This window comes from Heptranchias perlo, chromosome 39 (assembly GCF_035084215.1).
Source record: "Heptranchias perlo isolate sHepPer1 chromosome 39, sHepPer1.hap1, whole genome shotgun sequence".
NCBI classification, from domain to species: Eukaryota; Metazoa; Chordata; class Chondrichthyes; order Hexanchiformes; family Hexanchidae; genus Heptranchias; species Heptranchias perlo.
The window spans coordinates 2,422,501-2,492,997 of NC_090363.1; the positions used below are offsets into that span (position 1 = coordinate 2,422,501).

General features: G+C 46.5%; 3 protein-coding genes across 4 annotated transcripts; 2 read left to right on the plus strand and 1 right to left on the minus strand.

The window, feature by feature from the left end:
• The first annotated feature begins 14,826 nt into the window (after positions 1-14,826).
• On the plus strand, positions 14,827-31,667 carry LOC137304966 (zinc-binding protein A33-like). The gene is made up of 6 exons (XM_067973742.1): positions 14,827-15,255; positions 15,348-15,443; positions 15,536-15,769; positions 18,011-18,033; positions 18,138-18,247; positions 29,716-31,667. Exons 1-6 carry the CDS (start codon positions 14,827-14,829, stop codon positions 30,267-30,269), a joined length of 1,446 nt encoding a protein of 481 aa, XP_067829843.1. The 3' UTR covers positions 30,270-31,667.
• Positions 31,668-47,190: 15,523 nt separating this feature from the next.
• On the minus strand, positions 47,191-58,041 carry LOC137305084 (zinc-binding protein A33-like). Of its 2 annotated transcripts, XM_067973865.1 has the most exons (7): positions 57,229-58,041; positions 57,024-57,119; positions 56,692-56,925; positions 54,013-54,035; positions 53,805-53,914; positions 53,656-53,687; positions 49,739-49,795 (listed from the first exon to the last, which is right to left on the minus strand). In XM_067973865.1, the coding sequence occupies exons 1-6, from the start codon at positions 57,655-57,657 to the stop codon at positions 53,680-53,682; spliced, it is 900 nt and encodes a 299-aa protein (XP_067829966.1). In that variant the 5' UTR covers positions 57,658-58,041; the 3' UTR covers positions 49,739-49,795; positions 53,656-53,679. The 2 variants fall into 2 exon arrangements, with proteins under 2 accessions (XP_067829965.1, XP_067829966.1); XM_067973864.1 differs by lacking the exon at positions 53,656-53,687 and having other exon boundaries at positions 47,191-49,795; positions 57,229-58,030.
• A 3,666-nt stretch (positions 58,042-61,707) lies between these two features.
• Positions 61,708-67,870, plus strand: LOC137305089 (zinc-binding protein A33-like). Its single transcript, XM_067973869.1, has 6 exons — positions 61,708-62,332; positions 62,435-62,530; positions 62,697-62,930; positions 66,314-66,336; positions 66,442-66,551; positions 67,589-67,870. Exons 1-6 carry the CDS (start codon positions 61,910-61,912, stop codon positions 67,621-67,623), a joined length of 921 nt encoding a protein of 306 aa, XP_067829970.1. The 5' UTR covers positions 61,708-61,909; the 3' UTR covers positions 67,624-67,870.
• The last annotated feature ends 2,627 nt before the right edge of the window (positions 67,871-70,497 follow it).

A 70,497-nucleotide genomic window follows, 5' to 3' on the forward strand; every position in this document is an offset into this window, starting at 1 on the left:
TGTGGCTGACCTACTGAGGTCATTGCAGTGCCTCCTGCACTGTATGCAGGCGGGCGATATGTTGGTGGTGCAGGTGACCCCCTCGGCCACCTCGAGCCAGGCCTTCTTGGTGGCAGAGGCAGGCCGCTTCCTCCCGCCCGCCAGGTGGAAGATCTCTGTCCTCCCCCTCCTCCTCACCCCATCTGATGATACCTGGGGTGAGGCATCATTAAACTGGGAGCAGCCTTCCCCCTGGGCTGCTCCATGCTGTAATTTGTTCCATTGGTTGCAGCATCTGTCAGTGGAGGACTGCCCCTTTAACTAGAGAGCCTCCAGCTGACAAAACTAGAAGGTGTAAGGCGATTAACCCAGCATCAAAGCTGTGGCAGGGGGTTGGGAACCTGAGCAGGGAGACAGAGGAAAGTGTGTCAGGAAGGGACAGAAGGTATGGAGTAAAAGGTAAAGTGTTAAAAAATGAAAAAGCAGGAACTAAGTGTCACAAAACATATTTGAAAGTTCTTTATCTGAATGCACGTAGCATTCGTAACAAAATGGACGAGTTAACGGCACAAATAACTACGTATGGGTATGATCTTGTGGCCATTACAGAAACATGGCTGCAGGGTGACAACGACTGGGAATTAAATATGCCAGGGTATTTAACAATCAGGAAGGACAGGCAGGAAGGAAGGGGAGGTGGGGTGGCTATGTTAATAAAGGAAGGAATCACTGTAATACAGAGAAAAGATATTGGGACAAAGGATCAGGATAATGAAACAGTTTGGGTAGAGATAAGGAATAATAAGGGGCAAAAAACATTAGTGGGCGTAGTATATAGGCCTCCTAATAGTTGCAACTCTGCTGGAAGAAGTATTAATCAGGAAATAGTCGGGGCATGTAATAAGGGAACAGCTATAATTATGGGGGATTTTAACTATCATATTAACTGGACAAATCAAATTGGGCAGGGCAGCCTTGAGGAAGAGTTTATTGAGTGTATTAGGGATGGATTTCTTGAGCAGTATGTAACTGATCCTACAAGGGGGAAAGCAACCTTGGACCTGGTCCTGTGTAATGAGCCAGGATTAATTAATAATGTCCTAGTTAAGGATCCCCTTGGAATGAGTGACCATAACATGGTTACATTCCATATCCAATTAGAGGGTGAGAAGGTTGGTTCTCAAACAAGCTTACTGAGCTTGAATAAAGGAGACTATGATGGTATGAGAGCGGAATTGATTAAAGTGGACTGGGAAAATAGTTTAAAGGGTAAGACGGTACATGAACAGTGGTGTTCATTTAAGGAGTTATTTTACAACTTTCAAAAAATATATATTCCACTGAGGAAAAAAGGGTGTAAAAGAAATGACAGCCATCCGTGGCTAAGTAAAGAAATTAAGGATCGTATCCGACTAAAAACAAGGACATATAAGGTAGCCAAACTTAGTGGGAGGATAGAAGATTGGGAAGTCTTCAAAGGACAGCAAAAAGTAACTAAAGGATTGATTAAGAAAGGGAAGATAGATTATGAAAAGAAATTAGCAAAAAATATAAAAACAGATAGCAAGAGTTTCTACAGTTATATAAAAAGAAAAAGGGTGGCTAAGGCAAACGTAGGTCCCTTAGAGGATGAGACCGGGAAATTAATGGTGGGAAACATGGAGATGGCAAAAATGCTGAACAAATATTTTGTTTCAGTCTTTAGGGTAGAGGACACGAAGAATATCCCAACACTGGACAAACAGGGGGCTCTAGGGGGGGAGGAGCTAAATACGATTAAAATTACTAAGGAATTGGTACTCAGTAAATTAATGGGACTCAAGGCGGATAAATCCCCTGGACCTGATGGCTGACATCCTAGGGTCTTGAGGGAAGTGGCAGTAGGGATTGTGGATGCTTTGGTGATAATTTTCCAAAATTCTCTGGACTCGGCAAAGGTCCCGGCAGATTGGAAAACTGCTAATGTAACACCCTTATTTAAAAAGGGTAGTAGGCAGAAGGCTGGAAATTATAGACCAGTTAGCCTAACATCTGTGGTGGGTAAAATTTTGGAGTCTATTATTAAGGAGACAGTAGCGGAACATTTGGATAAACATAATTTAATAGGACAAAGTCAGCATGGCTTTACGAAGGGGAAGTCATGTCTGACAAATTTGCTTGAGTTCTTTGAGGATATAACGTACAGGGTGGATAAAGGGGAACCAGTGGACGTAGTGTATTTAGACTTCCAGAAGGCATTCGACAAGGTGCCACATAAAAGATTATTGCTCAAGATAAAGAATCACTGGATTGGGGGTAATATTCTGGCATGGGTGGAGGATTGGTTATCTGACAGGAAGCAGAGAGTTGGGATAAATGGTACATTCTCGGACTGGCAACCAGTAGCCAGTGGTGTTCCGCAGGGGTCGGTGCTGGGTCCCCAACTCTTTACAATCTATATTAACGATTTGGAGGAGGGGACCGAGTGTAACATATCAAAGTTTGCAGATGACACAAAGATGGGAGGGAAAGTAGAGAGTGAGGAGGACATAAAAATCCTACAAGGGGATATAGACAGGCTGGGTGAGTGGGCGGAGATTTGGCAGATGCAATACAATATTGGAAAATGTGAGGTTATGCACTTTGGCAGGAAAAATCGGAGAGCAAGTTATTATCTTAATGGCGAGAAACTGGAAAGTACTGCAGTACAAAGGGATCTGGGGGTCCGAGTGCAAGAAAATCAAAAGGTTAGTATGCAGGTGCAGCAGGTGATCAAGAAGGCCAACGGAATGTTGGCTTTTATTGCTAGGGGGATAGAATATAAAAACAGGGAGGTATTGCTGCAGTTATATAAGGTATTGGTGAGACCGCACCTGGAATACTGCATACAGTTTTGGTGTCCATACTTAAGAAAATACATACTTGCTCTCGAGGCAGTACAAAGAAGGTTCACTCGGTTAATCCCGGGGATGAGGGGGCGGACATATGAGGAGAGGTTGAGTAGATTGGGACTCTACTCATTGGAGTTCAGAAGAATGAGAGGCGATCTTATTGAAACATATAAGATTGTGAAGGGGTTTGATCGGGTGGATGCGGTAAGGATGTTCCCAAGGATGGGTGAAACTAGAACTAGGGGGCATAATCTTAGAATAAGGGGCTGCTCTTTCAAAACTGAGATGAGGAGAAACTTCTTCACTCAGAGGGTGGTGGGTCTGTGGAATTTGCTGCCCCAGGAAGCTGTGGAAGCTACATCATTAAATAAATTTAAAACAGAAATCAACAGTTTCCTAGAAGTAAAGGGAATTAGGGGTTACGGGGAGCAGGCAGGAAATTGGACATGAATTTAGATTTGAGATTAGGATCAGATCAGCCATGATCTTATTGAATGGCGGAGCAGGCTCGAGGGGCCGATTGGCCTACTCCTGCTCCTATTTCTTATGTTCTTATGTTCTTATGTTTAGATCGTACTGCGCATGCGCAGCCCGCCCGACGCGCAGACCAGCAGCGCGGACCCCGGAGGAGCAGGTAATTGAATCCCATTAGTGGATTGCCTGCTACGATCGCGCGGGCAACCCACTAATTTCACCGGGCGCGGAGGCCACGCACCCGAAACCCAACCCGCCGGAAACCCGCAGGCCTGCTAAAATCAGGCCCCATATACCTGCCTTTGGCCCATATCCCTTAATACCTTTGGTTGCCAAAAAGCTATCTATCTCAGATTTAAATTTAGCAATTGAGCTAGTATCAATTGCCGTTTGCAGAAGAGAGTTCCAAACTTCTAGCATCCTTTGTGTGTAGAAACGTTTTCTAATCTCGCTCCTGAAAGGTCTGGCTCTAATTTTTAGACTGTGCCCCCGACTCCTAAAATCCCTAACCAGCGGAAATAGTTTCTCTCTATCCACCATATCTGTTCCCCTTAATATCCTATAAACTTCGATCAGATCACCCCTTAACCTTCGAAACTCTAGAGAATACAACCCCAATTTGTGTAATCTCTCCTCGTAACTTAACCCTTGAAGTCCGGATATCATTCTAGTAAACCTACGCTGCACTCCCTCCAAGGCCAATATGTCCTTCTGAAGGTGCGGTGCCCAGAACTGCTCACAGTAAAGATACATCGATTATCTCAGTGCAGATGCACCTCGCAGCAAGAAACACCGATTTAAAAGATGAATTCTTCCACTGGTCTTCCATAAAACTAAGCCTAGGAGGAGGCCGCTGAATTTCGCTGTGATATCAATCAGAGGCCATAAATGAATGGAACTACCACCCGCTCCTTTCTGTCCGATGGGAGATGTATTGATTGCCTAACGGTGAACTGCTACTCGCCAACTCACCCATTGCCCCTCGAAAACAAAAGATAAACCTCCATACAGTCTAACCGATGTCTTCGTCGTCTCCCTCTCGGTTTTTTAAATATTTCAAAATTAACTTTATTCATAACATTTGTAAAAGTACATACAATGCAATTCAAGTCACGCTTCAAACAATACAATACAGGTCATACAATTTGCTACAGTACATACAGTACAATCAACGGTCCAGTACAATCAATAGTTAGGCACCATACATTTTAAATACAGTTCATGGCACCCGAGGGTGCCTCATTGCATTACAGTCATTACCGGTTACAGATACAGTACATTGTCTCCCTCTCCCTCTCGGTCTCACTGCTCTCGGACAGAGTAGAGCCGTCTGGAACCCGCCATCGCCCATTCCGCCCAGATGTGCAGACCACCATATCCCATTACAGTCACTGGGCCCAGTACCGTTTGGTGGAGGCCGTTCTGTAACCAGTTTAAGATTTGCTGATGACCATGAATGAAAGTGGGGCAGATTTCCAGGTACTGACAAAGAGAATGAATGGAACAACCAAGCAGCCTAAACAAAAAATAAATAGAGCCTAGAAAAGAGTTCTTCCATTATTACCGTAAATGGAGAAGAAACTGAGAAAATTGAGTTTTCTGTGCATCTTGGCTGAACGATTTCAGAGGATGGGAGATGTGATGAAATCGAAATGGTACTTTAATACAACAACAACTTGCATTTATATAGCGCCTTGAACATGGTAAAAAGTCCCAAGACGCTTCACAGGAGGGTAAATCAGAAACAATTTGACACCCAGCCACGTAAGGGGATATTAGGACACCTGTTTGGTGAAAGAGGTAGGTTTTAAGGAGCATCTTAAAGGAGGTGAGAGAGGTAGAGAGGCGGAGAGGTTTAGGGAGGGAATTCCAGAGCTTAGGGCCCCGGCAGCTGAAGGCACGGCCGCCAATGGTGGAGCGATTAAAATCGGAGATGCGCAAGAGGCCAGAATTGGAGGGGCGTGGAGATCTCGGAGGGTTGTAGGGCTGGAGGAGGTTACAGAGATAGGGAGGGATTTGAAAACCAGGATGAACATTATAAAATCGCACCGGGAGCCAATGTCGGTCAGCGAGCACAGTGGGTGATGGGAGAACGGGACTTGGTGCGAGTTAGGATACGGGGGCAGCAGAGTTTTGGATGAGCTCAAGTTTAAGGAGGGTGGAAGATGGGAGGCCGGCCAGGAGAGCATTGGAATAGTGGAGTCAGAGGGTAACAAAGACACGGATGAGGGTTTCAGCAGCAGATGGGCTGAGGCAGAGGCGGAGACGGGCTTATTACGGAGCTGAAAGTAGTCGGTCTTCAGGAGACCTTTACAGTATACGGCCTGGAATGAAATGATGGACAGCAGCAGCCCAGTTAAGGAATTCGCGACCGGAATTTCCTCGGAGCTATCCCACTCTTTCGTCGTAATTTCGCGGGAAGTGCGGCGGAACTCTGGGCGCATAAACTGGGGTTTCAGCTGCACTTCTGGTGAAAGTCACCGCGGCAGAGCGGAAGTGACTCCAAATAAATGCCCGCCTTTACGTTGCTCTTTTTAACCGGCGGCACATGATTCTTTTTACTGACGCCCCAAGTTTAGTATGAAATTCCTCTCTCTGCAGAAGAGTTTCGATAAATGTCCCTCTATTTTATTGTCTTGATGAAAGGAGTTGGCGGCCTTGCGGGGGGCCAGCAGGCAGTGGGGGAGGGCGAGGGTTGAGGTTGGGAGTTCGAGTCATTGGAGAGGCCACTCCTGCCGGGCTCTCATCGGTAACAGCCGGGCCCGGGATCGTCACACACTTTAATGCGAGGCGGACCTGGCATCTTCCAGCCTCTCATCCGCCACGTTCCAAAGTTAATGGCTCAAGGCTGATCCTTTAACTGCTCCCCGATGGAAAACATGTTCATATATGTCTCGCCCCGATTTTCTTCTGTCTGCGGAAGATTTTATTCACCATTTTCTTCCAGTCTCCGAAAAGCTACCAAGACCCTAATTTGAAATTTCGCTTGAAATGCAAATTTCACGTCGGTTGCACCGCGTACTGATCTCACGCTGTGTGCTGACCCTTACATAATATCGCCGACCCTGCCTCACTCTTCATCGGGGGGTCAAGTCATACACATGCCCCGATCTAAAATGCCTTTAGACGTTTCATTGTTTCTTATGAAAAAGGAAACATCAAGTATGCTTTAAAAGGAATTGACTTAATTCAATTTTGCTTTTGATCTGTTGTTCCCCATTTTTCAAATTTGAGGGTGTTCTGTACTGAACAAAAGCGTGGCATTCCGGTGTTAATCGAACAGAAACGATTCCTAACAACAGGGCCTAAGATGTAGCGTTAAATAAATAAACAGACAGACAAATGATTGATAGACAGATGATAGATCGATTACATTAATAAACTAAATCATGTTTTTTCTGTAACTTACATATATGCAAGAGAACATGTTTTCCATTAGGGTGCAGTTCAAGGCATTTGATAAAGTCCCACATAATAGAGTTGTTAGCAAAATTAAAGCCTATGGGATTAAAGGGACAGTGGCAGTGTGGATACAACATTGGCTAAGGGACAGAAAGCAGAGAGTAGTGGTGAACGGTTGTTTTTTAGACTGGAGGGAAGTACACAGTGGTGTTCCCCAGGGGTCTGTATTAGGACCACTGCTCTTTTTGATATATTTAATGGCCTGGACTTGGGTATACAGGGTATAATTTCAAAGTTTGCAGATGACACGAAACTCAGAAATTTAGTTAACAATGAGGAGGATAGTAACAGACTTCAGGAGGACAGAGACAGACTGATGAATGGGCAGACACATGGCAGATGGAATTTAACGCAGAGAAGTGCGAAGTGATACATTTTGGTGGAAAATGAGGAGAGGCAATATAAACTAAATGGTACAATTTTAAAGAGGGTGCAGGGACAGAGAGACCTGGGGATGTGTGTACACAAATCTTTGAAGATGGCAGAACAAGTCAATAAGGCTGTTAAAAAAGCGTATGCGATCCTGGGCTTTATTAATAGAGGCATGGAGTACAAAAGCAAGGAAGTTATGCTAAACCTTTATAAATCACTGGTTAGGCCCCAGCTGGAGTATTGTGTCCAATTCTGGGCACCACACTTTAGGAAGGATGTCAAGGCCTTAGAGCGAGTGCAGAGGAGATTTACTAGAATGGTACCAGGGATGAGGGTCTTCAGTTATGTGGAGAGACTGGAGAAGCTGGGATTGTTCTCCTTAGAGCAGAGAAGGTTAAGGGGGGATTTGATCGAGGTGTTCAAAATCATGAAGGGTTTTGATAGAGTAAATAAGGAGAAACTGTTTCCAGTGGCAGAAGGGTCGGTAACCAAAGGACACAGATTTAAGGTAATTGGCAAAAGAGCCAGAGGGGAGATGAGGAAAGAGCGAGTTGTGATGATCTGGAATGCGCTGCCCGAAAGGGCGGTGGAAGCAGATTCAATAATAACTTTCAAAAGAATTGGATAAATACTTGAAGGGAAAAGATCACAGGGTTATGGGGAAAGAGCAGGGGAGTGGGACTAATTGGACAGCTCTTTCAAAGAGCCAGCACAAGCACGATGGGCCGAATGGCCTCCTCCCGTGCTGTACCTTCTATGATACTATGAACTTTCCTCCAGTAGCAGCCTCTCTGACTCTGAACGCAGACATGGCGCATCGTGAGCTGCTCTTGGCGGAGGTCCTGACCCGCGTGAGGCGTGCGGACACGTTGCAGAAGCTTCCGGGCAACCAGGAGAGCTTTCATTAATGTGTCAATACCTTGGGATCTTTAGGAATCACAACAGGGAAGCATTGCTGGGAGGTGGAGCGAGGCTTGAGTGGGACGCGAAGTGTGGCCGGGAAAAGAGAACACGAATCTGACTCAATTCTGGACTGACAACCGGAAGTGAATATCTCTCTGGTCCCTTGTCTTCTACCCGACAAAACTAAACCTCCGGCTTGCCCCTGGACTATGAGGGCGAACAGGTGTCATTTTACAATGCGGATAACGGGTGATTTTAACCCCCAAGAAGAGGTGGGTTGGGGGCGGGTGGGAGTTGAAAAGAGTTGTTTTTTGGGTCGCGCCCGCAACCCGGCTTTATTTCTGGATTCAACCTGGGCGCGTAAAATTCCAGACTTCCCACTGGGAACGCAAAGTCCCCCCAAAAAAACAACTGTTTTCAACTCCCACCCGCCCCCGACCCACCCTTTCTTGGGGGTCAAAATCACCCCCAACATGTCCCATCTCCACTCTCTCACTGCGAAACCCTTTCTTCAGTCCCGGCGTGAGAGGTGGCGAAAGAAACCCAGAGCCGCTGACAAGCTAACGGTTTGAAGGCCATTTACCGTAAAGTGCCCGCTTGAATCCGTTCAGCTTCCCCTTGCTCCCTTATTTCCGCGTGTTACAATCCCAATAACAAAACAGTACCGAGGGAGCACAGTCCAGCGGCAGCCGCCAATGGTCTTACTGTCCTGAAATTCAATTAACAAAATATGTCACAAAACAATCTCAATTGTAGGTCCGGGAGTTTATTTTTGACATTCAGACAATAATAAACTGGTTCATTTAGATGTTCGCCTTTATTTTTGTATCTTTTAGCTCCTCCGGTATCCGGACATTGTCTTACTGATATCTCTAGGGGGCAGGGTTTCAGCACTGAAAATCAAATTATTGTAATAGTTTAACCATTTACACGGCAGAGAGTAACTACCCCCACCGTAACAATCTCCCCCTTCCCGCGGGGTGATTGGCAGCACCATCACTTGTCCGCAGGCGCTTCTGTTAAACCTCCAAGCTTCCCTCATGGGATTGGTGCTTTCTTTGCGGTCGCGTTATTCCCAGGCTGTAAATTTACTGCCCGCGATGTTTTCTAAAGCGTCGCTGTCAAAACTAAATCACCGGGTGTCATTTTGATCGGTTACGCGGTAAATTACACAAGTGTTGGAGAGGGCAGGTTGACCTGACTGCCAGGCCACCGCGGACATTCTCTGCCGCCGATTGTGGGATGGGAACCTTTCTAGTCATTAGCGGGTGACTGTCCGCAGGAGTCTCCCCCCCCTCCCCCCCACTGCGTGTCCGCCGTAACTTCGGCGGATGAGGCAGCAGAAACTCAGGGGGAAATTGTAAATGACGTTTGACAGATTTCCGCGCTCTTCCGGCGAAGTTACGGCGGACAAGCGGAAGCCCCCCCCCCCCCACCCAGAAACCCACGACTATTTCTGGCCAAATGGCAAACCTGTTCCATGAAAATGCTCCCAAATGGGACAGCTGGGATAAAGCTTAACGCAACATTCCAAGTTGTTGCGATTGAAATGGCCGTTTCAAATGAAAGCAGATGGGCAGCTACAGCATAGCTGCGCCCACACCAGGAATATCCTCGGGGTGGGGGAGGTCTCTCGATCAACCGTCGTAACTTCGGCGGAGACTCCTGGTAGACCAGGTAAACATGGGTTCTGACGATCTGTCTGCGAGGGAAAGAACCCCCTGAGGAAATTCGCAACGGGGAGTTTAGCAGATTGGGGGGTCCATATGCATCAGTCCCAATGCCTCCTCCATTCCAACTGAACTAAAGTCAGATTATAACTTCATCCTTTCATTTAGATTTTTAAAAAATCATTCTTGCGGATTTGGGCCTCGCTGGCGAGGCCAGCATTTATTGGCAATCCCTAGTTGCCCTTTGAGGAGGTGGTGGTGAGCCGCCTTCTTGAACCGCTGCAGTCCGGTGTGATGAAAGTAACCCTACAATGCTGTTAGGTAGGGAGTTCCAGGATTTTGACCCAGCTGCAAGGAAGGAACTGCGATATATTTCCAATTCCGAATGGTGTGTGTGACTCGGAGGGGGACTTGGGGGCGATGGTGTTCCCGTGCACCTGCTGCCCTTGTCCTTCTAGGCGCTGGAAGCCGTGCGTTTGGGAGGTGCTGTCGAAGAAGGGTTGGCGAGTTGCGGCGGTGCATCCTGTAGATAGTGCACACTGCAGCCACGGTGCGCCGGTGGTGGAGAGAGTGGATGAGGTGCCAATCAAACCAGCTGCTTTGTCCTGGATGGTGTCGAACTCCTTGCATGTTGTTGCAGCTGCCCCTTCATTCCATTGTGATGGTTACTTGATCATTTTTTCCCATGTGTACCGGGTAAACGCTCTATCCTATTGGAGACACGTTTGCCCTCTGACTTATGTTGCGGGGAGTGACCTGAGCCAGGAAACAGTAGGGATGCTGCAATTAACCTCAAAGACCCTGAGCGAGGAAGTGATTAAATCAGCCCAAGTTTGGCGCTCCTGACTTCTGTCCGATGACATGTGCTGGAAATTGTACACGTGGAAGTCGGTTGAGGACAAGTTGGGGCTCGGCCCGGATGACCGCGTCCCGTTAACCCGTTGAATGACTCGTATGACTCGCATGTGATGTGCGTTCACTTGGCCGAGGTACCCGAACACAGCGGGCCTGCTAAACCAGACCCCGGCACAAATCAGCTTTTTCAAGAGGGGTTGAACATTGCGGGGGAATAGGGATTTGATTCTTGAGGTTTTGATGCAAGTCAAACTTTCCGGCAGCTTTTAGTATAGCCTCTTCATTAAAGAAAAAGCACCAAAAGTTGACAGCAAAATAGGATGTCACCAACAATTGTGGTTAGGTTTTTCGTCTTTGTTGACTGGACGTTAAACATCTCCTGGGCAGAATGGAGAATGTAGCGAGCAAGATTGCATGCCAGTAACGGAAGCCACCTGAATTTACCTTAATACAATAAACATCAGGCATGCTCTGAAAGGGCAGTGCCAACGTCCCCGCTAGAGTTTCCATTCTGTGCTCTGCCCAGTTGGTATAAATGAAAATTTACCCCCCGTGTTTTCATACAATGTCGTGATGATAGAAGAACCGCCACTTCTATTCATGATTTGACTGAATAGAAATGACTGGAACTCTCTGGTGACACCCAACTGTTCAGCAGTAACCTCCACTCAATGAAGGTTTGCAGAATATAAACTCCAGTGACAACCCACACCAGCCAAGTGCACAGTTCCTTAAAAGGTTTGAGCTCTTTAGAAAGTGCGCGTGAGAGGGTTCCTAAAGATTCTTTTCGAAATGGGAATCTGTTTTCTGTTGAAGGGAACTTCTCGGACTGCTCGGATTGGTCACTGGAGAAGATATTCCGTTTTCACCTCCCCACTGTGTTACTCCCTCCTCTCCCAAAAGCGCCGACTCGTCTCACGAGGCGGTTCCACAGAAGAGTGTGGCCCTGGCCCCCTGAGCCAAGTAACTGCTCTTCGTGTCTGAGACTGGGAGTCGAGTCTGGGCAACCTGTTGGATGGTGGTGTGCGCGTGTGCGGGAAGGGGGCAGGAATCGCGGGCCCAGATCGATCCTGTCCTCACCTGGAGACAATGAATCGACGCGGGAAACCCTTCCACCTCCAGGACCTCTGGGGGGTAACTTGTAGTCCCAACTGTTGCCTCACTTGAGATCAACTAACCGAGCACTGAGCATGCCTAGAAACTAGGGCCTTTCTGCTCAATATGGCCAGTTTCGCATTGACCAACCTAGCCACTAGGGAGCCCTGATTCTGTGTTGTTTGAAAAGTCATAGGCAGAGCTCGCTACAGACATGTATGGTAACAGAGATTGACTCATCGATCCAGTTAGCTTGGCCAGAGTGTTCGGCGTTGAGATAAAGTAACAGAATGTTACCACCAGCCGCATTTTTCAAATTCCAATTGTGTGCCGGAATAGTTACTTAGAAATCACAAGGACAGTCAAGGTGAATGAAAACTTCCAGTTGACCTCCGCAGATTAGAAACCATGTTTCAATAGAGTTGAAAAAACACGCAGTCAGCAAATGGAAAACACTGCCGGAGGACTGTGATTCAGAATTCAATTCGAATTGTTCAGAACAAGTTCGATAACCTCCCCGGTATTCACAGAGAGTTCCACAGATTTCCTGTAACGTAACTTCAATGCAATGTTTCAAAATTCCTTTCTTAAAATCGAGTGACCTTCAAAGTAGTCAATTCCCCGAAACATGAACTTGATATAAGCTCATCTAAATCGTGTTGAAACGAATTGCGAGCAAACTCCGCCAACGCGCCAAATAAAAAGGGGAAAAGCAAAGTGCGAACGCTGGAAATTTTAAGTGAAATCAGAAACACCGGAAATACACAGGTGTGTCAGCACTTGCGCGCAAAAAAGACAGGTTAATTGTTGAAGTGTCGAACTTTCCAGTGTCACCGGACCTACGGAACCTACCAATCAATAACATAAGTGGAAATGTAGCAGCACCGGTAGAAAGTTGGTTGAGGGGTACAAAATAAAGCGCCAGTCCCACTGGGTTATGCTGTATTGTAGGAGGGTCACTGCTGAGTCCACTTTTGCTCTCGGTGTGTATAGGTGATTTGGACATGGACGCAATAGAACCACAGACGTTAACAGCATAGAAGTGGGCCATTCGTGTCATGGTTTCTGTGCCAGCTCCTTTCTAGAACAATCGAAACCTAATCCCATTGCCTACTTTTCCCCCCAATTAACTGACCACACAGGGTAACACAGGCAGAAGGGTGGGGTAGCCAGAGGAGTGGCAGGTTTAATTTAATGGGGAGACGTGTGATGTGATGAATTTTGGGAAGGGAATACGAGGAGTGGGAGGCGTGCAGTCAATGGGAAGATTGAGAAAAGTGTGTACAAACAAAAGAGACCTGGAGATTTAAGTACATAATTCATCGAGAGTGTGAAATCAGACAGATAAAAACCATTTAAAAAAAGGCCAATAGCATTTTAGGTTTTATAAATGGGGTTGTATAATACGAGAAGAAAGAAGACCCATGAGGGATCTGTACAAGGCAACACAGCTAGAGCACTGTGTACATTGTAGGAAGGACATGAAAGCCATGGAGAGCGTACAGCGTAGATTCACCAGGTTAGCAAACTAGTTATGAGGAGGGAGTTGAGCTGCAGGGATTATTTCCACTGAAGCTGGGGAGATTTAATAGAATTGTTTTCTAAATGAAGGGTTTTTTTTTATTGTGAACAGAGAAAAACCATTTCCTCTGGTTGGGGATTCCGTGACTTGGTTGGTCAATTTAAAATCCTCAAGGACGTAAACAGAAATGTCTTTACTCAGAGAGTTGTTGAACTATGGAAAACCTTTGCTAGGATGGGTGGTCGTGGCAGAGACCATTGCATCTTGAAGGGAAAACTGGATAAATGTTTGAGGCACAGGGCTATTGGGAGAGGGCAGTGGGATTAGCTCTGAACTGCTCCAGCAAAGAGCCGACTCAGACATGATCAGTATAATGGCCTCACTCTGTGCCGTTCTAAACGAGGGTTCAAGCTACTGATGCTTTTTTTTCCTTAGAGTAACAAATTTAAACTTAATTTCAACAGATAAAGAAGCTGGGATTGTTTCCCTTAGAGCAGAGAAGGTTAAGGGGAGATTTAATAGAGGTGTTCAAAATTATGAAGGGTTTTGATAGAGTAAATAAGGAGAAACTGTTTCCAGTGGCAGGAGGGTCGGTAACCAGAGGACACAGATTTAAGGTAATTGGCAAAAGAACCAGAGGGGAGATGAGAATGTTTTACGCAGCGAGTTGTTCTGATCTGGATTCACTGCCTGAAAGGGCGGTGGAAGCAGATTCAATAATAACTTTCAAAAGGGAATTGGATAAATACTTGAAGGGAAAAGTTTGCAGGACTCTGGGGAAAGAGCAAGGCGGAGTGGGACTAATTGGATAGCTCTTTCAAAGAGCCGGCACAGGCAGGATGGGCCGAATGGCCTCATTCTGTTGTGTAAAATTCTATGGTTCTATATGATATAAGGACTTACTGTGACTTTTCCCGCTGTTTGAGCGTTTAACGTTTTGATGAATACACTCAGGCCGGGGATGGGGGGGGGGGGGGGGGTGAGGGGGGATGGGGAGGGGGAAGTGGGGGGCTCCTGATCTTCCACCGAATTTAAACCCAGCGCATACTGGATATCTTAGGCTCTGAAATTCCGCGGGGCTACTTTCGCTCTCTTGCGGCAACTTCAGCGGTAGATCTGCGGAGCCCCCAGAGAAACGACGTGAGCGGCCTTTTTGCACCGCCCCGAGCAGCAGCGGATGTCTGGCGGTAGCGCCGCGGAATCAGAGCCGTGATTTTACGCCAATTTACCATATCCCCCCCCCCCCCCCCGACACACACACACACACTTCAGTGAACGGAAAATCGCAGGCTGGCCAGCAACAAGAACACAAAAGGGAACTGCATTGAACTCAATCGGCCACATCGCTCCGCCCCGGGGATACTGGTATTGGAGAGAGGACCTTCCGTTCCATATATGGACAGAACGCAAGTCGCTGGTTGCTTGAAGAATATAACAAGTGTTTTATTCCACCCACGCGCCAGGGAAAATCGCGCGATAAGGTGCAATTCTTGCCCTGACAATCACACTGAAAGCCACAAGCCTTCGGCGCTCCACCAACAGTTATTACTTCTGATACCGCCACGGGGAACTGCGGAAGCAGAGCGACGCTGGTAGTCGATGCAGCTTGAAGCAGCAATCGCCGATGCCGATGATGGCTTCGGGACATTCCACCCTGAGTGTGGAAGATGAACTAAACTGCCCCCTTTGCTTCCAGCTCTTCGCCGATCCGGTTATACTGGACTGCGGCCACGATTTCTGCCGGGAGTGCATCACCCAGTACTGGGAAAAGGAGAATAACGCGCTTTGTCCGGAATGCGGCCAGGTCTTTGGGGACAGAAGCCTGAAATCCAACCGGGCGTTGGGAAAGCTGGTTAAAAAGAGCAGAAATCTCACTCTGAACCTCAAAGTGAGGGGCAACAAACCTTACTGCATCGAACACGAGGAAGAACTGAAGCTGTTTTGTGAAACGGACAAGAAACTGATCTGTGTGATGTGTCTGGACAGGAGAGACGGACGGAGCCATAAAGCCCATAATTTCATGCTGATTAACGAAGCTGTCGAGATCTACAAGGTAAGAGGGCGACCGAGGCTTCACGGTGCGCTTGCTTTTAATTTGCGTCATTGAAACATAATCCCCGCTATGAATTTCGATTTTAATTTCAGGAAAAAATGAAGCTGAGCCTACATTCTCTGAAGCAGAAGAAATCCTATTACCAAGAGTTTGAACTCAAACAACAGGAAAAAATCACAGAAATCAAGGTAATTTCTCACTTGTCGAACCGTTTGACTCCGGTTGGTTTTTTGGTCCGTTCCTGTCAACTGGGTTAAATTGAGCACTTTTTCTTTTGTAGGATCAATCGAACAAACTGCAGGGCCACATCACAGTCGAATTTTCTAAAATGCGCGGCGTTCTGGACGAAAAACAGCAGATTTTATTCACGGACCTTACGGCGCAAGAAAGTGATGTTTTGAGCAGGATGGAGATGAATCTTCGAAAAATTCAAGACAATTTAAATCGCACTCAGCAAATGTTATCAAACGTGCAGAGACGATTAGACCATCACGACGTGTACACCTTGTTGAAGGTGAGCGGATTGTTTGGCAGGTTTCCTGGACAATCATTAACAATCCAAAGGCTGCCAATGCGCACAGCGGACCCGCTAATTCCGCGGGGCTCCTTCCCATCTCCCGCCATGACTCCGGGAGACCGGGTCAACCTCGGCGGAATTCCCAGGCCGTTTCTTTTTGTAAACGCGATCACATTCGTTCGTTAAAAAATAAACAGAAACGCAAATGCAAAGCCACATCCTCACTCAGCGTGTGAAGAGGGAATCAGGTTAATTTTTGTTTTTTGTTATTTTCATGGGGTTTGTGGACGGGACCTGACCCTCAGTACTGATTAACCCGCCCTCCCTTTTCAGGTATTGATAACTCAGTTGTGCATTTCCAACTATTTTGTTTTCCGATTTCCAGTATTGGGAGTTTTCTTTGAAAAAAAAGAGAAACTGCTTATATTAGAAATCATAATTAAAAATGTTGCGGGTGAAATTGGACACGGACGGGGACACTCAACAAGCGATTCGCATTGAGGGACTGTTATACCGATACCAAGAAACACAGAAAGTTAGCATGCAGGTACAGCAAGTAATTAGGAAGGCAAATGGTATGTTGGCCTTTATTGGAAGGGGGTTGGAGTACAAGAATAAGGAGGTCTTGCTACAATCGTACAGGGCTTTGGTGAGACCCCACCTGGAGTATTGTGTACAGTTTTGGTCTCCTTACCTAAGGAAGGATATACTTGCCTTAGAAGCGGTGCAACTAAAGTTCAGATTGCTTCCTGGGATGAAAGGGTTGTCCTATGAGGAGTGGTTGAGTAGAATGGGCCTGTACTTTCTAGAGTTTAGAAGAATGAGAGATGATCTCATTAAAACATTTAAGATTCTGAGGGGGCTTGACAGGGTAGATGCTAAGAGGCTGTTTCCCCCGACTGGAGAGTCTAGAACTAGGGGGCATAGTCTCAGGCTTTTTAAAAAATATTCATTCATGAGATGTGGGCATCGCTGGCGAGGCTGGCATTTATTGCCCATCCCTCATTGCCCTTGAGAAGGTGGTGGTGAGCCGCCTTCTTGAACCGCTGCAGTCTGTGTGGTGAAGGTTCTCCCACAGTGCAGTTAGGAAGGGAGTTCCAGGATTTTGACCCAGCGACGATGAAGGAACGGTGATATATTTCCAAGTCGGGGTGGTGTGTGACTTGGAGGGGAACGTGCAGGTGGTGTTGCTCCCATGAGCCTGCTGCTCTTGTCCTTCTAGGTGGTAGAGATCAGTATAAGGGGTCGGACTGAGATGAGGAGAAATTTCTTCACTCAGAGGGCTGTGAATCTTTGGAATTCTCTACCCCAGAGGGCTGTGGATGCTCAGACATTGAATATATTCAAGACTGAGATCGATAGTATTTTGGACATTAACGGAATCAAGGGATATGGGGATCGGGCAGGTTGAAGATCAGCCATGATCTGATTGAATGGTGGAGCAGGCTCGAGGGGCCGAATGGCCTACTCCTGCTCCTATTTCTTATGTTCTGATATGACGCGCTCAACATCCAGTTCTATTGAATATTGGACGTGTCGTATAATGGTCAGTAACCGTGATTCCGCTTGTTGTGTCCCCGCCCACTTCTAATTTCACCCCCCCCGCCCCCCGTTGAACGTACACAACAGGTTAATCAAGAATCTGAAACAGAGCTACAAGTTGGTCGGTTCTACCCAAGTGTCTACAGTGGAAAAACACACCTGTCTTTTCCACTTACAGATGCTGACGTCTCTGTTGCAAAATTGCGAGAATTGCTTGCGTCCATTCCTTTTTAGTTCGGTTGCTTTATTCGTTATTGTGCTTGTGGCAAGTCTAACCTCATTACACCGTCTGCGGGAGATCTGAATGCCTAGACACTGTTACAAATCACGTGGGAATATGCTGGCGTTTAGCTTTTAAATGTGTAGGTTGGGCAAATAATTATTGTTCCCCTTTAATGTAGCATAGCATCAAGTTAGTTACATTTTTGTGTGCTTTTGATTGAGTGTGCAAGGTCAAGTGAGTGTGAGAATGATTGCCACTCTTTTTGAGTGGGACTGAATTTACATCATTGTAACAAATAAGTCTTTACATACAGATCTTTCGAAGTGGCTGGGCTCTTCCAATGGCGTTGGGGAGTATTTGCTATTTTTCTATTGACTCCTGTGCTCTATTGTGCTGTACGGTTGTGTGTTCTTCAGTCTGGTGTAACTTTACCTTCTTCTGTGAGCTCATGATGCCTTTTTTTTGTTCTTTAGGACGCTCCGCTTGACGACAAGAGGTATGACACGTTCTTCACAGAAACTCTGCATAATCATAAAGTAACAAATTGAAGTCCTTGTTTTCATCTTATAATTGTTAATTGTTTCGTATTTGCATCATTAGTGAAGATGATTATCAACCTACGATAGCTGAAGGCAATCTGCCGATCGGAATATTCCAAGGACCTATCCAGTACAAAGTTTGGAAGCAAGTAATAGACGTTATAAATCCCGGTAAGGAATTCTTTTTACACCCATAAAATCCTCAGTAAGTATGACTATCAGCGCAAGAAGAGATACTAAACTTTCAACACGGATCGTGCCCTGAAATTCCGCAGGGCTACCACCAGCCTCCCGCCCTAACTTCTGTGGGAAATTAGTGGAACCCTCAGAGAAACGGTGCAACTGTAATTTTGGCTGTGTCTCTTGGATTTTGCCAGTCTAACGCTGAACCTACGGTGGGAGACACGTGGTAGCCCCGTGGAAGTTCAGGACCAGAATGCCCACATTTTTATTTTTAATTGGCTCACGTCAAAATGAAGGGTCAGGACCAATAGTGCAGGGCGTCGCTAAGATTGAAAAGAGAAAGAGAGATGAGGATGTTATGGCTAGATGGCCATCAACCGAGCGTTTTTAAAGCCCTCACTGTGGAGGGAAAGGGAGATGAGTACAAGATACAGGATCAGAGAATTTCTCCACAAATTTGGCATGACTGGGTTGCAGCTTTAAAGCAAATTCCTTTGATACACTTTGCCATAAATGGAATAACTACAATGTCTTGTAGAAATTGCTTCTTAAAAAGAACAATATTCTTGCCCTTAAAGCCCAAAGCAAATTCCGTAGTTCTGCGGAAACTTTTCTTTTTAACGAGGCAGTGAAGACAAGAATGAAAATTGTTTTGTGGACAATTGCTTAACTCAGCGGTGTCTTTTAAAATTCGAACTCTTCTGTAATTGACAGCGTGAACTTAGCACAAACCATACAACGCATTACAAAATAGGTTAATTACAATAAATTGTCCTTTAAAATCACTTAGAGGAAAGCCTCCTGCTAACAATATCATAGTGGGGAGACTTCCCAATGTGTGTTATTTTTAACACATTATTGTATACTGACAGAACAGGTACCGTTACGATGACCTGTAATTATTTCTGTAGCAAGGGTAAGTGTAAATGAAGCCAGTTCAATCGGCTCATCTGTGAGAATAAATGTATCTTCTTCCTAGATTGGGCAAACAAGCAACTTTTTGATTGATCTCTACCGCTCTCCTATTCTTTTCAAACTTGACAAAGTTCTGAGCCCCTGAGCTTGACCCTTGACCCGGATTCACCGTACAAAAATAAAGTGTAGGATAACTTTTTTTAGGTTTGACAATTGTAAACAATTTTACAACACCAAGTTATAGTCCAACAAATTTATTTTAAATTCCACAAGCTTTCGGAGGCTCCTCAGTTGGTGTGAAATAGTTAATGCACTGATAGTCACTGTCATTACGCCAGGCCACCTTCATGAAGATCGGATAATAACAATGCCAGTGCTTGCTTGGTGAAAGTTCCAATTTCAGCCCTGTGCACCGGGAATTTCCCGCGAGGGTTCCTCCAAACTGTCGCGGTAACTTCGACCAAATATCTGTGGGAACTCCGGAGAAATGGCTGATGTGATTTCTCAGGCAGGCGCACCGATCGTCCACTGAGGTTCCCGTTCAAACTTGTGACGGGGCCTCAATTTTAACTACCCCTCCCCTGCCTGGTGGAAACCAGGCGTGTGGGGGCGGTTAAACGGACTGGGGGTGGGGGGGCTTTCCCACCCACCCCTTTCGACTCAGATCTGACCGCAAGGACACCTGCCCCAAGCCGGCGGGATCCTCTTCAACTATGCAGATCAGGTCCTAATTTCGATCTCAGGCCAGATCTGCGATTTTAACCAGAGGCTTGAGCGAGGCAGCAGAAAGCCTGCCGGGATCCAAGTCGAGGGCCAGCAGAGGCACAGCAAGGTAAGCTTTTATTAATTTTATTGTGTTTCTTTGTAGCCCAGAAGGAGCAAGACTGCTCCTCCGGACCCCGCAAGGAACCTCGGGCCACCCCCTTGTCACGGGCTTCCCCCCACCCCCCTCCCCTCCCTCGATGGAGATTCCCTCCCCAAGACTCACCTGACTGCCAGGGGACCATATCCTCAGCGGCGGCCTCCTGCCACCCGAATTCCCGCTCCCGCCCGCAGCCCATGCATTGATTCCCGCCCGGCTCAGACAGGAATCAGTGTCTGAATATGGAAACGAGGCACAGGCCCTAAAACCTCATTGGGTCCCCCTGATCCCGCCCGAGTTAAAGTTTTTTGCGTGGTGAGCTGCTTGAAGCTATTTGTTCTGCCGTATTATCATTGCATCATAGTACGTTACGGCACAGAAGGAGGCCATTCAGCCCATCATGCCCGTGCCAGCTTTTTGAAAGAGTTTTCCAATTAGTCCCACTCCCTCTGCTCTTTCCCCTGTAATTTTTTTTCACTTCAAGTATTTATCCAATTCCCTTTTGAAAATTATTGCGAAAGTTATTCCCAATATTGAATTGATCATTGGGGGAAAAATAGTTAAAAAAAGACAACACTGAGCATCAATTTCTTTGTCCTAATTTGAAATTGTGGCCTTGACATTCCAAAGGGGTTGTCCACGTTCCAATGTTAGCTTTGACGGAAGACCCCCAGGGAATGGAAAAAACACTTTATAAAAAGGCCTTTAGCCTGTCTTCCACCGGTGTTCTGAGAGATCCGGGTCATTGTATGTTTCTATTTTATTGGCAGACGCAAAGAACGAACGGTGAGAGCAAATCCATGAAATTACTTATTACCAGCAGGGTTAAGCAGTAATATTTATTCTGCCACTCTTTCACTCCCTCGGGGTCGTTTTAACTTTGGGTGGCGGTGTTAAACGGGCGATATCGAATCAAACGGCCGTTACGCCCCCAACTAATGGAAGGGAAAATCGGGCGTGGGGTAAAATGAGCGGGTAATCCGATATCTCATGTTTTAGACAATCGCCCGGATTTAAAATCACTGCCGTGTGGGACAGATCCTTCTGGGACATTTCTTCAAGTCTCAAGCATTTAAAAAGAAAGTCTGACCTCAGGCTCCTGCTACTTGTCACAGCTCGGTAATTAATCGCAATTCGAGGGTAGATTCTAGGATGAGCGCAGGACTCATAGAATCATAGAAGTTACAACATGGAAGCAGGCCCTTCGGCCCAACATGTCCATGCCGCCCAGTTTGCCTGCCTGTTTTCACTCATTTTAATTCCCTGACCAAACAATTTGCTTTCAATCTGCTTCTGTGCCCGTTTCTCATCTCAATCATCACCGCAGAGGAGATGAAACCAATTCATCTGATCACTCACCACGCACTGAATAAATGCTCACCTTGCGTCGCCTACCTAACGCCAGGATTTCCTCACATTTCGGGGTGATTTTAAGTTAACTTGCCAGGCGGAAAACCCACAGGATCGGGTGGAACACCGGTTTTACACCCCGCCCAATATTGCTGTCCATGGAGTGTAAAACGGGCTGGGTGTAAAACCGCCGTTGCACCCGATGGTCAGTTTTCCGACGGGCGAGTTACGTTAAAATTGCCCTCACGTGTACCTGTACCGCTGGTTTCCCTTCATCCCAATGTTTTTTTTATTTCCCTCAGGCCCTGTGTTTGAACTTTTCTTTACCAACTCAGCGGCTGTTGTTACTATCACTTTGTCTTTTTTTCCATTTATCTTACGCCAATGGAAGATAATTTCGTGCGGGACGTATAACGAACGGCCCCGTGCAATATAGCTCGTTCTCGCATTACCGGTCAAGGCGGATTCCGTCTAGGCGAGAGCCGGAAGGGAACCAATCGGAGTTGCCGCTCCTGCTCACTACCCATTGCATGTCGGTGGACCGTGTTGGGTTTGGTTGTTTGGTTCCAAACGGTTGAAAAGCTCGTTGTTAGTCACGCATGAAAAGTGATCTCTTCTGTGAGGCAGCGGGTGTTATCAGCCATTCCGTGGCTTCAGCAAAGAAAACTGGTGAAAATGGCAAACATCGATTGGAAACTATCCTAAGCAGAAAAAAATGGTACCAACATGTATTTAAAAAGTTGTGAGTCTTTGATATCTGAAATACGGAAAATTCTGCAACTGCAGGGCGGTATATGAAAAGAGAAATTATAGGTTAGCGTTTTGGATACAGACTCTTTTCCATAACTGGAATGTGGGAGATAAGCCTTTCATAGGACTGAACAAAATGCACGTTGGAGGGGACAATAGGTAAAAGTCAACAGCCTGCTTTGCCAATTGCTGTCACAAAGAGTCAGTTAAATGGGTGGCGTAACTGTTATCAGGTTATTGGGGACCTAAATTGGTCTTTGCCCGTAGCAGAAAATGGACGATATCGAATCGAGCGCCCAGTTTACTTTTCCATTGAATTTCAGTCACTGTCGGCCATTTTTGCGCCAAGGCCCACGGCCAGTTTCACCCCCTGGCGTCTGAATCAGACAGCAAGGGGCACTGGAAAGGTGAACAGGGATTGAAAACAGCTCCCAAAATAGAAGATAATGAAATGTGCGTGGGATAAACACGCAGGAAAATTGGAGAGACAGGTAAGGTCCGAATTTGCTAGGATACATTTCGAATCGGTGAACTGAGCAGTGCCCAGGAATCCTATTCATGGAGTTTGTATTGAGCAGGGGTGACACCATGTTGAAGGAAAAGTCAGAATGGGTTTCACGGGAGGGTCAACATGGCGCCTGTCGTCATCAGTGGTAATTTTCAGTTTGAGCACTGGCGTAAAACTGGCAGTTTCCGATACGCCCGTTATTCACCCTACCTGATATTCCTGTCCATTGAGATAGATTTTTTTAATCTGCCACTGGGTCGTAAATCTGATGTTACCAATCCGCCGCCTGTTATTGAAACTGTCTGATTTTCATTTCATTTGAAATCAATGGAAAGGCAAATCCAACGGTTTCTATAAGGGGCCAGTGATCTGCAACACCAGTTTTACAACCACGCAGGAAATTTTCAATCTACCCCATTGACTTTAATTGAAAGGAAAAAGCTTGGCTGTATAATGGATGCTCGATCCACCATCCACCGCTGGCCCAAAGTGGAATTACTCCAACAAATCTCCATTTCTTGCCCACATTCTGGAGGAAGTCGCACCACGTCCAATAAATTAGACTGGACGGAGAGAAGGCAAATTGCTGTTGGCCACTTCAGGATGGTGCGGGAGAGCTGATTGGGCAGGGGCTACTTCTGCTTCCAGTTCCAATAAAACTGCCAGAACTGATCAGAGGAAAAGGCTGTTATGGAATAGTGAAGGAGGCCATAGGGAGTAAAATTCAACTTCAGAGAGGGCACAAAATGGGCGATAGCAGTTCGACTCCCTGCCCAAAGTCAATGGGACAGGGCGTATAACGGGCGGCCGAACCGCTCCCGCCTATTTTGCCCCCTCACCGAAGTTGCGTTTCACCCTCCAGTGGTCGATCACAGAGAGGGAAGGCGGTGGAAGAGGTGCTTGATAGGGGCATTGTTCATCTTTCTCCAATTTTCCGAGAAGCCTGTTCACAGGCTATTAAACCCGGAAATCCCCTTTACCGTGGTAACTAGTGATTCGTGACGTTTACCTGTTGTTCTCCCCTCCTTAGTTAAATTTGATCAGTCTTAGAGGGTTTCACTTATCTTCAAGCTTCCCGTCTCTAACCAAAACTTTAACCTATCTTTTTTCTTTTCAGACGCCGAAGGACCCGATGGGCTGAATTCTCCTCCCGGTGGCAGGTTAGCGGCTGGGTGGTACTAGCACCCGGCCACGTAACTCCACCGCTAACCTGCTGAACTTTGATCCCGAGGCCCCCCCCCATTAACCAACAGCATGGTTAGCAGTGGTAATTTCCATCCTCGCTGAGCTACTGCTGCAGAGGCGGAGGGAAATTGATTGTTGTTGCAGCTTTTAACAGGCTGGCAGCTAGTTGACTGGGCAGATCACTCCCTGGCCTACAGGAAGTGCAACTGCAAGTATTTATGGAGGGGACGGTAGCTTTGGGGTGGGGGAGAGTGTCTGCCTGATTCTCGAAAACATCTATTCGAGCGTTGCCGCATGGGACCTGGAGCAGGCAGTCTTATAAGAGGATGGTTCCGGCTGCGCGGAGGGCAGTTGCAGAAACATTAATGCAAGTAATTTTAACCACACCTTCCCTGAGATGATGGGATCGACCGCCGGTTTCACACCCCGCGCATTTTTATGCTCCGTTGACTTCAATGGAGAGCAAACTCTGGCGGGGTGTAAAACTGGCATTCGAGCCGGTCCCGTCAGTTTTTCACCAGAAAGGTCAGGTTAAACTTACCCCTTCTTCACTGCAACCGCGATCACCCCAAGAAGTGCCACAGAGTGCAGGAAGAGGTTTAACGGCCTCAATAGGCCTGTGTTGCCAATCCCTGACAGAGGCTTCCCTCAACTGCCTTCTTCTGCTACTCTGTCCTAACCTGGATGTCAGAACAACTGACTTATGCAAAGGGAAATCTCTGTAGATACTCAAGCACCATCTGAACTGATACAGCCTTGCCCCAAGGGTTACTAATAGTCACCGTGTGACTTAAAGGGACAATGGGCATGCATCTTTCATCATCACGCGATCCATGCACTCACATGGAAGAAACCAAGTCCCAATGCTTCTCACGTTCGTTCATCATTGTTTTCTCTCCCCACAAAGGAAACGGTGGCGCACAGCCACCAACAGAGAAATACAACCGGGGAGAAGCATCAGTGCTGAAAACCATGAGTGCACATGAACAGGGAGTTCTGCAAATGATAGGCAGACAGACAGGAGAGGCTGTGGGAGATTGTGAGATTGGAGGCGATGTGGCAGCAGAAGGTTGGTAAAGGCAAGGCAAGGCTCATCAAGAGTAGTGTCAGCCTCCTAAGTTTTCTCAAAGTTTTGGAGTGTCTAACACTCAACTGTTATTTCTTCAAGATGAAATGCTATTGTGTACACATCTAAACAAGCTCTTCTGTGTTTCACATCACAGGGGGTGCCTTGGAAGGAGAGGCCAGCCATTTGAATGACCACCCAGGCAGTGCCAGAGCCACAGCTGCTATTACTTCCAGATCTAGAATTCCTGCCACTCCATCACCAACTTCACTAAGGCATCTTACCCGTGCAAGCACCAGCACAGGGACCCCATTTGGGAGGGAGTAGTTAGTGAGTCAAAAGGCCTTTCATCAGTGAAACACTGAACGTCGATGAGAATGTGAACCTTGAAGTGGAAGAGAGGGAGATAGCCTTTCCTCCACAGAGGGCAAAGGAAATATAGACCCAGATGGCAAGAGTCGAGTCTTGGAGAGAGCTATGATTCTATGAGGAGTTGAGCAGTGGAGACAGTTTCCAGGCATGTGGTTGAGATGATGGACAAGTGGGAGGAGTCCCCCACATACATTGCAGAACGATTTTCACGACATGCAGAGTACCCTGTGGCAAGTGACAGCCCAGGAGATTTCTGTCGCAACAAGGTGTCTAAATGAGATAGTAAGGAGATGTATGGCATCCGGAACGGCAGCTACCCCTGCTTCACTAGATGCCTTGGGGGTCAGCCTGAACATCACGCTTGCACAAAGCTTCTGAGTCCTCGATAGGACTATTCAGCCTGAGATGACACCGACCAGTAGCCTGTGCCCTGCACCAGTGGGTTATAGGGAGTGGTCACAGACATCGCTGTTTCTCCAAAGAGCGACAATTAACCTTCTCCCTTAAGGTTCCCTCTAATGCCTGCACCGATAGGCGTCTCAGACGCGGGTTCAGCACCCGTGGTACTGCCGGAGAAAGGCCTGCTGGCGGCTGGTTCCTCTGAGGCAGGTCCTTCGCTGGGACAAGAGTCACCCAATCTTTTAAGGTTCGGAGGAAACCATCCTAACTCCCCACTGCTTAATCTCACCTCACTCAGGGAGTACCTCATAAAAGTCGTAGACTAGGGTCTAGAGCAGGTAACTGAACCGGCACAAGGCGTGAACCCAGAGTTCAGAAATATTTGTAGGTGGGGTGATTTTACACCTTTAGGTGAATGTTACTTTTCAAAGTAGACATGTCTCGATCACATGGAGTTCTCAGCGCTTTTCCGTATGAGCTTGTAAGTTTTAGTCATTGTATAATGGCAGGAGACTAAAATATTGTCTTATGAAGGGGAAAGACAGAAATCGTTGACAGTGAGGGTTTTTTTAGTGGGTTTGGAGGGAGAACAGGAAGGTGTGAAGTGACATTAGTTAGTGTGTCAACTTTTATTTATTGTAAACCCTGGGCTCGAAGCCCAGATCTTTCTCCGGGTGCTGACGATTCTGTTTCACGTCTTTCCCCTTCCTGTATAGCCTTTTCATGTTGCGGAAATGGATGTCCTCCCTTCCTCCCATCACCATCACCCCCTCATCTTCCCGAAGCAGCAAGCCTACCTTCATTGTGATGTTATGTAGTATCCATCAATCTACAATGATTCTGGAGACCTCCTCTGGACTGTCTCAGGGCTTTACCGGGAGCCTCAAAGGATACTTCAGAATTCATATAGCCCCTGTCAACTAAAACGATAGGTAGGCAAAGTGCAAATAACGCTCCGGTGTAGCAACCAAATTGCCTCTTCAATTCGGTATCCACCTATAGAGTGACGGTAATCATTTGACTCGGGCTTGAAGAAAAAGTTGAGGAAACTGGAGGGCAGAGGTTAGCGATTCATACTTGACTGCGGGACGGCATGGCATTGCGTGTTAAAGAGTTACCTGATTTCTGCGGGATTATTCTAGGTGGGGGGTTTATACTGGATTAGTTTAAGCGGTAGCAACTACCGCTCCATTGTACTGACTGATTAGCCCCAAAACGGCCTGAAACGGGCGGTAACTGGAAGGAAAATTCAGCCCACCGTCTAATCGCGGCATTTCTGCTTTGATTTCAAAGGATTGTGTTGCGCCCACCCTAAGCTGCAGCAGGTGACCAGAAAGCGGTTCCAACTTCTTTCTGTTTGGGGAGCCGGGTGGAAAATCCCTTCTCGCGATTCCTGGGCAGTAACTCAAAACTTCGGCGGGTGCAGAAAACTGCCGGGATCGGATCGGCCGCCTGTTACTCCTCCCGTTCGACTTTCCTTTCCATCCGCAGTCAATGGAATGGCGCAGCCGATCGGAAACTGGCAGTTAACCGCCCCCTCGCCGATACTGAAAGTGACCCCCCCCCCCCCGATCTCTCAGTCCTTTTGTTAGTTATCTGTACCTGCAATTGGGAAATCGGTTCCAATTTTAACCTGTTGGAGGGTTCCGAGACTAAATATGTTTTCCTGTGTGATGTTATCGCCCCAGGCTGGATACCCGAATCTACGCCGCTGGCTCATTTTGGGAGGGTGGTAGGGGCGCTGCCATTAGCTTTGATCTACCCATCACTAGCCTTTCCTGCAGTCGCTTGCTATCCAGTGATCCCCGCTGGAAGGGGAGTTTATGTGAGGAGGGGGGTGTTGCCACCGTGACCGATAGCCCGTCAGCACTTGTTTTATGGGCTCGTAGATGAGGAAAAGCAACTTAGACGGAGCACCAAGTAGCCGAGGGACTGCCCCTCAACACGACTAACTTCTTCCGAAGGCAGAGACAAGAACGGTGTAAAAATATCTTTCCACATCTCTCACACTTGACGTCCAGTCGCCTGATGACTGTCATCCTGCGTTCCTCTGTCAACCTACCGATATCAGTATTTGTAATAGTGCTAGAAACCAATGGTATCATCCTTAAAGTATCTGTCAGTGCTCTATACAGTAAGATTGATCGTCCTTCTGTAGAATATTGTGAGCTGTGCGTTTATTTATCTGCCTTAAGTAATAAACGGACAGCCCAAGGCTCCGGGTACAATGGGATCTTTCCACTAGAGTGAAGCACCAGTGCAAATGTCGCAGTGTGGGAGTCATTTTCCAACTCGTGCATCCGCTGGGAAGCCTTGCGCACATAGGAAAGTCCGCTAAGATTGTAACTCATCTGCAGCGCCTTAATTTCCGATGTGCATTCCTTTATCCCCATAACTCGTCAGTCGGGTCCACCATCCAATGGCCCCAGGGCAATAAAGTGAGAGATGTCACGGTATTAGCAGGCAGTCTAACCCCGTTCACATATAATGCAAGCCCGCTAACGGACCGCGTTTCAAATGTGCCCGGGCTATCCTGGGAATTTTATAACCTTTAGAATAAAACTTTAGGAGAGAGCGAGCGCTCCTGACCACGCCATAAAAATAGGAACATAGGAACAGGAGTAGGCCATTCAGCCCCTCGTGCCTGCTCCGCCATTTGATAAGATCATGGCTGATCTGTGATCTAACTCCATATACCTGCCTTTGGCCCATATCCCTTAATACCTTTGGTTGCCAAAAAGCTATCTATCTCAGATTTAAATTTAGCAATTGAGCTTGTATCAATTGCCGTTTGCGGAAGAGAGTTCCAAACTTCTACCACCCTTTGTGTGTAGAAATGTTTTCTAATCTCGCTCCTGAAAGGTCTGGCTCTAATTTTTAGACTGTGCCCCCTACTCCTAGAATCCCCAAACAGCGGAAATAGTTTCTCTCTATCCACCCTATCCGTTCCCCTTAATATCTTATAAACTTCGATCAGATCACCCCTTAACCTTCGAAACTCTAGAGAATACAACCCCAATTTGTGTAATCTCTCCTCGTAACTTAACCCTTGAAGTCCGGGTATCATTCTAGTAAACCTACGCTGCACTCCCTCCAAGGCCAATATGTCCTTCCGAAGGTGCGGTGCCCAGAACTACTCACAGTACTCCAGGTGCGGTCTAACCAGGGTTTTGTATAGCTGCAGCATAACTTCTGCCCCCTTGTACTCCAGTCCTCTAGATATAAAGGCCAGCATTCCATTAGCCTTATTGATTATTTTCTGCACCTGTTCATGGCACTTCAATGATCTATGTACCTGAACCCCTAAGTCCCTTTGGACATCCGCTGTTTTTAACTTTTTACCATTTAGAAAGTACCCTGTTCTATCCTTTTTTGATCCAAAGTGGATGACCTCGCATTTGTCTACATTGAATGGCAGATAGTGAGTTCCGAGCATGCGCCAGGTAGTGAATTCCGAGCATGCGTTCAAAACCTCGCAGCTCCTTTTGGGAAGCGCACTTGACGGTGTAACTCTGATCCACCGGTTTCCATCGCACTCTACAGACACCTGTGCACTCGCTTACCTCAGTTCCGATTTGTGACCAAGGTTGGTTGCGTTTTAAGCACTTTTATTAAAATGAAACGTGAATTATACTTTGCAACAAAATGATGATTTTTATGTTCTTGCTCCGTTATTCTATAGATTATAAATATGCAGGCTGCACCGAACCAGCCAGTAAACCTGCTTCCCGAACTGAAGCGAGCGAGGAGATGCCCAGGAAACGTTCCTTTAAATATAGCACCGAAGAAAATAAAAGAAAATGTAATCAATTATATATCGACCTAATATAATGTAATGGAATAGATAGCAAGGATCTGTAGCTTTTCGAACTTATCTTGGAGGTTTTTCACTCCAATACCTCGGAGTTCTAGAGCGCCGAGAGCCGCCATCAAATTATAAAGTTAATTCGCCACTTGCAACAAAAACAACTGTGCTTAGATTAATCAAAGTGCAGTCATTGGAAGGAGCCCTTTCTGATTTTGCTTTTGTTTCATTCCTTTTTTGTCAGTTCCAGCCTATCTGACTCTGAATCCTAACACGGCGCATCCCCGACTCCTCCTTTCCGAGGACCTGACCGTGGTGACTTACGGAGACGTGAAGCAAGACGTCGCGGACAAACCGGAGAGGTTTGATACTTGCGTCTGTGTCCTGGGCGCCGAGGCGTTCACATCTGGGAAGCACTACTGGGAGGTGCAGGTGGGGAACAAGACTGAGTGGGATGTGGGCGTGGTGAAAGAGTCCATCAGCAGGAAAGGACACACTACAGCAACACCGGAATCCGGATACTGGATTGTGTGGCTGAGAAACGGAAACGAATACAAGGCGACAACCGTGCCCCGTACCCGCCTGAACGTAATTGTGAAACCCAAAGCCATCGGGGTGTACCTGGACTATGAGGGCGGACAGGTGTCGTTTTACAATGTGGACAACATGTCCCACCTCTACACCTTCATTGACACTTTCACCGAGAGACTCTTTCCTTACTTCAGTCCTGGTATCAATGACGACGGAGAAAACGCGGAACCACTCAAAGTCCTCCCAGTCAGATGTCACGAAGAATAAATCCCTCCGAGATTTGTCTTTCTTAGGGCCCCGCTTCGGATCATCTTCGCTACTTTATATATATATATATTTTTTGCCTATGTTCAATTGCAAATCGGTTTCAAACCGGTGCCTAACTGCAGCACAGCTACTGAGTTCGGCAGTTTCCAGTTGTTACCAAGCTCCTTACTCTTAACCCACTGATTGAAAGTTTGTTTGTATCCGCTGTTTCTTATTTATGGACAACAGGGTAGGTGAGGCCGCGGCGGTCTTGGAATACCTGCAGGGAAATGCAGTCCGGAGTGATTCTGAGGCCGCGCCTCCATTCCCTGCGGTTGAACTATTATTCAAACTTTGACGATTTTCTGGATGTACGGCCCATAAGAAAGTTTGGAACGAAAAAAGCTCATTTGACTCACCAAATTAACTCATCTCTTAGTCCATGCGCGATTACCTCAATCATGGAGTTCCCAAATCCCAAAGGGCGGATTTTTCCCACACCGGCCGCGCATCAAACGCAGCAGATAGATTACAGGAATTTCACTGGTACCTTGCGTGTCAATTTCCGCCATTAATGTCATTGGACAGAAAATCGGGGGTCGTGTCTCAATTTTCTGCTAAATTTCCCGCTGCTTGCGAGGCCCCGCCGGTAACACCCCTGGTGTCATAATATTCCACTGTATGGGTGCAGATTTTTCTGATACTGCGTCTGGTGTCGTTGGATCGTTCGGGCACGATCATCATTACAGGAAAAGCGGACGGGAAGGCGTGCCTGCCGATAATGATCAGTGAGATTATCTAAACGAACAGACCGAAAACCGAACGGGTTCCGTGCGCCGGATTTTCCCCGTGTTCGCTCTGCCCAATCGGCGCAAGACCGGGGAAAGTTGTCCTGGTATCTCTCTATTCTCTCTAAGCAGGCAAATTTCCATGAGATTACCTGGCACAAGCGGCCATTCGTTATCGGCGTAAGGCAGGCTATTGTAAATGGTAAGCACTGCAGCCAATTCCAATCCTCTCCTCACGCATGTCCTTTCCAGCAGGAGGCACTGGCCGGGAATCAGGAGTCTGAACTCGGGCCCATACTTTCTTATTCCAAATTCAGGCGATTTGCAGATGAACTTCTGGGTACGGACCGAATAGAGTTATTGCTGGCCTGGGTAGTTTAGTAACACACCATTTGGTGTCTATAACCACCGAGCCATTGGGAAAAGTCGCTAAAAATTCCTTCGGAGACAAGTTTCTATCAGTAATGTAAACTGTTTTTTTGGAATATCTTTGAGTCTTCACATCCTGTAGCCAGCATGATCCAGTCGTTGGCTTGTGGTACAATGAAAGGGTTACGAATTGCGCCTTTAGTCTTTTTAACTGATGTATGCATTTTCTTTGTGACTGAATTATGTACAATTTATGAAATTTGTGACAGAAAAATATAAAATAAAAAGACCACGAATAAAATATAATCGAGTTTCATTTTCACTGATTATAAATTATATTGCACAAGTTGTTAGGGGGTTAAATTGACCTTTGGCGGCAGCGCAAAACGGGCGACAGGAAGGAAGGCGAGATTAGAAATTCGTATTGGCTAGTGGCGCAAAACGGGCGTTATCACTTCAGCCGCCCATTGAACTCAATGGAACTGAATATCGTTGGGACGTTGAGCTGACCGAAGCCGCCTGCCCGTTTATATCCCGCGGGGTGTAAAACGGGCTATCGCCTGTCTTGACCTATTGCTGTAGATCACTAACGTTTAACGTTTACCCTCTAAGGTTTAACAGGGAGTTACTGATATTACAGATAAGGGGAGGCGAGGTTTCTCTGCTCTGTATGTGTTGGCAATATCGCGCGGTTAAAAGGAGGGAAACGATTACAAATTCGTTGGAAGAGAAAGAAAAATAAACAATTGAATTCACATAACCCTCCATCACAACTCTCCAAAACTTATCTAAGACTGCAGGATTTTTTTTAAAAAGGGAATTGATAATTGTTATGGGGGTAAATATAACAACCGTTTTCCCAACAGCAATTCCCACATCCAGTAATGGGATGAACGATGAGTTAATCTGCCTGGGTCTTGGTTGAAAGAGAAAATGTTGACCAGGAAACCGGAAGAATCCCTTGCTCCGTATGACGTAATGCAATTGCATCTTAAATATCCACCGGAACCAGCAGAGCAGGTAAATGGAGTTTAATCAAATGGAACTCACCTCCCAACCAGCAGCACCCCCTTCGGCATTGCACAGGGGGTTAGTCTGAATCTTATGAAGTCCGTGGTGTAGATTTCAATTTTCCGCCAGGTGTAAAACTGGCGTTGCGGGTTTGCCGCCCATTATAGATATTGCCGGGTTGTTATTTTCAATTAATTTTAATGGGAATGAAAACTGGACAATTTCCATCACCGGAGACTGATCGTCAACGCCAGTTTATGCGCGCCGTCAAGTTGAAAACCTTAGAGTGAGGCAAGGACCCTCAGAGTGAGGCAAGGGCCCTCAGAGTGAGGCAAGGGCCCTTAGAGTGAGGCAAGGGCCCTCAGAGTGAGGCAAGGACCCTTAGAGTGAGGCAAGGGCCCTCAGAGTGAGGCAAGGACCCTTAGAGTGAGGCAAGGACCCTTAGAGTGAGGCAAGGACCCTCAGAGTGAGGCAAGGACCCTTAGAGTGAGGCAAGGACCCTTAGAGTGAGGCAAGGGCCCTCAGAGTGAGGCAAGGGCCCTTAGAGTGAGGCAAGGACCCTTAGAGTGAGGCAAGGGCCCTTAGAGTGAGGCAAGGACCCTTAGAGTGAGGCAAGGGCCCTTAGAGTGAGGCAAGGACCCTTAGAGTGAGGCAAGGACCCTTAGAGTGAGGCAAGGACCCTTAGAGTGAGGCAAGGACCCTGAGAGTGAGGCAAGGACCCTTAGAGTGAGGCAAGGGCCCTTAGAGTGAGGCAAGGACCCTTAGAGTGAGGCAAGGGCCCTTAGAGTGAGGCAAGGACCCTTAGAGTGAGGCAAGGACCCTGAGAGTGAGGCAAGGACCCTTAGAGTGAGGCAAGGACCCTTAGAGTGAGGCAAGGAACCTTACAGTGAGGCAAGGGCCCTTAGAGTGAGGCAAGGACCCTTAGAGTGAGGCAAGGGCCCTTAGAGTGAGGCAAGGGCCCTGAGAGTGAGGCAATGACCCTTAGAGTGAGGCAAGGACCCTTAGAGTGAGGCAAGGACCCTTAGAGTGAGGCAAGGGCCCTTAGAGTGAGGCAAGGTCCCTTAGAGTGAGGCAAGGGCCCTTAGAGTGAGGCAAGGTCCCTTAGAGTGAGGCAAGGGCCCTGAGAGTGAGGCAAGGACCCTTAGAGTGAGGCAAGGACCCTTAGAGTGAGGCAAGGACCCTTAGAGTGAGGCAAGGGCCCTTAGAGAGAGGCAAGGTCCCTTAGAGTGAGGCAAGGACCCTTAGAGTGAGGCAAGGACCCTCAGAGTGAGGCAAGGGCCCTTAGAGTGAGGCAAGGGCCCTCAGAGTGAGGCAAGGGCCCTTAGAGTGAGGCAAGGTCCCTTAGAGTGAGGCAAGGACCCTTAGAGTGAGGCAAGGACCCTCAGAGTGAGGCAAGGGCCCTTAGAGTGAGGCAAGGACCCTTAGAGTGAGGCAAGGACCCTTAGAGTGAGGCAAGGACCCTTAGAGTGAGGCAAGGACCCTGAGAGTGAGGCAAGGGCCCTTAGAGTGAGGCAAGGACCCTTAGAGTGAGGCAAGGACCCTTAGAGTGAGGCAAGGACCCTTAGAGTGAGGCAAGGACCCTTAGAGTGAGGCAAGGACCCTTAGAGTGAGGCAAGGACCCTGAGAGTGAGGCAAGGACCCTTAGAGTGAGGCAAGGACCCTTAGAGTGAGGCAAGGGCCCTTAGAGTGAGGCAAGGGCCCTGAGAGTGAGGCAAGGACCCTTAGAGTGAGGCAAGGGCCCTGAGAGTGAGGCAAGGGCCCTGACAGTGAGGCAAGGACCCTTAGAGTGAGGCAAGGACCCTTAGAGTGAGGCAAGGACCCTTAGAGTGAGGCAAGGGCCCTTAGAGTGAGGCAAGGTCCCTTAGAGTGAGGCAAGGGCCCTTAGAGTGAGGCAAAGTCCCTTAGAGTGAGGCAAGGGCCCTGAGAGTGAGGCAAGGACCCTTAGAGTGAGGCAAGGACCCTTAGAGTGAGGCAAGGACCCTTAGAGTGAGGCAAGGGCCCTTAGAGTGAGGCAAGGACCCTTAGAGTGAGGCAAGGACCCTCAGAGTGAGGCAAGGGCCCTTAGAGTGAGGCAAGGGCCCTTAGAGTGAGGCAAGGGCCCTTAGAGTGAGGCAAGGTCCCTTAGAGTGAGGCAAGGACCCTTAGAGTGAGGCAAGGACCCTCAGAGTGAGGCAAGGGCCCTTAGAGTGAGGCAAGGGCCCTTAGAGTGAGGCAAGGGCCCTTAGAGTGAGGCAAGGACCCTCAGAGTGAGGCAAGAACACTTAGAGTGAGGCAAGGACACTTAGAGTGAGGCAAGGGCCCTTAGAGTGAGGCAAGGGCCCTTAGAGGGAGGCAAGGGCCCTTAGAGGGAGGCAAGGGCCCTTAGAGTGAGGCAAGGGCCCTTAGAGTGAGCAAGGGCTCTTAGAGTGAGGCAAGAACCATTAGAGTGAGGCAAGGTCCCTTAGAGTGAGGAAATGACCCTTAGAGTGAGGCAGGGGCCCTTAGAGTGAGGCAAGGGCTCTTAGAGTGAGGCAAGAACCATTAGAGTGAGGCAAGGTCCCTTAGAGTGAGGAAAGGACCCTTAGAGTGAGGCTAGGGCCCTTAGAGTGAGGCAAAGGCCCTTAGAGTGAGGAAAGGACCCTTAGAGTGAGGCTAGGGCCCTTAGAGTGAGGCTAGGGCCCTTAGAGTGAGGCAAGGACCCTTAGAGTGAGGCAAGGGCCCTTAGAGTGAGGCAAGGACCCTTAGAGTGAGGCAAGGGCCCTTAGAGTGAGGCAAGGACCCTTAGAGTGAGGCAAGGTCCCTTAGAGTGAGGCAAGGGCCCTTAGAGTGAGGCAAGGACCCTTAGAGTGAGGCAAGGGCCCTTAGAGTGAGGCAAGGGCCCTTAGAGTGAGGCAAGGGCCCTTAGAGTGAGGCAAGGGCCCTGAGAGTGAGGCAAGGTCCCTTAGAGTGAGGCAAGGGCCCTTAGAGTGAGGCAAGGTCCCTTAGAGTGAGGCAAGGGCCCTTAGAGTGAGGCAAAGGCCCTTAGAGTGAGGCAAAGGCCCTTAGAGTGAGGCAAGGGCCCTTAGAGTGAGGCAGGAGCCCTTAGAGTGAGGCAAGGGCCCTTAGAGTGAGGAAATGACCCTTAGAGTGAGGCAAGGGCCCTTAGAGTGAGGCAAGGACCCTTAGAGTGAGGCAAGGTCCCTTCGAGTGAGGCAAGGGCCCTTAGAATGAGGCAAGGGCCCTTAGAGTGAGGCAAGGGCCCTTAGAATGAGGCAAGGGCCCTTAGAGTGAGGCAAGGACCCTTCGAGTGAGGCAAGGGCCCTTAGAGTGAGGCAAGGGCCCTTAGAGTGAGGCAAGGGCCCTTAGAGTGAGGCAAGGGCCCTTAGAGTGAGGCAAGGGCCCTTAGAGTGAGGCAAGGACCCTTAGAGTGAGGCAAGGGCCCTTAGAGTGAGGCAAGGACCCTTAGAGTGAGGCAAGGGCCCTTAGAGTGAGGCAAGGACCCTTAGAGTGAGGCAAGGGCCCTTAGAGTGAGGCAAGGGCCCTTAGAGTGAGGCAAGGACCCTTAGAGTGAGGCAAGGGCTCTTAGAGTGAGGCAAGGACCCTTAGAGTGAGGCAAGGGCCCTTACAGTGAGGCAAGGGCCCTTAGAGTGAGGCAAGGGCCCTTAGAGTGAGGCAAGGGCCCTTAGAGTGAGGCAAGGGCCCTTAGAGTGAGGCAAGGACCCTTAGAGTGAGGCAAGGGCCCTTAGAGTGAGGCAAGGGCCCTTAGAGTGAGGCAAGGGCCCTTAGAGTGAGGAAAGGGCCGTTAGAGTGAGGCAAGGGCCCTTCGAGTGAGGCAAGGACCCTTAGAGTGAGGAAAGGACCCTTAGAGTGAGGCATGGGCCCTTTGAGTCAGAGACAGGAATGTTGGCAGTGATGGAGGAGAATCTTCTCCTTATCTTGTAAACTGGGTTTTCGTTGATCTTCCGCTGAAATTACTGTGACAAATCAGGAAAACCCGGTGGATATTCCTGGCGATAGTAACCATGTTAAATCGTCCCTAAACTCATTGGGGTGTTTTTCAAATTGCCGTTCGGGCGTAAAATTGGCATTGCGTGTCCGCCCTCTCCCTTTCTATATAAACCACCCAATTTAATTTTACTTGAATCCAATAGAAATGATATTCGGGCAGTTTCTATAATGGGCGGCCGATCGGAAACGCCCGTTTTACGCCCGGGCGCAAGTTGAGAATGTGCACAATGACCCCTGTTTTATGTTTATTTGGGTAAATCCACGGTTTAGTAAAATGGTAGATCTGTGAGTATCAAGGTTCGTGCTCCTCCATTCCAGGAAACATTATATGGTCCATTTCTCTCCTTGTTGGGGGATATCATCCCTTTCAGATAGTTGCTTCACCTGTTTGGTTTTGATATTAAAGGTATGGGCCTTGAAACTATCCGAAGTGCATCCGCCCAATTTTCCTTCCACTGATTTCAATGGAAGTGGAAACAGGGTGGTTTGTAAAGCGGGCAGACAATCCGCAATGCCAGTTTCATGCCTAGGCGGCAAGCGGAAAATCGACACCCTTGTTTCCTGTTGACATGTGCTTGTATTAACATGTGATTCTGTGTCCGCAGTTATTGTTGTTAGCTGCCATGTCTCCGTTTCCATTTCGAAATCGTTTCGTTAACAGTCACAATGTGATTGCAGACTCTGGCCAGTAGGTCGCTATCTGGGGCGAGTTTGAAGTCTCGTTACCATTTTGTATGTAAATAAAACTTCTATTCATAAATTGACCAGTGCAATGCCAGAGGCAATTTACTGGTTCCAGATATGAAGATAATGCTGAACCTGCTAGAAATCTCCAATAAAGAAGGTAATGGAAATATACTGAACCTTAACTTCTACCCGTTCTTCTTCCTCTTACATCGAGTTCCATCGAGTCTACAGCACAGAAACAGGCCATTCGGCCCAACTGGTCCATGCTGGTGTTTATGCTCCACATGAGCCTCCTCCCTCCCTACTTCATCTCACCCTATCAGCATATCCTTCTATTCCTTTCTCCCTCATGTGTTTATCCAGCTTCCCCTTAAATGTATTTCCGCAATTCGCCTCAACTACTCCTTGTGGTAGCGAGTTCCACATTCTCACCACTCTCTGGGTAAAGAAGTTTCTCCTGAATTCCCTATTGGATTTATTAGTGACTATTTCTGAATGTTGACCTGTATTTTTCTTCTACAGAGTTTTTTTTATTAGACCCAGGAAGGAGTCAGTCGTAACCTATATTCTGAGATATGTAGTGCACAGATGACTTGCAGAGCGTGAGAGTGATGCATTCTGGAACGTTTGTCCACTTTGTCCTGAAATAGAGTGACAGTAGTGCACACTGGGAGCAGTAAGGGGCAAAATTGGTCTTGTGCGGTTGCCCAAATCGGGCGATGGCGAATCGGTAGCTCAGTTGATGCCCCGCTGAACTTTCTTTTGTTTTACTCTCCATCCTTTGCTTTCTGTTACCGCCCAAGTCCAATTTCGCCCCAATATCTGACACGGTGTTCCTTATAGGAAAAACCACGAGCTCAAGCCCGAAACATTCATCTTTATTTTCTATTCATAGGAATTAGCTGAGCGGCTGTCTCATCCCTGCATTGTCTGCTTGGGTTGCACGGGAAGTGAAAGGCCCCCCAACAGGAAACGTCGTTAAAGACATTTCAAAGGCACAAAAGATAACTGTGCTAGTAAGTTTAATCATTTTCTTGTGAATTTTGTAATTCTGTTTGCTATTTTAGGCCAGAAGCGTTATTTTCTGTATTAAGAACAAGAGTGAGTGAGAAAACAAGCGAGCTGGTTAAACCATTTTCACTGCTTCACAGGCTCACTTTCTTTCATTTTTATTTGTAAGTGTTTGTTGACTGTTAAAAGTTCATTCTTGGTCAATATTCCTGTTTATTACTTTTTGATTGTTACATTTTTTTTAACTGTTCACTCGTGATATTGTAACATTTTTGAAAATTATATTTGAGTCAATCAGATCCAAATGTAACAGACGGATGTTCAGGACGGATCCTTTGCTGGAGGTTTGATGGGTATGCTCTGCACGCAGTGGTTTTAGATATTATTACGGGGAGAAACCCCACTTCTGTGCTCCCGCTACATGTTGGGAGTGCATATCGTAAAAGTGCGCAAACCAAGCCTAAGATATTCCTCCCATTAAAGTTTTTTTTATTCGTTCATGGGATGTGGGCTTCGCTGGCGAGGCCGGCATTTATTGCCCATCCCTAATTGCCCTTGAGAAGGTGGTGGTGAGCCGTCTTCTTGAACCGCTGCAGTCCGTGTGGTGAAGGTTCTCCCACAGTGCTGTTAGGAAGGGAGTTCCAGGATTTTGACCCAGCGACGATGAAGGAACGGCGATATATTTCCAAGTCGGGATGGTGTGTGACTTGGAGGGGAACGTGCAGGTGGTGCTGTTCCCATGTGCCTGCTGCCCTTGTCCTAGGTCGTAGAGTTCGCTGGTTTGGGAGGTGCTGTCGAAGAAGCCTTGGCGAGTTGCTGCAGTACATCCTGTGGACGGTACACACTGCAGCCACAGTGCACCAGTGGTGAAGGGAGTGAATGTTTAGGGTGGTGGATGGGGTGCCAGTCAAGAGGGCTGCTTTGTCCTGGATGGTGTCGAGCTTCGTGAGTGTTGTTGGAGCTGCACTAATCCAGGCAAGTGGAGAGTATTCCATCAGACTCCTGACTTGTGCCTTGTAGATGGTGGAAAGGCTTTGGGGAGTCAGGAGGTGAGTCACTCGCCGCAGAATACCCAGCCTCTGACCTGCTCTTGTAGCCACAGGATCTATATGGCTGGTCCAGGTAAGTTTCTGGTCAATGGTGACCCCCAGGATGTTGATGGTGGGGGATTCGGCGATGGTAATGCCATTGAATGTCAAGGGGAGGTGGTTAGACTCTCTCTTGTTGGAGATGGACATTGCCTGGCACTTGTTTGGCGCAAATGTTACTTCCACTTATCAGCCCAAGCCTGGATATTGTCCAGGTCTTGCTGCATGCGGGCACGGACTGCTTCATTATCTGAGGGGTTGCGAATGGAACTGAACACTGTGCAATCATCAGTGAACATCCCCATTTCTGACCTTATGATGGAGGGAAGGTCATTGATGAAGCAGCTGAAGATGGTTGGGCCTAGGACACTGCCCTGAGGAACTCCTGCAGCAATGTCCTGGGGCTGAGATGATTGGCCTCCAACAACGACTACCATCTTCTTTTGTGCTAGGTATGACTCCAGCCACTGGAGAGTTTTCCCCGATTCCCATTCACTTCAATTTTACTAGGGCTCCTTGGTGCCACACTTGGTCAAATGCTGCCTTGATGTCAAGGGCAGTCACTCTCACCTCACCTCTGGAATTCAGCACTTTTGTCCATGTTTGGACCAAGGCTGTAATGAGGTCTGGAGCCGAGTGGTCCTGGCGGAACCCAAACTGAGCATCGGTGAGCAGGTTATTGGTGAGTAAGTGTCACTTGATAGCACTGTCGACGACACCTTCCATCACTTTGCTGATGATTGAGAGTAGACTGATGGGGCGGTAATTGGCTGGATTGGATTTGTCCTGCTTTTTGTGGACAGGGCATATCTGGGCAATTTTCCAAATTGTCGGGTAGATGCCAGTCTTGTAGCTGTACTGGAATAGTTTGGCTAGAGGCGCAGCTAATTCTGGAGCACAAGTCTTCAGCACTACAGCCGGGATGTTGTCGGGACCCATAGCCTTTGCTGTATCCAGTGCACTCAGCCATTTCTTGATATCACGTGAAGTGAACCGAATTGGCTGAAGACTGGCTTCTGTGATGGTGGGGATATCGGGAGGAGGCCGAAATGGATCATCCACTCGGCACTTCTGGCTGAAGATGGTTGCAAACGCTTCAGCCTTGTCTTTTGCACTCACGTGCTGGACTCTGCCATCATTGAGGATGGGGATGTTTACTATTTAAATGGAGATATGGAATTAATCGCCCATTTTATTCCACCTCTGGATTTCCTATCCATCGAAGTCAATGGAAGGGAAATCGGTCAGGGCGTTTAATGGGTGGTCAGTTCGATATCGTTCATTTTACACCATCGTCCTAGGTTAAAATTGCCCCCAACATGTTGAGTATTCCACCCCAACACTCACTAACTCTGGAGATTTCATCCAGACTGTCCATTTCTAATGATTTGAACACGTGGATGATAATTTTAAAATCAAGGCTTTGGGGACCTGGAGCCAATGTGGGTCAGCGAGCACAGGGCCGATGAGTGAATGGGACTTGGTGTGTGCTCGGATAGGGGCAGCAGAGTTTTGGATGAGCTCAAGTTTATGGAGGTGAAAGTGGGATCTTCCGTGGATTTTCACACAGATAAAGCTGCTATTCCAGATACTTAATTATAAAAAATGGCGGATGATTTCAACACTGTGGGGTAGAAATTCATCAGGCGGAAGCACAAAATGGATAGTATCGAATCAGCTATTCGTCATCTGCGCAGCTGAATTAGTGGAGCCTATAACACGTGGCCCTTGCAGTAATGACCGCTTTGCATTATAGCCTAAGACAAATTTCTGCCCCTGTTTTATTGATGTTTTCCTTTTGTTGTTGTGGCACAGTCTGCAGAAACATCACCACCTTCTCAAGGGGCAATTAGTGATGGGCAATGAATACCGGCCTTGCCAGTGACGCCCACATCCCATGAACGAATAAAAAAAACATTACACTCGAGTTTGCAAAGACGCATCAGATTCTCAACATGATCAACATTCAACCAGAAAAAAAAGGACAAGAAGAAATTTTAGAACGAGTGGAGAACAGGTTTATTTCAGTATTCCTGAAGACACTTGTCAACTATTATTAACATATGGCGATCTAACTCTGCGGAGATTCAAATGACCACGTGAGGTGTAGGAAGAGATAACAGATATCGTAAACCAAGGTGTCTAAACCTTGAGCCACATGCAGTTCCTTAGCCCTTACAATCCGGACCATAAAGCAGAGGCACCTCAAATCTATTTTTTCTTGTATTTCTTATTTGGTGACTTGTCCGATCTGAGTGATTGGGTCCTGCAGGTTTGCAAAGGGGCTGTGTGTAGCGTGGTGCCTCATTGAGCGAGAAAACCAAACCAGAATACCAAGATCTGGTAGTGACAGCAACTTGAGATGGAGACATGGATTTAAATCGCTCCCTGGGCACCCTGGTACCCAACACTGCCTCCCAACAACGACGACAGCAAAAGTTTGCATTTATATAGCGTCTTTAACATAATAAAATGTCCCAAGGTGCTTCACAGGAATGATTACCAGACAAAATTTGAAACGGAACCACATAAAGAGATATTAGGACAGGTAATCAAATGCTTGCTCAGAGAGGCAGCTTTTAATGAGCATCTTAAAGGAGGAGAGAGAGGCGGAGAGGTTTAGGGAGGGAATTCCAGAACTTGGGGCCCAGGCAGCTGAATGCACGGCCGCCAGTGGGGCGATGGAAATCGGAGATGCGCAAGAGGATAGAATTGGAGGAGAGCAGAGATCTCGGAGGGCTGTAGGCCAACGTTTGGATGTCCCTGCCATAAATCATACAAACATCTTTGCTAAATTGTGAGGTGAGAACAGTTACTAATGGATTTAAATACAATGAGGGAGAAGTGGAACAAGAAATGTCCAAACGTTACAAGATGTGCTGCACAAATTGAAGGTCACGGGATGCTCTTGCAGATTAAAGGAGCTTGTGCTCCGAATCAAACGGATGGGTTATTTTGTAGTTGTTGCCTCTTAATCAGAATAATGTTCTGGACCTCAAGGTTGAATGATAATGTTACAGCTCAGTGGGACCTTTTGTTTCAAGCGTTTAGCAACAAAGTTATAGAGTCAATGTGAGGATGGTAAATGTGCAAACCAACTGAAGGACAAAATGTTCTTTCAAACTTTATATGCTGAGAAATGTCTTTTAAAAAAAAATCCATTGTTCCGTGAGAGGAATGAGATGTAGTTGAACTTTAATGTAATAGCTGGGCAAGTAGACGTGAGACAATTTCAGTCAGTTCATCTATGAGCATCATTTATGGATTGAGCAATATGAAAACTATTTAATATGAGCACAGGGATATGTCACAGGACATTTCAACGATACGGTCAATGCCCTGAGACATACCTCTGTGCTTATATCGTTGTTCCAGGCAGACTTGAGCAGTTCAGATATAACACAAAGGGTCTGTTCTGGCCATTTTCACGTTCAATCTTCTTGTTTCTTCAGTAACCCGACCTACACGAGCACTCCACGATTACAGACACATATCATGTGTTTCTCTATCATCACTTTCCTTTACGCATTTACGATTGTGTTACAATGTGTTGTGGTAATGTTTGTGCTGTTATGAGTTTTCCCCGGTTTACGTCAATAATTTAGATTGAATTTCTGAAAACCTTAAAATTAAAACGAATGGACAAAATCGCACATCTCCTGTTGATCATTCCAGTTGCTCTTTTTAAAGCCGTCTGACATATAAACACAATGCCATATGAAACTATACTAAAAGGTGTAATTTTCAAAGAGGGTTAACTAAGGAGGCAGGGAGTGTGGCCCTGGAGAATCATCTTGTGTCGACTAACATCATTAAATCGCATAAAATGCCGCACTCTGAGGTTTCTGATATTAGAACTGTTTTAAACCGACTTTCCTTAAAGATGGAAGAAAACATAATGCAGGGAGAACAAAAAAAAACTCCGCCCTTATGTTACAGCAGCAGAAATTGGTGCCTGTGATGGGCAACTTTCTGCAAAAAGTTAACATCGGGTCTGATCAATGGTTTGAACGAAACGGTTCAGCCCAAAGCTGCATCAGCTGCAGTGCTTCAGACAGTTCCTCCATTCAATAGCTCAGGCCCAGTGAAGTCAGCAAGAGCTCTTGGCAGGGGTGCAGGCATTTCATCGAGAGCTTTATCCCACTACTTGCACCTACACATGCTCTTACATTGTGTGCTACATTGGCGTGTAGCAAAATGAAAGGAAAAGTCTTGCATTTATATAGCGCCTGTCACAACCTCAGCATGTCCCAAAGCGCTTTACAGCCAACGAATTACTGTTGAAAAGTAGTCATTGATTTAATGTAGAAAAGGCCAATCCAATTAGATTCATAGCTAGATAATCAGTTTTAGATGTTGGTTGAGGGATAAATATTCGCCAGAGCACCGGGGAGAATTCCCCTGCTCTTCTTCGAATCGTGGCCATGGGATCTTTTACATCCACCTGAGAGGGCAGACGGGGCCTCAGTTTAACGTCTCATCCAAAAAAAAAAGCAGCTCCGACAATGCAGCACTCCCTCAGTATTACACTTGGGGTCTCGGGCTAGACTATGTGATCACGTCTCTGGAGTGGGGCTTGAATATATGATCTAACTCAGAGGCGACAGTGCTACCACTGAGCCAACGTTAACATTAAATGATGCCTACATTCTTGGGAAACTGTCCATACCCAAGATGTCTTTCAGCCTGGATATCTGTTGCTGCAACTAGTCCCAAATTAGACATAATAAAATGAGTGATTTAACAGATATTTAATATTATGGTGCATCAATGCAGCAAGGAACAATTCACTCATGTCAAATCCCTTGCGGCAGCTTGAAAGGTGTCTGACGTATAGAAATTCAGGCTGTAGTTATTTTAAGGGCTACAGGTGGAGCTCTGTCAATGGTTCATTGCCTGTCCAGCTCTCACTGAATACTGCGAGCAGTACATGCAGGACTTTAGAAACAGGTATATGCCCATATGAAGGAAAATGGGTGTTTTATTTCACGGACTGTCCTGATTGCTGTCTGCACGCCCATTCACACCAGTGTTTTCTGCCCCCGTGCTGTAAATATTAATAAGCATTCGAAACTCTCCTCATATCACAATATATATCAGTGGAGAAAGATGCTGTTGTTAACAGTAATGCAGGAAATACGTCTCAATTATCCTCAGCATTCCTCAGATGCCAACCCATCCACATAGGGAGCTAACATTTGTCTTCGGTGAGAGCACAAAACGGACTATAACAAATCGACAATAAAAAACAGAAAATGCTGGAAATACTCAGCAAGTCAGGCAGCATCTGTGGAGAGAGAAACAGAGTTAACGTTTCAGGTCGATGATCCTTTGTTAGAACTGGAAGAAGTTAAAGAGTTAACTATTTTTTACCAAGTACAGAGTCAGGGAAAGGTGGAGAGGGAGGGGAGGAAAGAACAAAAGGGAGGGTCTGTGATAGGGTGGAGGGCAGGAGCGATTAAATGATAGAAGGGAAGATGGTGCAAGGCAAGGAGGGACAAATAAAGAGACAAAAGATGGGTCTAGAGGAGCTGTAAATGGCAATCTTCCAGATGAACAGAGATTTACTTGGACTTCTTTCAATTTACTAACTGTGTTCGCCGCTCACAATGCAGTCTCCTCTACACTGGGGAGACCAAACGCAGATTGGGTGATCGATTTGCTGAACACCTCCGCTCTGTCCACAAGTGTGACCCTGACCTGCCGGTCACTTGCCATTTTAATTCCCCGTCCCATTCCCACTCTGTCCTCTCTGACCTCGGCCTCTTACACTGTTCTAATGAAGCTCAATGTAAGCTCGAGGAACAGCACCTCATCTTTCATTTAGACACTTTCCAACCTTCCGGACTCAACACTGATTTCAATAACTTCAGATCAGAACCACTGCTCCCATTTTTTCGGTCAGCAGGTGCTGGGAATGGTTCTGTTGTTACCATTTACAGCTCCTCCTGATCAATTACAGCTCCTCCTGATCAATTACAGCTCCTCCTGATCAATTACAGCTCCTCCTGATCAATCTTTTGTCTCTTTACTTGTCCCATTCCCACCCTCCTTGCCTTGCACCATCATCCCTTCTATCATTTAATCACTCCTGCTCTCCTCCCTATCACAGACCCTCCCTTTTGTTCTTTCCTCCCCTCCCTCTCCCCTTACCTGACTCTGCACTTGCTTAAAAACTTAAATCTTTAATTTCTACCAGTTCCGACAAAAGGCCCTTGACCTGAATCGTTAACTCTGTTTCTTCCTCCGCAGACGCTGCCTGACTTGCTGAGTATTTCCAGCATTTTCTGTTTTTATTTCATATTTCCAGCATCCGCAGTAATTTGCTTTTGATTTAGCAAATCGACAACCCGGATTGACTTAAATTGGAAAGAAAATCAGGTGGGTGTAAAATGGAGTGCCGATTTGCTACCGCCCGTTTTGCGCCAATGACCAGGACGAATTACACCCTCAGTGATTGCGTCTGAGCGCTGATCAGGATATCAGAGGGCCAAGAGCGATGTGCAATGTACAGCCCACTAATCAACTGATCAGGAGTCCAGGGAACACGGAGTATTGTGGGTGTATTGATTGGGAAATTGGGAGAAACTCGGGCGGTGGTGCAAAACGGGCGGAATGGCATCAGCCGCCTGTTATACGCCCGGCCCGATAGGCTATTCCCTTCCGTCGACTTGAATGAAACTCAATATTGGACGAGCCGTACAACAGGCGGCCCGAGCAACACCGCCCGGTTTGCACCGCTGCCCAAGACACATTTCTATAACCCGATTGGCGGCCAGTGACAGAAACCGCCCCGAGTAAATGGAAATAAAATATAGACGGTTTTGATAATGCGCGGTGTGTCCGCAATACCAGTTACAAGGCCCACCCTTTCATTGCTGGACTGAAGTTCAGCCCAGATTCTGAAGCAAAGTCTTACCCACCACAGGCGAGAGGGTCACCAATCGGAGAAAGCTGACAATTAAATGGAGGGGACCCCCACCTGGTCCGCGGTAGATTTTTTCTGCGTTAATGCTGTTTTTTTTCGGGATTTCTGTGGCTTTGCGCAGAAGAAAATCTGGTCCGGGCCTTGGACGCGTATTTTCCCTCTTGATTCAATTTGCTGGCACACTTTCAAACGGCACACTAAGTATATAGTGTCCTTATACTATTTGCATGTTTCCTGGAGAAATGCTCTCAGTTTCTCCAGGAGGTCACCAGCCTAACCAAACCGATGGAGGCCGCTCCCAAAATCTGCACCTTGGTTTTTCTTCGGATTTGGTGTGGGCCGGGGAGGAACAGTCACACCCTGTTCTCACACCTCTCCCCATCCGCATTCTCCCTCAACGCCCGCCGGTTCAGTACAGAAACTGATCACGCACCAAACCCCCTGATATCACGTCCATTTTGGGCCCATTTCAATATCTCTCCCCATTATCACCTTTGGGAGAATATCGTTCCGGCTGCAATAAGTAATGCTTTTGAAGATAATTTTAAAAATATCATTGCACATAGCAACCCAATCAATTGTGTAAAATAAGTGAGGCACGTGCCCAGCAATGAATGAAATGTAAATTGTTTTTAGCCAAGAAATATAATTTACCTCTCGCGGCTGATCTGTGTTTTACCAGAGCTACACAGCGGTGTGTCGGCTCTCTGACAGAACGAATCATTGAGGCCCATTCCCTTTTCGCCTACATCTATACTTCAAACTTATTCTTTGCCAAATACTTATCGCTTTCCTTCAAAAAAAATAATTCTGGATTCTGCCCCCACTCTTATTTTTTGGCAGGCCAGCCCCTGTCCTAAGGACCCTTGTGTAAACAAATCCCCGAACCTCTCGTTCTTTTGGTGGGGATCCTAAATTTAAATCTTCCAGTTACCGACTGATAGGCCAATAGCTTTTCCCGATTACTTTATCAAAAGTTCTCATCATTTTCAATTATCTCAGTTGGATCTCCCTTGAAGCAAAAATCAAAACATATCTAAGAGCAAATAATTGCAGACATATTCATAAATTACATTGAATATTGTTATATCATGATATTTTTTTATTGTTCTCATACAATCAAAAGCAGCTGAACGTACCATGAAACTACATTATAAATTGTTCTGTTATTTCAAGAATTCAGATAGCATCAAATAAGTACTGCTAACTTTAGACCTCTCTGTGGTAGTGACAATGAGAATGTAAGGACTAGCTCGCTGTGACAGCGTGGGGTTTCTGAATTTTTGATATTGAGCGTATCTGCATTCTCTACAAAACGAATCCCCTTTGAGATCACAAGAAATGTGCTGTACGCGTGGCAATCCGTCTGGTGTCCACGTGAACTTCCGTGGCAAAAGATTTTCTCTGGTCATTTTTATTTCCCTAGCAAACTGATAACGCGCTCCCTTAAAAAGCTTGAATAGAAGTCAAGGGAAAGATTGCGGTATTTTCACGATGTGGCTGACGCATATTGATCAAAGGAAGTCTGCCCCTGCCCATTACAAAGAACACAATGACTTCAAGAGAGAGTAAAATCGGACGGGGTGTAAAACCGATCCCGCCAGTTTCACAATGGGCAGGTTAGGTTAAAATTCCCCCCTCCCCTCCATTATATCGTTTTGTGCATCACGGAAATAATGCGCTAACCGGGCGGGGGCTAAGAATCATTCTGCTCCCGCGAGTGGTGTTATCGTAAATTCCTTCATTCAGATTTTAGACACAAATTTCGGCAGCGCCTTTTCCCCAGCTCCCCGCGGCATGATTTGAGGGCCGTGTTCTTTTAGAAAGAACATATTTAGCATTTCGCTGGAAACGTGGAGCAAAGGAATCTTTCCCAATGTGTTTATGATGCTTCTAAACATAGTTACCAAGAGAAATTCAGAAAACTTTATTCTTATAACAAACCAGAACGAAAACTTGCAAAATATCTTCGAGGGGTTGACAATGGGGTTGTGGGCCTGAAATCGCGGCCCTGGGCGCCAACACGCCAGAATTTCACGAGTTGGTCTGAAATTTCCGTCTCTGCTATTTTAGCGGAAGCATTAACCCGTTTGTTTTAAACAGTTTAGCACCAATGCTAAAATAGCGGAAAGGAGAACGTGAAGGGTTGCCATAGCGCTAATATCTCGTAATGTCCTTCCAAGGGCCATATTTTACTGTCAGCAAATTCCCGCAATAGGTGACAGAGGAAATTAAAGATCCATTAAAACAAAGTCTGGAAGGCAAACATGTGGCTTTCTATAGCAGGGACAAGAGACGTATAAAATTGGGGTCCGAGGCATCCGGGTGCAGTGCATCCGCAGAACGTTTGGATCCAACCACTGGCCAGGTGTTCAGGGGGCCAGGAGCCGGCTGCAAATGATACAGCTGTTCAGGAGCCCGGGAACAGTGGGTGTCTACAGGAGGTGTCCTCTTGGGTTGTAGAATCTGGAGGAAGTCACTGGAGGTAACGGGCAGAGTTGGGAGAGTGTAAAGGTCGCGGGGCAGATAACAGAAACACGGGGACAGAGAAATACCAGGGAGAAAGGAAAAGCGTAAAACAGCACTCAGAGAAATCAAGAGAGACGGTGATATAGACACAGCAAATGAGTCTTCTATTGACCTCATGGAAATCATACTACGGACCGGTGACCCATCGGCCCAGTAAATGCGGTAAGTATGTGAATATAATTGGAACTCTTTTGCCACGTGTGTTATCCTGAGGTTCGGTACAAAACAAAAGTGAAAGAAATAAATAGAAGTGGGAAAATGCACCGAACGGATTGCACCATTTTAAATGCAAATTGGTGAATTTCCCAGCACATGTCCCTGCCTGGACAGGCCAGAAAAACAGTCCACTCCTTCAATGCTTAAAAATCACAGTCAAGGGTGGAGGACAGAGAACACCGGGCCAGGAGCTCCGGAACAGCTTGGAGTAACCCTGGGCGGATACATTAGATTAGGGGATCAGAATCAAGGAGTCGGGCGCGATTGGAATATGATCCCGGAGATCTGTGAGCTCAGCGCATTAGTTCCATACCGATTAGAAATGGATTTACAATTGGGATTATACAGAAACACCTGGGAGTAAAAGGGGGGTCTACAATGCGGCCTTAAGAAGTAAAAATAATGACTGTTAAAGGTTTTTGACTTGGAGGATTATCAGAGGTTCTGCGTTTTTCCTGTCTTCGTTAGAACCAGGACTGAAGTAAGGGTAGACTTTGCCAGCGAAAGAGTCAGTGAAAGTAAAGAGAGTGGTCATGTTGCCCGCATTGTAGAAGGACACCTGTCCGCCTTCATAGTCCAGGTAAACTCCGATCTTCCTGGCCTTCAAATTGTTGGTAACGCGGGTGGGAGTGGCTGTGGACGCCCAGTACTCATTCCCGTTTTTCAGCCCCAATACCCAGTATCCTGCTTCCGTCGCCGAATTTGAGGCCCGTTTTCGCACGGAATCTTTGGCCACACCCAGATCCCACGCCGTCTTGTTTCCCACGTTCACCTCCCAGTAGTGTCTCCCTGATGTGAACCCCACCGATCCCAGGACACTAAGATCGCGATCGGACCCATCCGCGGTATCCGAGAGCTGCCGCTGTTTGTCTCCGAGTCTCACGGTGGTCCGGTCCTCGGACAGGACGAGCTGGGGATGCGCTGTGCTCGGGTCCAGAGTCAGAGAGGCTGGAGCTGAGAGAAAGTTAAAGAAAATAGTTAATCAACGATTGAGATGAGAACAGCATTATTTCGTGAAACAGGACATGTGCCGTACTTGCTCATCGTATAATTTGAGGTTGGGTTTTTGGGGAATAAAATGCCAAATATAAGACCCCACAAACCTGCCTGATGCACAAAAAGAAATCGGATGTGCTGTTATGTGAGTTATTCATTCCTTTAAGGTAAGAATTTTGAATTAATTGGGCTATAAATTAGCGTGAAGCAGGCGATAGCGAATCGTCCGCCCATGTTGCACTCCACCCGAGTTTCTGTTCAATTGATGGCCATGGCCTGTTTTGCGTCACCGCCCCAGACCAATTATACTCCAAATAGAGCATTTCTGGGCTGAAATTTATCGTGAGATGTATCGGTGCAATGGGCGATAGTAAAACTGCATTCAAATCAGTGTAAAATCAGCCGCTGGTTCTCAGTCGCCCTTTTGACGCTTTCTCCAAAGACTGATTTCACCTCCTTCAAGCCCCCCGGGGGCCACCCCAAAACCGGCCCGCCGCCAACGAATTAATTTGGAAGTGCAGTCACTTTTTTTTAATAGGCAATAGATCAACGCAATACATAGGGGAAGGTTCCTCAACTAATGAGCGAATGACCAGATAATGGGGGTGACATTCGCCTTGGGCCGGGATGCAAAACGAGCGGTATTACATCTTCCGCCAGTTATAGGCCCCGTCCGATTATGGGACGACTCCTACAATGGGTGGCAGATGCGAAATCGCCCGTTTTGTGTCTCTGCCCCAGTGAAATGTCACCTTCAATCTGTTTTGGTGGGTGTTGGTTGAGGGAAGGTGGCTGAACTTGTGGGGGGGGGGGTAGATTTTAACTCCAAGCATGGAACGGGCGGGCAATGGGTGGAGCGCTCGCCCGTTTCTGCTGACGGGAGGCTAGAAGCCATTTCGAGGGCTGGAATCATGACCATGGCACCAGCGCGCTGCACACATCGAACGAGTGTTAGCGTGTAGCTCGCTACCCCCGGGCCAATGCAATAACTGGAAGTCCGAAAGCTGAGTTGGCTGGCAGGCAGGAAGTTGGTATGACGGGGTACGAGAGAGAGAGTTCAGGGTGGCAGTGGCCCCTCCATTCTTGTGGAACCCGAACAAGAATTCCTGCTCTTCCTGGTCCCACAAGAATAATTCTAGGGCCTTTTCTACTGCACCATACTTGTATGACTGGACAGAACATGTTTCGCACAACTGCCCCTCGAAATTGCATCGAATTTCTCTGTAGTTCAATTAACCCTGATTTGCAGGTGGTAATGTGGTCCCGATCTGATCCAGGCCAATGCCTGGTCCCCCAGCGGGAGGGCCCAGGAAATATGGCACTGGGAAGGATCCCAACAGGAATGGGGAGTGGATTGCAGCACTGCTTTTCAGGGGCGTTATCACCTCATTCCCGTCGGGCGGCCTGGTTAAAATAGGACATTTGGGATCTTTCATGCTCAAGGTCTCAGCTGAAGAAACGGTGCCCTCTGCCAATTCGGTAGATGCTCAGTGCTGAACTGGGAAAGCCTTGAACGCACAGGGAGTGAAATTCAGCATTGGTGAAGCCCCCAAACCAGTTGGCTGCTCCTTTCACACGTCGGCTGATTTTCCTCCCCACAGACTTTGGGCGGGGTATATGACGGGCGGCTGATCCGCCGCCGCTTGTTTTTGCACCCCAGACCTGCGGGGAATTCCACTCCCATAAACCCCTGACACAAAGTTCACAGTTGAGCCGAGTAAACACTTTAAATAACCTAACCCACGTGGTCTGATTCTCTGATCACCAACTTATAGGTCTCCAAACCGTCTCACATTGTACAGGTGGTAGCCTCCTGTTTTACACGTGCCATTTAATTTTCTGAAAGACTGAATAGGCTGAGGGTTATTATAATACAGGCCTTTTAAATGATGAAGGGGTTTGATAGGGTAGATGTAGAGAAGACATTTGCACTTATGGGGTACCCCAAAACTAGGGGCAATAAATAAGTCAATAGAAGGGAAAATCAGACGTTATAGGATATCGCCCATTTTACACTGTTACTTACAATTAAAATTACCCGGTAGATTCTCAAAAATAAGTTGTCGAGTGACGATTGCATTTTGTCTTTCTGTAACAGCTAATGTAACCGGTTTCCTTTCATATTGTCTGTCCCCGAGGTCTCTGTCCCCGGGGTCTTTGTCTTCTGTGTCTCTGTCCCCAGGGTTAATGTCTCTGTCCCCAGGGTCAGGGTCTTCTGTCCTCAGTGTCTTTGGCCCCAGGGTTAATGTCTTTGTCCCCAGGGTCTCTATCCCCAGGATCCGGGTCTCTGTCCCCAAGGTCTCTGTCCCCAGGGTCAGGGAATCAAGGGATATGGGGATCGGGCGGGAAAGTGGAGTTGAGGTCGAAGATCAGCCATGATCTGATTGAATGGTGGAGCAGGCTCGAGGGGCCGAATGGCCTACCCTGCTCCTATTTCTTATGTTCTTAAGCATTAGAAAAATATAAGTTATGACCACCATCCAGAAAACAAAAGATTTTGTTGGATTGTGGAATTGGCTGTTTGTGTTTTTATCTGGATTATTCTTCTAATAGAATAGATTGCGGTAAAATTGGTCTTTGAAAGTAGCGCAAAATGGGCGATAGCAAATCGGCAGCTTGTTTTAGACCCCAGCAGATTTTCCTTTCCATTGATGAAGACCAATTCCACCCCAAACATTTATATCAAAGTACGCAGACGATACGAAACTCGGAAATGTAGTAAGCAGTGAGGAGGATAGTAACAGACTTCAGGAGGACATGGACAGACTGGTGAAATGGGCCGACACATGGCAGATGAAATTTAACACAGAGAAGTGTGAAGTGATACATTTTGGTAGGAAGAATGAGGAGAGGCAATATAAACTAAATGGTACAATTTTAAAGGGAGTGCAGGAACAGAGAGACCTGGGGATGTATGTACACAAATCTTTGAAGGTGGCAGGATATGTTGAGAATGCTGTTTAAGAAAAGTACGAGATCCTGGGCTTTATTAATAGAGGCATAGAGTACAAAAGCAAGGAAGTTATGCTAAACCTTTATAAAACACTGGTTTGGCCCCAGCTGGAGTATTGTCCAATTCTGGGCACCGCACTTTAGGAAGGATGTCAAGGCCTTAGAGAGGGTGCAGAGGAGATTTACTAGAATGGTATCAGGGATGAGGGACTTCAGTTATGTGGATAGACTGGAGAAGCTGGGATTGTTCTCCTTAGAACAGAGAATGTTAAGAGGAGATTTAATAGAGGTGTTCAAAATCATGAACGATTTTGATAGAGTAAATAAGGAGAAACTGTTTCCAGTGGCAGAAGGGTCGGTAACCAGAGGACACAGATTTGAGGTAATTGGCAAAAGAACCAGAGGGGAGATGAGGGGAATATTGTTTATGCAGTGAGTTGTTATGATCTGGAATGCGCTGCCTGAAAGGGCGGTGGAAGCAGATTCAATAATAACTTTCAAAAGGGAATTGGATAAATACTTGAAGGGGAAAATTTGCAGGACTATGGGGAAAGGGCAGGGGAATCGGATTAATTGGATAGCTCTTTCAAAGAGCCGGCATAGGCACGACGGGCCGAATGGCCTCCTTCTGTGCTGTAAGATTCCTTGATTCTATGGTGTTACCGTTTTAATGAGATTGTAGCAGTGATATTAATTCCACATCAGCCAGCTAGCTATGTCCTAATTTGTAGAAATTCGTGCAACTTATATTTTATTATAGGTCCCTTTGTCTTTCTTGTCTCCTACAATCTATGGGCTATTATAATTCAAGCTTGGCCACTACATCTCGATTTAACTCCTCTTGTGTCATATGCTTTTCTACTTACCGAGAGTCCTTGCACGATGGTCCTTTACTTGCCTGTATTAAATTAAAAATACAGGTTTGAAAATGTCATGTTTAGCCTCTATTGTCTCGTGTGCTTGAACGTATTGTGTCTCACTGTGGATTTTATGGGTAAAAAAGATACCATCTTACCGGGGTTGATAACGTCCATTATATCTCGCCACACTCTATATTGGATAGGTCCCTTGAATGACCCCAGAGGGAGCTTGCCTTCTGCTACTGTCGTCTGATAATTGCTGTCACTAATAATGTAAATTAGGAACATTAGAAACTGAAAATTGGCACTAAAATATGGAGTTGCGTTAATTTATGGACAGATTCAATTGAGATCGATTCATACCTCTTTCCCTTATCTGGATCCTCCTGAAAGTGAACAAAACAGAGATTGGAGCTCACAGTAACCACATGGAGGAGTGGCAGCAGGCGGCAGGGGATGTAACCGTGCGACACAATGGAGCAAGGGACCCGGTAGAAAATGTCGAAAACTCACCTTCCTCGTTTGAGAAACGCCCAGAAAGATAGAAAGGCACGTATGAAAAAAAATCACCGTTTTGTACAAGGATTCGACTAGGGGCAGAAATAATGGCCAGGAGTCGCTGCTTGGTGGCCAATGCTTAACAGGCCGGTATGGCATTCCTATCTGCTAATTCAATCGAGGCATTAACTTGTGTAAAATAACACCTGCACTAAAGTAGCAGAGATAAATGATGCATCGATGGATTAACCGTTCATCACTGATATGAGCAACAGTAATTTCAAGGTTAGGGACATCATTATTATCTGACCCGCACACCATACATCCCATTCATATAGACACGTAAATGTGACTCGTCTATTTCCCCATCAGTTAATGAGGAACAATATTTTATGATAAACAGGAACAATTAAAGCATAATCACCAGGACAACCATTTGAAGCGGCGGGAGTTACAGGGTTATGGGATGGGGACGGGGCAGTGGAGTCCACGTTCTATTGGTCTAGCAAAGAACCAGCACAGACCCGATTGGCTGACGACCTCTTCCTTTTGTAGCAAACCCTCTGTGGTTCGATAACCCCAACTGAGCCGCGCATCTGGAATTTTAGGGCCGCGCATCTGGAATTTTAGGGCCGCGCATCTGGAATTTAAGCGAGGGTTCTTCTGATCTATTACCTTAATTTTCGCCGGAGGATCGGCGGAAAACCGGGCGAAATAGGTGACGGGCCATTTATCCCGTTTTTCGGGGTTTCAGCCGTAGTAACCCGACAAAAATGGGAAATCCCTGCGGAAATTTTACCCAAGAGTGGTTTCCCACCTCCGCCCGGACCACCGTCCCAAATTCCTCACTCCACAGAGAGAGAAACGGACACCCAGCCGTTGCGGAACGTCAGGAAAGGGAGGCGGGGTAGGTGGGTGAGGATTGCGGTTGATGGGACTGCAGTTTTGGACGAGTCTCATCTTACGGTAGGCGGAGGGCAGGAGGCGGACAGGGAGACCCCTTGACAAAATCGAGACTGGAGGTGACAGAGGTCTAGGTAAGGGTTTCGGCCTGATGGAAGTGAAGTTGGGGGCCGAGCCCAGCGAAACTGAGGGTGGAAATAAGGGGGTAGAGTTCCCGTGAGGGTTCTCCCGACCTCCCGCTGAAACTTTGGTGGAAACCACAGAGAAACGGCGCAAAGGGCTAAATTCCACCGAAGTTACGGCGGATGACCCCCAGTGAGAACCCCAGCGCAAATTCTGCCCCCAGCTATCGTGGGTTTGAGTAGATTGCTGGGGTTATAGGTCAGCCCCCCACCCCCCCCCCCCCCCCCGGTTTGACCGTGAGCAGCAAGCAGAGCATCCGTTGGGGATTCCGTCAGGGGACCGCGAGTATGAAACTTGGAGGTAGCAACAGATGGAAAGGCCTTAGAGAGAAAAAGGAAGATCAGAGATGGTTTGGGGCAGTTAGAGAGGGCGGGCAGGTTCAGGGCGGGCTGCGGGTGAGCAAAGGGAGCGATTAACAGCAAGACTGGTGACCTCTTAACCTGCTTTTGGTAAGTGCTGATTTAGAGAGAGATGTTGGCCAGGACATCGGCAAAGCTCGCAGCTCTTTATCGAATATTTCGACCAGATCATTTCCCATGCACCTGAACCGGGATAAGAGGCAGAAGGAGCCTCGGTCCAATGTCTCATCCGAATATACCCTGCTCTCTTTCACACTCTGACTAAGCTGTTACATATTTTCACATGCTGTGCTTTCAATGAACCAGAGAAACCGCATAAAACGCATTAACAAAATAAAAAGGATTGGAAATATTTCACTTTGCTTCCTGACAAAGCCTCCCAAACTTCCCTCAAATCAGCTCTGTTATATCGCCCGTCTCTACCCCTGCCTCAGCTCCCCTGCTGCTCAGCCCGTCATTCGTGCCTGTGTCTCCTCTAGATTTGACTGATCCTGGCCGGCCTCCCATCTTCCACCTTCCATAAACTCGCGTTCATCCACAACCCTGCTGCCCCGTATCCTAACTCGCACCAAGTCCCGTTCACCCATCACCCCCTGTGCTCGGTGACCAACATTGGCTCCCAGTCCGGCGGCCCCTCCATTTTAAAATTATCATCTTTGTTTTCAAATCCTTCCATGGCTTCACCCCCTCCCTATCTCTGTGACCTCCTCCAGCCCTACAACCCTCCGAGATCTCTGCGCTCCTCCAATTCTTGACTCTTGCGCATCCCCGATTTTAATCGCTCCACCATTGGCGGCCGTGCCTTCAGCTGCCTGGGCCCTAAGCTCTGGAATTCCCTCCCTAAACCTCTCCGCCTCTCTCTCTCCTCCTTTAAGACTCTCCTTAAAACCTACCTCTTTGACCGAGCACCTGTCCTAATATCTCCTTATGTGGCTCAGTGTGAAATTTTGTTTGATAATCGCTGCTGTGAAGCGCCTTGGGGACGTTTTACTCCATCAAAGGCGCTATATAAATGCAGGTTGTTGTTGTTGTTATAATGTTCCTGTTGACAATTTCATGATCTGTAATTTTACTGAACTCACCAAAACAGCCACCTTACCTTCAGCAAGATGAAGGCATCCTGCTGGGTTAGCTGCAGCTGTACGCTCGACAACTTCTCCTCCGTCTCGTTTAAATTATCTTGAATCTCCCGAAGGTTTATCTCCATCTTCTTTAAAATATCCTCTTCTTGGTCACCGAGCTCCTTCGCTAAAGACCGCTCTTTTTCGTCCAGAACGCTGCGCAGTTTGGAAAATTCGGACGTGATATGTTTTTGCAAACTGTTGGACTGTTCCTGGGAAGGGAAAATAAATTGGTGCTGTGTAATATTGAACTCGAGAAGTTAACAGAATAACAGCGGGTCCGAGCAGCCCCGCAGGGTGAGAATTTTACCTGGATTTCTGAGATGTTTTGCTGTTGCTTTAACAGAACGTTTTGAACAGACGTTTTCTTCTGATTCAGAGCCTGTAGGTTCACCCTCATTTTCTCCTGCAATTAAAATCGAAACTCAGAGTAGAGAAGGGTTCGCTAAACAGTCGCGACTGAAAACCAAAAACGACCATTGAAAACCCCCCCTCTTATCCTGTCGCCCTCTTACCTTGTAGATCTCGACAGCTTCGTTAATCAGCATGAAGTTGTGGGTTTTATGGCTCCGTCCGTCTCTCCTGTCCAGACACATCACACAGATCAGTTTCTTGTCCGTTTCACAAAACAGCTTCAGTTCTTCCTGATGCTCGTCGCAAAACGGGTTGAAAACTTTGCTGGAATCCACCGTGTTCTTCATGTTTAAGTTTCGGATTTTGTTAGACAGAACTCCCAAAGCTCGATTGGCCTTCAGGTTTTTGTCTCGGAATACCTCCCCGCACTCTGGGCAGAAAGCTTTTTTCTCTTTTTCCCAGCACTGCAGGATACACTGACGGCAGACATCATGGCCACAATCTAACATAACCGGATCGATAAAGATATCGAGACAAATGGGGCAATTCAGTTCATCTCCCAAACTTAGGCTGGAGGACCCGGAAGCCATGATCGGCTGCAGCGTTTCCTGCCTCAAAACTGGTTTCACTCTCAGTGTTGCTGTGTGATTGCGCTCTCGGCGGTGGTATCTGAGGGAATAACGGCGGTGTGCAGGGACCTTGTAGCTTTCGGCGAGATTTAGCAGGGAAAGTTGTACCGTATCGCGGGATTTCTCGAGTGCGTGGGTGAAGGGAGACAATTCTTGCTCTTTAAGCGACTAATGTCCCTTCCATTTATGGGCTATCGTATGTCAGGGGAGGAGCACTCCGCCGCCGCTATTGATGCTGGCGTTCAGAAGGTGCTGGGTTTAAAACACAGTTAGATCATTGCAGAGTCCCGCATCACTTATTGTATCTTCATCAAACTAGTAATGAATTATTAAACTGTCTAAACCAGTGAGACTGTGAGCCCCTATTAACGAATCTATGAAATGAGATTGGAATCAGGCACGTTCATTTTATATTATATATTATATATTAAAGCTGCTTTGGAGTCCTTAGTTCAAAAACCTCGGTGGATCTTGAGGGATCAAAACCCCGAGAAGTTAAACTTTATTTCCAGTGTTTTCCTTTTCCAGATGTTGGTGTAATTTCAGCATTTTGTGCGTTTATTTTAGATTTTCGCGTGTTTCCTGCTTTCATTCTGCGCATCCGGGATCGCCAAGTTAACTTTGAAATTATTCACCAGGGCTCATTATTTCGGGGGAATCAACTTGTCTGAAGGGTATTCATTTTATACACATATACAATGAATAACAGTCTAAGTATTTTATTCCCCTGAAATGTTTATATATATATATATATATATACACACACACAATGTAACATTTTTCAAAAAATTAAATCAATGTCTAACTACGGCATGTTGATGACTGTGGAGGTGAATACTCTTCCCTCGAAATTGTATGGGAATTCTCCCGCAAAAACGGGATCAAATTTGCGGTCGCCAAAAGGAGTTTGACATTTGTTTTAGTATCCTAGCAGTTGATCAATTACCATCCCCTTGGACTTTAGAATATGCGCTCGGTGGTCAGGATACCTGACTTGCTGTGTACCCCGAGCTCTCTGATTAAGCCAACTGGGTGAATCGTGAGAATCCCGCTCCCGAGTTCACTGTATGTGGACTCCCGTGAACACATCTCTTGCAATGAGAGTGAAACGGGTTAACTCACCCCAATTTCTGCTCCCCCCCCCCCTTCCCATAGCTCGGTTGGTGTGCAATTAACCATGGTCCATGTGAATTCCTGGACTGGTTTCCATCGCCTGAGTGGGGTCGGAGAGGAATTTTCCAGAGTATTTTTTCCCTTATAAGCCCTGGGTCTTGTCTCTGGGTTTTTTTTTGCGGAGAGGGGGGTAGCCTTTAGTCACCATGGTCAGGCCATCATTGCGTGGGGCATTGGGTGGACCGGCTGGTATTTTCCTGCAGGTCAATTTTGTACGTTGGTAAACCATACAAACTGATAGCGCTAGAAATTCGTCTTGGCCAGTAGCGCAAAACGGGCGAAATAGCATCAGCCGCCTTTTATACGCTCCACCCGATATTGGATTCCATTGACTTCGTATAACGGGCGGCCGCTGCGATAACGCCCGTTTTGAGTCACTAGATTGGACGAATTTCTACCCATGAAGGATAGGATTTAGCCCTGTTTCGTTAGCTGACAGCGGAAACAACAGTTAAACAGTGGGCCAGCATTTTTTGCTTTCCAGTTTTCTCGTTACAGTGATGGGTGGAAAATCGGAGGCTGGCGAGCGCGGAAGTGGCGAACTCTGCCCATGGTCTCGGAGCCCCTGGGTTAAGCCAGCCATCCAAGGCCGTAGGCTGTAAGGGCCAGGATATTCTAATTGCCGTTTTAAGAATGTTCCAGAAGCATCAAAGCAGTCTGGCTATTTCAGAGACAATCTGCGTGCTTTGCTTTAGTCCATAAAGGGACAGAATATGTTAATAATTACAATACAGGGAATGCAGGTAGGTAGAGGGGAAAATCCTGACTCTGCTACTGTGTGTTTAGGTGAATAAAATGACCGTTTAAAAGACACGCATCAAGGCTTTAATTATGAGAGGCTGGAGAAGCTGGGATTGTTCTCCTTAGAGCAGAGAAGATTAAGAGGAGATTTAATAGAGGTGTTTAATATTATGAAGGGTTTTTATAGAGTAAATAAGGAGAAACTGTTTCCAGTGGCAGGAGGGTCGGTAACCAGAGGACACAGATTTAAGGTAATTGGCAAAAGAACCAGAGGGGAGATGAGGAGAATTTTTTATGCAGCTGAGTTGTTCTGATCTGGAACGCACTGTCTGAGAGGGCGGTGGAAGCAGATTCAATAATAACTTTCAAAATGGGAATTGGATAAATACTTGAAAAGGGAAAAATACAGGGCAATGGGGAAAGAGCGGGGGGAGTGGGACTAAGTGGATAGCTCTTTCAAGGAGCCAGCACAGGCACGATGGGCCGAATGGCCTCCTTCCGTGCTTTATGATTCCCTGATTCTAAAACATTGCACCGGAGATACATGTTTCATTATTGTTTCAAAAGAAAGCAATCATCTGCAAAGTTATCTCAGGAAACCAGTTCTGTCCCTGATGATGCGGTTCACTTCTCTCAGCAAGGTCAATATTGGCTTAAAGTAACCGAATGTTGAAACAAACGCATGTTTGGAATTGCTGAGATGTACAGGGATGGTTACTTAGAAATGACAAGGACGTTTTGAAACAGATGTCAAGCTGTAGATGACCTCCAAAGAGAGGGGAGGAATTCCGATGCCCGCTGGTTGTAGCAAAATCCTGAACCCATTTGGAAAGAACAATCTGACTGTTTTGCTGCAATCCAACTCACAGCGGAAATCTCCCCACCCCTTATGTTTCAATAAAGCTGAAAAACAAACGTATTGACCGCATAAGGCACGCCACTCCTGCAATTAAACTGGCCATTTAATAGTATACAAACAGACCCATTCAACATTCAGGCGTTTCTATATTCTTCCAGCAAAATAACTTTCAAGTCAGACTTCAAAATCTTTTTTTCAACCTAAAACTGAAAGTACATTTCACAGAGTAAGATTCCTTCGCTCTATTAAAATGCAAGTGTCGCCCAGCTTGGTGAACTTCAGGCCGCTAATGCTTCATTTGGCAATTCAGTTTCTCCCGTCAAACTCACAATGAAAAGATAAATGTGGAGAAAACAAAATCCAACTCATTTCTTCCATAGTTATAGGAACAGGAGGAGGCCATTCAGCCCCTCGAGTCTGTTCTGCCATTCAATTAGATTATGACTGATCTGTATTCATTTATCCGCCTAAAGCGCAGTCCATGCTTGATTATCTCAAACGTGAATTCGCCACCCTTCCCACTGAAATTCTGCTGGGTTTGTCCAGGTCTCTGGACATAACTTGGGTGGGCGATAGGTGGAAACCTCAGAGAGGGGTAAATGGCCTGAAAACGGATATTTCCGCCGTCTCTCTAGGGGTTGAGTGGCACCCAGGGGAATTTGCAAGGAGGAACCGCAGGGGCCTATTATATATCTCCGAGGTGGGGAGGGGGGCGGGGGATATAAAGCGGGGTTCTCCCTAAGCCGTGCCCTAATCAGCGGAAACCCGGAGAAAGCCTTAACGAACCTTCGCCCCTCTTCGGAAGGATTTCCCCTAATTTCGACCAAAGCTACGGCGCAGATCGACAGGAGCTCCAGAAAAATTCCTACCCCCAATCCCCCTTCTCAAGCAGTACTTTCAGTTCATTTCCCTTTTAAAGATATTAATTGACTCCGATTTGATCGCGTTCTCTGACAGTCGGCATTTTCCGCTCTCCCGTTGGGGAGGGGCGGGGGGAAACCACATGAATTGTTTGGACGAAGATGCAAAAAAAAAAGAGCCATCTAAAGTCTGCACGCCTTCATTCTGGATTACTTTCGCCAATTAGCTCCGCTGGGATCTGCGGAAAGAGAGCGGAAACCGCGGGGAAAACAGCGGACTCCTCCGCCGAAGTTACGCCGGACGGTGGGCCGCCCCCTAGCGGAGATTCGACCTCTTTGTTTTCAGCGCAGCGCAAAACTGGAGACTTACCATAAATTGCAGGGGCTGCATTGCTCCGCCCCGGACAGGAGAGGGTTCTTGGCATTCCATATATGGGAAGGATAGACTTTATTTAAAGTCCTGCATCTGTTTCCCTTTCGCTCATGCGCGAGAGAGAAATAATCGTAAATGACCCCTAAAAGTTTCGATCCCATAGCGGAGAACTGAACGGCGCAGTCACACGGCGACTGAGGGTGAACCATGGCCTCTGAGCCCCAGAGCTGGAGTTTGGGAGCTGAAGCAAACTGCACCATTTGCCGCGAAATCATTGCGGAGCCGGTGAAACTGGAGTGCGGGCACACTTTCTGCCGCGAGTGTATCGCACGGTATTGGGAAACGGACGAGACGGCGTTCTGTCCCAAATGCGGCGTGACCATCGAGCAGAGAGGTCTGCACGCCGATTCGGCATTGGAGAAGCTAATTAGCAAAGGTGGGGTCCGGAGCGGGGAGAAGGGGGACCAGTCGGGAGCCAAACCTCACTGCGTGGAACACCAGGAAGAAGTGAAGCTGTTCTGTGAAACCGAGCGGAAAATGATTTGTGTGAATTGCCTCGATAGGAGGGATGAGAAGAGCCACACGGCTCATAATTTCATGTTGTTGAACGAAGCCGTTGAGATATACAAGGTAAAGGGGGACCCAGGCTGCGCGGCCGAGGTACAATGTTATTTGGCTTTTCACTCCCACCTTTAACCAAACACTTTCCCCCTGCTGTGAATTCCATTCCAGGAGAAAATGAACACCATCATATATTCCCTGAAGCAGAAGAAAACATCTTTTCAAGATTTTGAGCTTAAGCAGCAAGAGAGCATTTCCGAAATTAAGGTAAAGTCTCAATGCGCCGATGTGGTTAAAGTTACGCAGCGCATGTCCGGCCCTATCGCTCTGCACCTTCAGCACTTTAGCTTGGTGTTTATTAAATTGGCGATCGAGGTGTTTGCGGCCTGGAATAGTTACGGTTCCTTCTCCAACTAACTCTTTGTGTTCACAGGAACAGTCGAATAAATTGCAGACTCTTATCGACTCCGAATTTTCCAAACTGCGCAACATTTTGGACGACAAGGAGCGGAATTTGGTCAAAGAATTAAATGAGGAAAAGGATGATATCTTAAGCAGAATGGAGACCAACCTACGAGAAATCCGAGACAATTCACAAGAAGCGCAGCAAAGGTTATCGTACATAGAGATGCAATTGAATGAGCAGGACGCATTCGCCTTGCTCATGGTAACGTGGTCACTTTGATCACTTAAACTCCTCTCTCGTTACATTTAAGTTTTTAAAAAATTACATCCATTGCTGCTGGTCCTCGGCATTTCTGAATCCCAGATTGTGTGAGAGGAGCTCATTCTATGATAACTGCTGCAAAGGATGCTGCTACTTTCATTTCCGGTCCCATAAATCACTTACCATTATCAAGTTAAAATGCACATTGCCTTCCGTGGAATGCAGTGCGACATGAAACAATCATATTTATCAAACAAGGTTCTGAACCACTTTGGTTGGTTGAAGTATACATTAACATAATATTTCCTGCTTTCACATTCCCTTCTCATCTCTTCATAGAGTAAAATGCCTATCTTCTTATTCTGATCTTTTTTACTATTCGTTCATGGGATGTGGGCGTCGCTGGCGAGGCCGGCATTTATTGCCCATCCCTAATTGCCCCTTGAGAAGGTGGTGGTGAGCCGCCTTCTTGAACCGCTGCAGTCTGTGTGGTGACGGTTCTCCCACAGTGCTGTTAGGTAGGGAGTTCCAGGATTTTGACCCAGCGACGATGAAGGAACGACGATATATTTCCAAGTCGGGATGGTGTGTGACTTGGAGGGGAACGTGCAGGTGGTGTTGTTCCCATGTGCCTGCTGCTCTTGTCCTAGGTGGTAGAGGTCGCGGGTTTGGGAGGTGCTGTCGAAGAAGCCTTGGCGAGTTGCTGCAGTGCATCCTGTGGATGGTACATACTGCAGCCACTGTGCGCCGGTGGTGAAGGGGGTGAATGTTTAGGGTGGTGGATGGGGTGTCAATCAATCTGACTGTGGAGTTAATGGTGTAACTTTACACTACCCATGGGATGAACATCTTTAATCTCCTAGATCCTTTGGCCTACATGGCCACATCACCTCCTCCCTGTCTACTCTACTACCTCTGAACACTTCTATTTGGATTATTTTTGTTTTATTTATTTACACAAAGGGTAGTGGATATCTGGAACTCTCTCCCTCCAAAGATTGGATGCTCGGTCAATTCAACGTTTTCAAGACTGAGATGGATAGAATTTTGTATCAAGGGATAGGGAACAAAGGCGGGTAAATGCAGCTGAGGTACAGATCAATCACAATCTAATTGAATGGCAGAACTGGTTCAAAGGGCTGAATGGCCTCATCCTGTTCCTAGGCACCATCCTCTGGAGTCAGCCATGTTTATAATATTCCTACAACACTGTAGTTCCCGAGTGCCAGGTAGCCTCATGTTAAGGCATTGCTTATTCCCAATACCAGGTTATAGTCCAACAGCTTTATTGGCAATAAAACCATTGGACTATAACCTGGTGTTGTAAGATTCCTTACATTTGTCCACCCCAGTCCATCACCGGCATCTCCACATCATTATTCCCAATACATTTAACATTCACTTACTGCGGTTGTTACCATCTTTTGGCCCCCAGTTTACCCTTGTGAGTGTTGCCTGGTTCTTGTACATCACTCTGCTGTCTAGACTCCATTCTTTAATTCAATGGGATCACATTTACTCCCGTCCTTCTCCCTCCTGTCCAATGTAAATGCTTCTTGTAGCCACTTCAACGTTGCTGACAAGTTCCATTGTTTTTATTTTGTCATCTCTCCCTTTTTTGTTACAAGAACAGCGCCATTTACTTTTCTAGTGCCATTATTATTCTCCCAGCAGATTGACAGTCAGTTATTCGCATTCCCCGGTTTTCTTTGCAAAAATCTTTTTTCACCAACAACAGGAAGTATGGCAGAAAATTGCTTTGATTTTCTAGGCTATCCTTGCCTGGGCAGTTTCAGAGCCCTTTTATGATTTCTTACAGTGCCATTTAGCCCTTCCTGCTTTGGTCATTGATCTTCAGTGTGCACAGACCTACCTCGAGGCAACCAATTCATCCCCCTTACCACACTCATGTCTACCCACCTTCCTACAGCCAGAATCTCTCAGCACCTTACAAACTGCATCTTTGTCCTAACCCTGTACATGGCAGACGAAATTTAATGTAGAGAAGTGCGAAGTGACACATTTTTGGCAGAAAGAACGAGGAGAGGCAATATAGACTAAATGGTACAATTCTAAAGGGGGTGCAGGAACAGAGAGATCTGCGAGTATATGTGCACAAATCTTTAAAGGTGGGCAGGGCAGGTCGATAAAGCAGTTTAAAAAGCATACAGGATCCTGGGCTTTATAAATAGAGGCATAGAGTACAAAGGCAAGGAAGTTATGTTGAACCTTTATAAAACACTGGTTTGCCCACAGCCGGAGTATTGTGTCCAATTCTGGGCACCGCACTTTAGAAAAGATGTGAAAACCTTAGAGAGGGTGCAGAGGAGATTTACTAGAATGGTTCCAGTTACATGGAGAGATTGGAGAAGCTGGGGTTGTTCTCCTTAGAGCAGAGAAGGTTGAGAGGAGATTTGATAGAGGTGTTCAAAATCATGAAGGATTTAGATAAAGTAAATAAAGAGAAACTGTTCCCATTGGCGGAATGGTCATGAACCAGAGGACACAGATTTAAGGTGATTGGCAAAAGAACCAAAGGCGACATAAGGAAAACTTTTTTACACAGCGAGTAGTTATGATCTGGAATGTGCTGCCTGAAAGGGTGGTGGGAGCAGATTAAATCGTGGCTTTCAAAAGGGAATTGGATAAATATTTGAAGGGAAAAAAATTGCAGGGCTACGGGGAAAGAGTGGGGGAGTGGGACCAACTGGATAGCTCTTACAAAGAGCCAGCTCGGGCTCAATGGGCCGAATGGCCTCCTTCTGTGCTGTAACCATTCTATGGTTCTATAATTCTATGTTATCTGGCTTCTGAACTATTTCTTCCTCCATGTCTTGGTCTCCTGCATTATGAGTTGGTGCTTGATCTAATTTAATGGTGCAACAGGCTCGAAGGGCTGAATGGCCTACTCCTGTTCCAATGTTCCTATATCCGCACATTTTTGTGGCTTTCTTAATATCTTTACAAGCGCTCTTCCTGTCGTTAGTGCATCATTTATTATATTATGTGCTTGCTTTCCTAATTCCTTTTCTTGCCGACCCTGCACCTATTTGCAAAAATCCCTATGACAGGTTCCTAGTGACTCGCTCTCAACATTGAGATGCAGCCTGTCCACTTCACTAAACTCTGATGACTCAGTGGGTTCAACACTATCCATTCGCCTTTGCTAATTAGCTTTACAATCGATTTCTTCCATTAGTTCACCTCCCCTCCTCTCAAAGGTCCAAATTTTTCCCTTTAAACTTTAGGCAGATGAGATCAGCGGGTTGCTCAACACTTCACTATTGAGTCCTTTCATTCTGCAAAGTTGCCCCTCGTTTAATCTGTTTGTACACTGCCATCGGTATGCTGTGCGTTAATATTTGGGTTTTTGTCTGTTTCAGGATAGTACATCCGAGGAGCAGAGGTACGACACGTTCTCCAAAAATAACTCTGAGCAACATTATAAAGTAGCAAATTGAAGCCTTTGTTTTATTTTCTGCTGTTAAATATTTCCTATTTGCATTATTAGTGAAAACGACTATCAACCAAAAATAGCGGAAGGCAGCCTGTCTCTGGGAGCATTTAAAGGACCCACCCAGTATAGAGTGTGGAGAAATGTGATAGACGTTATCAACCCTGGTACGGAGGTCTTTTCCTGTTTTCTTACTTAACCCATAAAGTCCTCAATAACTATGCACATCTTGAGAATATGAGACAAGAGTACAGGATGTAAATATTTCATACCGACTTCAAATAAGAAAATAAATTAAATAGTAGCATGGAATCCGGTTCATTCGTGGTTTATAATACAACTATCAAACAATAATCAAAACTATTTTAGAAGAAATCGATCAATCTAGTCCATTCATTGGTAAGAAACACTAATCTAAATCATTAAGTCTGTCAGTGTTTCTTTTGTAGCTTAAAAATGGAAAAATAATGCAGAAGGACATTCACAACTGATCTGGTCAAATCACTTTCGGGTGATAATACAGGAAGTGCGTGAAGAAACTTTAAACATGAAATGTTCGCATTTCTACTTTGCAAAAAAGAGTAAGAAACGTACTTGAAGGGTGCAGAACAGGAGGAAAGTTGAAAATATTTGGAAACAAAACGAAGTAAATCAAAAAGTAATGGTTAAGTGATGTCAGGAATGTTATTTTTTAAATGTTTAGATTATAGAAGGGAGGAGAGGCGGTCAGAGAGATAAGAAGTTATGGAGTGCGAGAGTCTCTCCATGAATGGGATGTAAACAGTTTAGTTGATGCCAATGAAATGTTACAATGATGCATTGTCACAAAAGGGAAGGACTATGGTGTCCAGTAGACGTTGCTTTTTAATCAAAGCAATGTTCTTATTCTCAGAGCTCAAAAAACTCTGTGTTATCACAATGGCAGTAATGAATATCAGGGCGGAAGTGCTCACTCTAGCGGGCTCAACTATTAATATCTCAGACAACTCTCGCTTATGCTAAATCTACCTTTCGGTTTAAACAAGGGAAGGGTGCATGAAATGGGAAATTGTCCGTTCAAATGATATGCATTGAACGATCCGATACTTTATACGGTAATTATACTAACAGAAACAGGTGGGCTTGTGTTGTACAATCACAGAGTAAGTGTGCAAAATGCAACATGCGTTGGTTCATCTAACAACATAAATCTTTTCTTTTCCAGGCTGTGCAGCGTTTAACAAAGGGACTACTTCTTGATTTGCTTTGACTCCTTAATTACTTCTCTCAGCCTCGGCCATGTCCTGCGCTAAAGATCTTATCCAGGTCCCCACTCGGGACCAATCTGTTGTTCTGCACAGGATGAAACACCAGATTATTTTAGGTCCCATCTTCAAGTCACACATCACGAAATGCCAAACTAAACCTTTCGTGCTGGTTTCAAATAAGGATATAGATGAAATCTTAGCATGTAACCTGTTTAATTCTTGGTTTATAATAAAACTATCAAACAATAATCAAAAACTTTAAAAGGTAATGTTCAATCTCGCCAGTTCATTCGTAAGGAATTCTATTCTGAATTAAGCCTGTCTCAATAGTTTCTTTCGCGGCTTGAAACAAGAAAAAAACGTCGATCAGGTCATTCAGATAAATTATTTTGGTCCAATCACTCTGGACTGACACCGTAGAACGTGCATTCAGGCAACCCTGAGCCAAGGTGGTCCAGAAATCACTTGTTAATTGCTTGAGAACTGGAAAAGAATGAAACGTCACTATGAGCGCAATTTCAAGCGTGAATTTATAGTAAGTTTTCAGAATTGCTTTGGTTTTTCTCGTACTAATAGTGGTAACCCCCCTCCCCTCAAAAAATACCCTTACTCAGGTGGCTGTTACATCGAATTATATAGAAATTACAAAATAGAAACAGGCCGTTTGGTCCATCCAGTCCTGGACAGTCCTTGGTCCGTATCTTCTACAAGGTCATTTCAACTTTCGGCGATAATATAAAATGGGCGATTTCGGACCCGTTATAAAAACCGCCAGATTGAGAGGAACAAATGACCCCCCATAAAGTGAATTTCTGTAGGCTGTTCGACAACAGTCAGCGCAGCCGAGCCCAATCCAATCCTCAAGTAACATTTCCACAAAAAAAAAATCTAGGAGTTATCACCAGGTCGCAATCAGGAGTCAGAATCCTGTCTATTTTCCCCTTGATATTTCACGGTACTGAGGCGAACAGCGGGCCTCCACTCTGCAGAAACCAGGGATGAAAGCTGAAACCTTTCTGGTCGCTATACTCGCTCGCTAATGCATCTACCACTCAGCCATCACGTGGACTATTTTTTTGTTGAGTTAAAATTGCAGAGGAAACCAAGCAGTGACATTAACAGCGTCTCACAGTTTTGAACACACGTGTGGAACATTACTGGACTCAAAAGAAATAAAAATGTCAAGTTATCCAATAAAACCAAAAAGGTGACGGTGCTCCTTTTGTACTTCAAATAGACTTAACGAAAGACATGTGTGCAGAAGTTTCCCCAGAGTGTTTATTTGCTTATAAATACATATTCAAAAGTATATAAAGTACTGAAAGCAGTACTACATTTCATCTGCACCTTCAGAGATGTTAAGAATCAATTTATACTATCTATTATGCCACACTTATAATTATAATTAAATATATTTATATCCACACATTTACCTCTTGCAGATTTGTCCAGCATTATGTTCCTAGCGATATCTCCAATATGTGTGTAGAAAAGTTATGAGTCGCGCATGTCCCATTTCTAGCGTCCCATGGGGGGTGATTTTAACCCCCAAGAACGGGTGGGTTGGGGGTGGGTGGGAGTTGAAAATAGCTGTATTTTTTGGGGTCGCGACCGCAAAATTTCCGGACTTTGCATTCCCAGTGGGAAGCCTGGACTTTTACCCGCCCAAGTTAAACCTGGAAATAAAGCCGGGTTGCGACCCAAAAAAAAAACAACTGTTTTCAGCTCCCACCCCTTCAAAAAAAATATTGTTCCGTCACTCTTCAATAAATATACCGAAAAAATGTCAATCTGACCTCTAAATGACCGGAGGATCATCCAAGAACAATCAGCCTCTGATTGGCTAAGAAACACACAGCAATTACATCCGTTGGCTTTAAAGGGACTCACCAACTTTATACAGAGTTGATTTTCGGAAGTCATGATGTGGAGATGCCGGTGATGGACTGGGGTTGACAATTGTAAACAATTTTGCAACACCAAGTTATAGTCCAGCAATTTTATTTTAAATTCACAAGCTTTCGGAGGCTTCCCCCTTCCTCAGGTGAACGATGTGAAAAAAAAAATATATTTAATTATTATTATTTTTTTTTTTTTCACATCGTTCACCTGAGGAAGGGGGAAGCCTCCGAAAGCTTGTGAATTTAAAATAAAATTGCTGGACTATAACTTGGTGTTGTAAAATTGTTTACGATTTTCGGAAGGGGAGAGACCCTCCCACCTGCCGTGATCAGCGACTTAGGGACGCACAAGTCTTATAAATACAGATTTCTTTCCTTACTGCACTTATCTTATGGACTTTGACCACAAACCTGAGACCATTCCAAATTCACGTCGGCCCTGTTTGGATGCAAATAAATTAAGAACAAAAAAAAAAGACCCTTGAAGAGAGATTTTGTTCCAAGGTCTGCATTCTTTAAAGGCTGGGGGGGGTCTTTCTGCAAAAAGGATGGGAATATATCTCACGGCTCAGCAGCGGGCTGGGGTCTTGTTTTCTCGGCTCTGCTCCTCCTGGCCCCACCATATTAAAAAAATTAAAACCAACTTTGACCGTGTTCTGAGCGGCCTCCAGCGGACGCTTGCAGGGCAGCTGGTGAGGCCTCGCTCCACACATTCGTACCTCAAAATTGCAGAACAGGGTCCAATGTACGTCACGGAACCCGGGTTTGCAGATTCCGTGGCTCCCCCCCGGAATCAGGCAGGAGTTCCCACTGCCCAACTCGGCACCCAACCCAAGGTGGTCATGGCTGAAACGCCAGCGTAAACTTTAATTCCATTCCCAGGCGACCGTCACTCCATTTCCGCCAGGAGAGGGGGGGTCTTAATATCGGGCCCGGTGAGTTCAGGATGTAGAGTCTGGAGCTGG

Coding starts and splice junctions, on each gene's coding strand:
- LOC137304966 (XM_067973742.1), top strand. CDS start 14,827: ATGCCGATGATGGCTTCGGGACATTCCACCCTGAGTGTGGAAGATGAA. Junction 15,770..18,010: donor ACGTGTACACCTTGTTGAAG/GTGAGCGGATTG, acceptor TTTGTTCTTTAG/GACGCTCCGCTTGACGACAA. Junction 18,034..18,137: donor GCTCCGCTTGACGACAAGAG/GTATGACACGTT, acceptor TTGCATCATTAG/TGAAGATGATTATCAACCTA.
- LOC137305084 (XM_067973864.1), bottom strand. CDS start 57,657: ATGGCTTCCGGGTCCTCCAGCCTAAGTTTGGGAGATGAACTGAATTGC. Junction 57,120..57,228: donor AAGCTGTCGAGATCTACAAG/GTAAGAGGGCGA, acceptor TTTTAATTGCAG/GAGAAAATGAGGGTGAACCT. Junction 56,926..57,023: donor AAAACATCTCAGAAATCCAG/GTAAAATTCTCA, acceptor TTCCCTTCCCAG/GAACAGTCCAACAGTTTGCA.
- LOC137305089 (XM_067973869.1), top strand. CDS start 61,910: ATGGCCTCTGAGCCCCAGAGCTGGAGTTTGGGAGCTGAAGCAAACTGC. Junction 62,333..62,434: donor AAGCCGTTGAGATATACAAG/GTAAAGGGGGAC, acceptor ATTCCATTCCAG/GAGAAAATGAACACCATCAT. Junction 62,931..66,313: donor ACGCATTCGCCTTGCTCATG/GTAACGTGGTCA, acceptor TGTCTGTTTCAG/GATAGTACATCCGAGGAGCA.